This window comes from Amblyomma maculatum, chromosome 1 (genome assembly GCF_055883805.1).
Source record: "Amblyomma maculatum isolate TAMU_Amacu chromosome 1, ASM5588380v1, whole genome shotgun sequence".
In the NCBI taxonomy this organism is placed as follows: Eukaryota; Metazoa; Arthropoda; class Arachnida; order Ixodida; family Ixodidae; genus Amblyomma; species Amblyomma maculatum.
Genome location: NC_139344.1, coordinates 388,668,716 through 388,740,804, shown reverse-complemented (window position 1 = coordinate 388,740,804; position 72,089 = coordinate 388,668,716). Strand labels below are relative to the sequence as shown.

Here is a 72,089-nt window from a genome sequence, read left to right as displayed (position 1 = left end):
GCTGCTGCTGCTGCTGCTGCTGCTGCTGCTGCTGCTGCTGCTGCTGCTGCTGCTGCTGCTGCTGCTGCTGCTGCTGCTGCTGCTGCTGCTGCTGCTGCTGCTGCTGCTGCTGCTGCTGCTGCTGCTGCTGCTGCTGCTGCTGCTGCTGCTGCTGCTGCTGCTGCTGCTGCTGCTGCTGCTGCTGCTGCTGCTGCTGCTGCTGCTGCTGCTGCTGCTGCTGCTGCTGCTGCTGCTGCTGCTGCTGCTGCTGCTGCTGCTGCTGCTGCTGCTGCTGCTGCTGCTGCTGCTGCTGCTGCTGCTGCTGCTGCTGCTGCTGCTGCTGCTGCTGCTGCTGCTGCTGCTGCTGCTGCTGCTGCTGCTGCTGCTGCTGCTGCTGCTGCTGCTGCTGCTGCTGCTGCTGCTGCTGCTGCTGCTGCTGCTGCTGCTGCTGCTGCTGCTGCTGCTGCTGCTGCTGCTGCTGCTGCTGCTGCTGCTGCTGCTGCTGCTGCTGCTGCTGCTGCTGCTGCTGCTGCTGCTGCTGCTGCTGCTGCTGCTGCTGCTGCTGCTGCTGCTGCTGCTGCTGCTGCTGCTGCTGCTGCTGCTGCTGCTGCTGCTGCTGCTGCTGCTGCTGCTGCTGCTGCTGCTGCTGCTGCTGCTGCTGCTGCTGCTGCTGCTGCTGCTGCTGCTGCTGCTGCTGCTGCTGCTGCTGCTGCTGCTGCTGCTGCTGCTGCTGCTGCTGCTGCTGCTGCTGCTGCTGCTGCTGCTGCTGCTGCTGCTGCTGCTGCTGCTGCTGCTGCTGCTGCTGCTGCTGCTGCTGCTGCTGCTGCTGCTGCTGCTGCTGCTGCTGCTGCTGCTGCTGCTGCTGCTGCTGCTGCTGCTGCTGCTGCTGCTGCTGCTGCTGCTGCTGCTGCAGAGTAGAGCAGAGCAGAGCAGAGCAGAGCAGAGGCCCAGCGCCGTCGCCGCCAGAATCCAGAGCAGTAAGCGAGGCTGAAGCAGAAGCTCATCGCCGCCGTCGAGAAGACCGTGCCGTTCGCACCGCCGAAGCGGAGGCTCATCGCCACCGTCGAGAGCAACCAGGTGTAAGCGAGGCTGAAGCAGAAGCTCATCGCCGCCGCCGAGAAGGGAGTCTTTGTTAAAGGAATACGTGTGAAAAATAAAAAAGAAATTCTGTGATAGCGCATACATGTGTTGCTCGATTTCTTTGCCTCAATCTATCGGAAAGGTGAAACAGCTTATTTGCTGCGCTCGAATTTCGCATTAGTAAGTAACGTAATCGTCGGTAATTTTTTTAAGAAGCGCTGCTAGCTTCCCGCTTATAATCGAAAAATCCGCGCCAGTGTCCACCAATGCGCTGACCTTATGGCCGTCGAGAAGCAGGGGTATGTCCAGCGAGAGTCGATGTTCATGCGTAGGAACCGTCGTCGGTGCCGTAAAATCCAGATCGCTCACAGGTCTCGTTGTCAGGGGGTCTTCGTCACGTCGATTGCAAGCGGCCTCGCCCCCGGAGGTCGCTGTCTTTAGTTTTCCCGGTGGGGACTTGGTGAGCGTCGCTGGGCCGTCCAGGATGACCCGGGCTGCGGCGATGGTCGGCGTGGGGACGTGGATCGTGACTGCCGCTCAGAAGTTGGCGCCATGCGCTGCTGCGCTAAGTAGTCTTCAATCTCTCGGGGTCTTTGGCCTATTGGAGGGCGACGCATGTCGATGGGAAATCCGTGAAGTCCAAGGTGTCGATAGGGGCACTGGCGAAAGAGATGACCTGGCTCCCCGCAATGGAAGCACAGGCGCTGGCGATTTGGGGCGCGCCACAGGTCCGCCTTCCGCTGGGGTGGTCGTCGGGTGTCGACGAACGGCTCAGTGTGTGCGGAATACAGTGAGCCTTGATCGGGTGGCGGTAATGGCGCCGAAGCAGGGGCAGGGCGTCGCGCCATATCTGCATAAGTTGGACGCAGGTACTCCGTGGGGAAAGGTTGTGGATCAGCGGACGCTACCGAAGGCTTCAACGCTTGAGCTCTTCGCGGACAATGCTAGCTACAGAGCCGACCATCGGCTGTGGAGCACCGAGAAGCTTCTGGAGCTCTTCGCGTACAACTGAGCGGATGATGTCGTGTAGGTTCGGGGTAGCCCCGAAGGCCGAAAACGGCTCCACAACCGAAGCGGCGACCACCGGCTTGTCGTAAGTGGTAGACCACTGCCGGAGCATTCTCTCTATTGTGACAGCTTCCGAAAGAAACTCGGCAACCGTCCTTGGTAGATTACGCACGAGGCCAGCGAACAGTTGCTCTTTATTACCGTGCATAAGGTGGCGCACCTTTTTGTCCTCGGTCATGGCCGGGTCAGAACGTCGGAAGAGCCGGGTCATGTCCTCCACATACATGGTCACAGCCTTATTTGGCATCTGTATACGAGACTGTAGAGCCCTTTCTGCGCGTTCTCGCCGATCCGCGCTGGTATAGGTCTCACGAATTCGTCGGCAGAACTCACGCCATAATGTTAGGGCGATATATTCTAGAGCACTATATCTCGGTTCTCGTACCAAGTACGAGCGCCATCTTCCAGGCTGAAGAAGACGTTTCGAAGCTTGGCGGCGTCGTCCCACTGATTAAACGAGGCGACCCGTTCAAATTGGATAAACCAGTCTTCGACGTCTTCGCTCTGACTGCCGTGGAAGGGCTGAGGCAGTCGTGGATTTTGCAGGGTGTAGTAATTTGGAGCTTCTTGCATAGCCGGTCGAAGGGCGCCTGCGGTGTTGAACTCCAACGGCCCGTGCTCAGGGGGCAGGCCTTGATTCCTTCGGCTAGTATGGTGCACAGGGGTGTCGACTGGCACAGGAGTTGAGTCCTGGGTATGCGGTGGTGTACGGGACATGTACTGGGATTGAAACCTAGCGCCGACACCAAAATATGTCACGGACAACAGGGATAGACGTGACTAACACGACGGGACGAAGCTGAACTAGCAGGCAAATTTCCGCGCACAGCATGCGAGGCAACTTCGGCGTCCTTTTCTTCCAGGCACCACCTAAGAACATCAGGGACACCAGGTGGCAATATCATCTTTATCACTATTTTACACTAAACTATATTTGTCTCTCCTGTAATCGAGTTTGATTTTCTTTGATGTATGGGGTTTGCTATCCTAAAGCGACTCTGGTCGTGAAATGCGGTAGCGGAGGGATCTGGAAACTCATTGAATAAGAGATTTAGTTGTAAGTAGCGCGTCAGCTTTGTGCTATCATGACTTCTTCGCAGCCAGTGTATACACCCTGAATGAAATCTTTAGGGAAGCTAATATTTTAAGCACTGTACGTGAACTCATCTGTTAAGAATCATTGTTATTGGTCATTTAGACCAGCTGACCGAGCTTGGATAGTTGGTAGCGGCTTCTTCGGCTTGTCCCGCAAGAGTAAATGAAACTTGCTGATGCTTCATCTTGTATCCCAGGTGAGAGACAACTCCTCTAAGCGGAACCCCATGGAGCTGTGTTCCAGTGGTAATGTTAGCGGCCTATCAACCATGATGGCGCAAGACGACTCGCATTATCCTACGGTGACTGTCGTTCTGGAGCCTGCCGCTACCGAAATGAATTCTCCGGGTACCCATGTTTCCCCTGCGAGCCTGAAGTCCCGTGCCACCCTTGTTTCTCAGCCCTTGAGCCCGTCCACTTGGTTAGTCAGCTCCTGCCAGCGTGACCATCTTGCTGTCGCCGGTATCCGAGGTGACGATGGGGAAAACTAGCTGCCGTAGTACGACCGAAGGAGCGCTTTTAATCGCTGGGACGCTTCTGTGAAGCTGATAAACGTATCATTCTGAAGGACGTGGCTTCTCAACCATGAGGACGCCATTCCTGGCTGGTTCCACTTAATCTGCCAGATCCGACAGATCTTCGGCACTGTTGGTAATGGTCCATATGATCCTATATAATCTATATGAGATCAGACAAAGGTGATCCATATGATGCTATATGATTCATATGATACCAGGATCTATGCGAGAGATCAATCATGTTGTACACTCATGCAGATCCCAACCAAGAGGGGCGCACCCCTGCTGCTATCAGCTGTAACACCCCTTTCTCTGCGTCCAGGTGACGTGCTACTCCGAGAGAAAAGTTCGTTCAGGTGCTCCGCGTTTTTAAAAGAAGGACAGTCTCGGTGCTCAGATTACTGATGGTTTCATGCAGTTCCTGATGGGCCTCTGACTTGAGGCTCACTTTGTAATGATCCAACTTACTCTCAGTCTTCTTGGTGAACGTCGTTTAGGGCTTGGTATATCCAAGGTGGAAGAACCGGCTTACCACGGACAGGGCGCAGGACATGGGAACCATCTGCTTGTTGCAAGCATAATCGGTATTTTTATTTGCAAGTACTGTTAGCCCTTCCGGGCTGTTACAAGGTGGGCAATGTACATTTAAGCGGCACAACACATTTCCAACTCTTTCTCAAAAGTTTCTAAAGAACAAGTTTTTTCAAATACGCTTAGGTCAAAGTTGTTCCATTCAATGATTGTTTTAGGCAGAAACGAAAATTTAAATACATCAACTCTTGGCACATACGACATCACTGCAAAGGAATGATTAGTGCGAGATGACAGTCTCCCGGGCGGCCGCAAGTACAAGTCGGAATCCAAATTGAGTTTATTGTTATAAAGTTGATGAAGGGACTTGAGCCTTGCAATTTTTCTACGAATAGCCAAGGTTTGTAGCTCAGCAAGTGAAATAAGTTCGGTTGCGGACTGTGATCTTCGATAGCGAGAAAAGACGAACCTCACTGCTAATCTCTGAATCCTTTCAAGCTTATCTATGAGATATTTCTGGTTTGGATCCCAAATTATGCTTGCGTATTCCAGACTTGGCCTTACCAATGATTTATAAGCTTTTAGTTTGACGGCCGGTGGCGCATCTCTTAACTTTCGCCGTAGGAATCCAAGCTTTCGTTGAGCTGCTCCATAAATATTCTGTACATGATCACTCCAGTTCAAATCATGAGAAATCCTAACACCTAAATATTTTAATCTATTCGAACGTTTTATTTCAATGTTATTAATTATGTACTAAAACACTAATGGGGTTTTCTTGTTCGACACAATCATAGTAATTGACTTTTCAAAATTGATCTTGTCAATCTACATAACATTTTGAGCTCAGCGCTGGACGTTCATAGCTGCATCCCGAAGTTTTGTTGACATCAACACTCAGACGCAACACAACAATCTGGGTTACCGCCGTGTTCTTTTTCTTCATCTTAATGCTGCCTTTACGAACAGCTTACGACACTGATTCAAGCAAGCAAGAGTTTTGTGACAACTGCGGCTCAATTGAGACTGTGCTCCATATTCTCCGCGAATGTCCAGCGTACGCCGCTGAACGTGTGGACAATGAACAACGCATGCAGTCTGTCACTCAAGTGCCGCTCACAGTGGACTCTATATTAGGTCCTTTAGGATACTACAGACAGCAGCGTCGTGCAATTCCATTCTTAGTTGCCTATTAATATGATATTGGCATGTTAAACAAACTCTAAATTACCCACCAACTTGATCATTCCGCTATAGGGGCACACTGCTCGACTTGGGTATTATCCAAAAAAAGCACCCACCCATCTTCAACGAATGCACTCTTTCCTAACCCTTCTTCAATCTTCATTCCCTAATTCCCCTACCCCATGCAGAGTAGCATGTCAGCAAACATTAGCGCCAGCTAATATCTCGGTTTTCATTAAAGAGCCTTCTCTCTCTATCTCTGCGCACGGGTCTTTCTTTCTGTGCTTGTGAAACCGTGACCGCCACTTTTCCAGCCTGTTGGATGATCCGTTCTCTTTCTTCACCACCCTTGCGCACTTCACAAGTGCTTGCAGCATTGCACGACTCAGTTCTGCGTTTGTGTAATAACACCAAATACAAGGTATTTAATTTTAACCTCCGAATATTTCGTAAGATATACAGCGGTCGGCGTGTCAGCTGGAATCACTGTTAGACCGTCTCGCTTTCGCGTATTCGTTCTAGAAGTCGCACTACTGAGCTCTTCGAAGGATGCCGAGTATTTCTACTGTTTGCTGACTTTCCGGTCTTGCTGAGAGCAACTTACTGAGCTTCCATCGTTCTAGGTTGATGGATTCTGGAGGCCTTGAGTGAGCTCATCCTCGCTACATCCGGTAAACTCCTATTTGCAAGTTTCGTCTGAAGGTCCCTGCTTCAATCCCGGGTTTCTGCGCCATCTATTTAGAAGAAGGAGGGCAGGCACCGGGCCGCCTCTGACTGTCTTAAATCCCCGGCTGTCTCCCCGGCTGTCTCCCCGGCTGTCATATGGTGACATTGCGCTCAATCTTTTTCGCGCCCCCTATTCCCAAACGCGCTCTTCCTCCTCCTCATTCCGCTTGGAGATGCCTGCGTGACTCGGCGACAAAGACGGCAAAGCGCAGACCGCCTTCGCCACACCAGAATGCTTATACAAATTTAACGTAATACAATTTAGGCTCTGCAACGTTCTGGCAACATTCGAGTGAACTATTAACATAGTTCTCCGTAAAATATGTATTTGTTACTTGGACGACATCGCCCTTTTTCTTCCACACTGATAATTTCACTCGTTTTTAAGAAGTTTTGACGGCGCTTTCCAACGCTGGCCTTCAGCTAAACACAAAAAAATGCTCTTTTGTGTCACAGTATGAGTGCTTTTCCACCTCGTAAGCAGCTAGGGAATTAAGCCTGACCGTGAGAATATCACTGCTGCGCAGCACTGCACTTTCCTCGTCCGACTCGGATCAAAGATTCCCGCAGTTTCCTGGGATATGCATCATACTTCCGTCCTTCTTCCGCAATTTCGCCCTTATTGCCTAACCTTTTCAAGCGCTTCTCCACACCGACACGCCCTTCATCTGGGCTACTGCTTATGAGTTCTAAAGGGTGTTTTGAGTTCGGCCCCGTCCTCTGAAATTTTGATAATAAAGCTCCGACTATTTCGCACACAGACGCTAGGGGGCATGACTTCGGTGTTGTTTTTCTGCAGCGCTAAGGCTGCTGTACAGAAAAACGATGTTGCATACGCAAGCCGTACGCCGAGTCCCAAGGAACAAAACTACGCTATCAAAAAGCAAGAATGTACTGCCGTCATCTGGGCTGTGCGGTCGTCACGTTACGGTCGTCAATGGCCACTATGTTTTATGCTGGTTACCTTTGAAAAACTTATCCGGTCGTCTCGGGTGATGAATTCTCACTAAAAACTCTGAAACCGCAGCTCTCGCTTCCTGCTCTGCTTCCGAAATAGTCAATTTTCTTCTCCACTCCATGCTGCTAGTTTGTAGCTGCTGCTTCGTCTTTTCTGGCGACAGAAAAGTGAACCTGCCGGTGATTCGTCTTCTCAGAATATTAATATTTCGTGGTCTTTTTCATTCATCCTGTTTTTATATAGGCCCTATATACGCACAACGTAATCATTGCGCGAAATGATGCAGCAAAGTACAACGTACCACTTAATATCAGCAACATGCTTTAGGAGCGAAGACATTAGGTCCTTTCAGCCCAATTCACTTCCATAATCATCACAAAGCGGCTGTCAGGAAACGCGGGTTTTAAGTTCGCTCAGCAGTTTTAATACATGAAATGAATTCAGCGAGAAGTCACTGCGTGACACGAATCTTTATAAAAGGCGTTTGTTTTCAAACACTGAGAAAGTGTTATTACTGTACTGTGATAGTCAGCACTTCAGCCATAGACATGCACCAGTGCGTTGTGCGACGAAGACAAAGAAGTACGCTGGGCTCGCCGTCGCAAGGTCCTCTCCACACAGCTCTCCATCTGAGCGTCAATAAACGCCCCATTACAATTGGTGGAGGTGCGGGGTTCGATCCCATTCAAACTGGAACTGCGAAGCCGTACACTAGCCTCTACGACCGCCATGCAAGACGAGTCCACTTCGACGCGCTGCCGGCCGTTCCACCCACGATCATGTGTTCTGGCGTCGTGCGCCAGCGTGACCCTTGCTTCTTCAGTGGCACGGCCGACCAAGATGTCGACGACTGGCTGTCATCGTATGAAAGAGTAAGCAGCTACAACAAGTGGGATGACTCATATAAGCTCAGTAACGTCATATTCTATCTGACGGAAGTGGCGACCCTCTGGTTTCGCAACCATGAGGCTGACCTGTCATCTTGGTCGACATTTAAAAAGAATTTCGCGGAAGTGTTCGGCCTCCCGGCAGTGCGTAAGCTTCGTGCCGAACAACGTTTACACGATCGTGTTCAGCGCGCTGATGAGACCTTTACCAGCTACATAGAAGACATCGTTGACCTCTGCAAACGAGTCGACCCGGCCATGCCGGAAGCGAACAAAATCCGCTACATCCTCGAGGGCATTTCTGAGGACGCCTTCCAGATGCTGGTAGCGAAAGATCCCACCAGCGTTAGTAAACTCGTGAAGCTTTGCCAGAGCTACGACGAGCTCCGCAAGCGGCGCGCTTCTAGGCGCCGCTCCGGTGTGTGCGACGAAGGCGTAGCCGCATTAGTCCTGGGTGGTTCGCCAACTTCTGAAGGGAGCCCGCTGAATCAACAGATCAAAGATTTTATTCGTGAAGAGGTCGCACGTCAAATCTCACTCCTTCCCCATTTTCAAGACTCGGGCCGCCTCGTTCCTGAACTGGCTCCATCTTTGGCACCTACTATACGCCGTGTCGTGCAAGAACACGTCGCTGATGTCTTGCCGTCCAACCCCGTGCTGCCGCCTGTGACGGCAGCTCTCACGTATGCCCAAGTAACGGCTAGGCCACCACCTTCGCCCACGTCTGGCTCCTATGTGCGGGTCCCTGCCTACCGTTCACCGCCGCATGCTGAGCCTTCGTTCCAAGCCCCACCCTCGAGGTTCCGCCCACATCCTATGAAACCTTGGCGTACTACGGACAACCTTCCAAATTGCTATGCCTGCGGTCGGCCGGGCCATGTTGCACGCTTTTGTCACCAGCGCCTCCAACCTTCACAGCCTGACATTCGACTTTACCCGCACGATACCGACTCACGCTGGCAAATGATTCCCCCCGGTTCTCAATTTGTCTCACAAGATCGCCAAACCTATGCCGCTCGTCGATCACATTCTCCTCGGCGCCGATCGCTTTCTCCAATGCTGCGACGTCCTACCAGCACCGTTGAGGGAAACTAACAGTCGCAATTCCGGGGGCAAGAACTGCGCTTGTTTCGAATTCCTCAAGTCCTCCGTGTCGTCCCGCTAATGTTATCAAAGTTTCTGTAGAAGGCGCCACAGTTCTCGCTCTCGTCGATACCGGTGCAGCCGTCTCCGTCATCAGTGAAGCGCTCTGCCGTCGAATTCGCAAAGTGACCACTCCGATTTCCGACTTTTCGCTCCGCACCGCCTCATCACAGCACATTCACCCCTCCGCATCTTGCACAGCCCGTGTGCTCATTCAAGACGTCTTGTATCCCATCGAATTTATTGTTCTGCCGAACTGCTCGCATGATATCATCCTCGGATACGATTTTCTATCGACTCATCAAGCCGTTATTGACTGTGCTCGTGCGCAAATTGCCTTCGCCCCCCTCTGTGATGCCCCCTTCTGTGATACCCCTCCCCGCACTGCAAAATTTCTCGTCGCCCATGACACCGACATTCCTCCGTTCTCTGCTGCCCTCGTACCACTGTCTTGTGAGTGGGTAACTCCTTTGACTGCGATTTTTACACCTTCCGAAGCCGCCTCCCGTCATCCCTGCCTCCTTTTTCCGTTCGCAGTTCTCGAAATTCAAGAGGGCAAGAGTGCACTTTACGGCTCGAACCCATTTTCTTGCCCAGCAGTCCTGCTCCGTGGCGAATGCATTGGACGTCTCGAAGAGCTTGATCCCGGTCATATCACCACTCTTGCTGACTCAACCCCCTCCTTCGACGTTAGTCTGTGCTCTTACGATGTTGCGGCGGCTTCGACGCCCTCCGACGTTTTCCAACATGCTATTGATGCTATTCTTCCACTTGCGCAACGTGATCAACTTGTCGCCCTCTTGCAGAACTTCGCTTCTTAATTCGATCTTCCTCAAACTGACTTGGGCCGCACGTCTGTCGTAGAGCACACCATTGACACCGGTAAAACCGCACCTTTGCGCCAGCGCCCCTATCGCGTGTCGGCTTCGGAGCGCCAAGTAATTGCTGATCATGTGGACGACATGCTCCGTCGTGGTGTCATTCGGCCATCCCACAGTCCCTGGGCGTCTCCAGTTGTGTTGGTACCTAAGAAAGATGGCTCCTTCCGGTTTTGTGTCGACTACCGCCGGCTCAACAAGATCACGCGCAAGGACGTCTATCCTCTGCCAAGCATCGATGACGCACTGAACTGCTTGCAGGGCGCCGAGTTTTTCTCCTCGTTGGATTTACGATCTGGCTACTGGCAGGTGCCAATGGATGACGCTGACCGCTCTAAAACTGCCTTCATCACACCAGATGGATTATATGAACTCAACGTCATGCCCTTTGGGCTTTGCAACGCCCCGGCCACATTTGAACGCCTCATGGACACTGTGCTTCGTGGATTCAAGTGGCGAACCTGTCTTTGCTATCTCGATGATATCGTAGTCTTTTCTACCGATTTTCAATCCCACCTGCTCCGACTGAAGGACGTTCTCACTTGTCTCGCTACTGCCGGCCTCCAACTAAATCTGAAGAAGTGCCGCTTTGCCGCTCGCCGACTAACTATTCTTGGTCATGTCGTTTCTAAGGATGGCATTCTTCCCGATCCCACCAAACTTCGTGCAGTTGCCGAATTCCCACGCCCAAAATCACTGAAGCAGCTACGAAGTTTCATCGGCCTGTGCTCCTACTTTCGCCGCTTCATCTTAAATTTCGCATCTATTATTGCTCCTCTCATCCAGCTCCTCTCCGGCAGCTCCGACCTCTCCGCATGGACACCTGCTTGTTATGACGCCTTCAACACTTTACGCCGTCTCTTGGTTTCGCCTCCCATCCTCCGCCACTTCGACCCGAATGCGCCAACTGAGATTCACACTGACGCTAGCGGTATTGGGATAGGCGCCGTTCTCACCCAACGCAAACCTGGTATCCGAGACTATGTGGTGGCGTACGCAAGCCGCACCTTGACCAAGGCAGAGTCCAATTATTCTGTTACGGAAAGAGACTGCTTGGCCATTATTTGGGCCATCGGCAAATTCCGTCCGTATGTCTATGGCCGACCATTTTATGTGGTCACTGATCGTCACGCTCTGTGCTGGCTGGCGTCCCTCAAGGACCCGTCCGGCCGCCTTGCTCGCTGGGCACTTCGCCTCCAAGAGTATGACATTCGTGTCATATATCGCTCAGGCCTCAAGCATACTGACGCGGATGCTCTTTCGCGCTCACCGCTGCCTCCCTCTTCATTGTCTGATGAGATCTGCGCCTACGATGTCTTCGCTTGCCACTATCGACATGGCCACGGAACAGCGGCGCGATCCGTGGATATCTACACTTCTGGACTTTCTTTCCAGTCACTCTCCAGGTCGTTCGTCTAGGGCGCTTGCCCGCCAAGCTCACCATTTTTCAATTCGTGACGAGCTGCTCTATCGCCGCAATTATCTTCACGACGGAAGGAAGTGGCTTTTAGTCATCCCCCGTCATCTCCGCCCCGAAGTTTGTGCTGCTTTCCATACTGATCCCCAGTGCGCCCACGGCGGAGTGTTGAAAACCTACACGCGCTTGCGTCTACGCTTCTGGCGTGGAATGTACCGCTTTGTCCGCCATTTTGTCCGTTCTTGCCAGTCTTGCCAACGCCGAAAAACTCCTCTTAAGTCTCCTGCTTCGCTGCAGCCGTTGCCCTGTCCTGCCCGTCCGTTTGATCGTGTCGGCATAGATCTATACGGTCCCCTTCCTACAACTTCAGCTGGCAACCGCTGGGTTATCGTGGCAGTGGATCATCTGACCCGCTACACTGAGACATCATCATTGCCCTCTGCTTCCGCACGCGACGTGGCTGCCTTTATTCTGAAAAACCTGGTTCTTCGCCATGGTGCCCCTCGCGAACTGCTCAGTGACCGCGGACGCATTTTCTTATCAGACGCTCTTGAGGCTCTCCTGAAAGAATGCCGCACCATACACCGCACCGCTACCTCGTACCACCCTCAGACGAATGGACTGACAGAACGTTTCAACCGCATTCTCGGTAACATGCTGGCTATGTACGTGAACACCGACCATTCCAATTGGGACCAAGTTCTACCGTTTGTTACTTACGCATATAACACCGCGGCACAGACCACTACTGGATTCTCTCCATTCTTTCTCCTTTACGGGCGCGAGCCACCCTGTGCTATGGACACACTTTTTCCCTACCGCCCTGACGTTTCCGAATCTTCCCCGCTATCCGATGCCGTCACGTGCGCAGAAGAATGCCGTCAGCTCGCCCGCTCTCTCACAACAGAAAATCAGTGGCAACAAAAATACCTCCGTGATACCGGCGAAGCTTCGTCATATCTCCCGAACTCTCTGGTGTGGCTCTGGGTGCCCTCCACAACTCCTGGCCTTTCAAAGAAATTTCTTGCTCGCTACCACGGGCCATATAGGATCCTCCAACAAACATCTGCAGTCGACTACGTAGTTGAGCCCGTCACGCCCTCTGCGGACTTGCGTCGCCGTGGTCGTGAAACAGTTCACGTGAACCGATTGAAGCCGTTTTATGACCCCGCTGTGCTTTCCGCGCCATAAGTCGCCAGGATGGCTCCTTTTTTTACCCGGGGGGAAAATGTACTGTGATAGTCAGCACTTCAGCCATCGACATGCACCAGTGCGTTGTGCGACGAAGACAAAGAAGAAGTACGCTGGGCTCGCCGTTGCAAGGTCCTCTCCACACAGCTAAACGCCCCATTACATTACATCCTTTTTTTTTTAGTATAACGTTAAGCATATCAACCTTCACGGTTATTCATCGTCCTTCTTATGTCTATTCGCTTTGCAGCTTTCTTTATTGTATATAGGCTCGGGATTATTCTCTTAAACAGGCTTAACAAAATGAGTAATTACGTATACGGCAGTTCATGCTGCTGCGGCATCACAGCTAGTGCGGTGTTTGACGGGCTCCTGACTATAGTCACGTTAGAGCCACTGGTGTCCAGGGAAGGTGGAGGCGATTCCGATCCCTCAAGTACCTGGTGCAGCTTGGTCGGGAATCGCACGCCATCACCGGTGCTGGTGAACACAGGCAGCATCCACAGGGACACTTGAGGGCCGAAAACCTCTACGAAGTTCCGGTAGGAGCCGATATCGAACGCGTCACCAGGTGTTCGGAAAACTGGGGCACGCATATTCTCCAACGTGGTCTCGTTGCTCAGCACCATACAGACGTGGTGCCACAGGAAAGCGCCGAGACCTAGCGCCACCAGGGTGCCCACTGCTGCGAGAAATGTGAGGTGGAAGGTGGAGGCCACCATACGGGTCGTCAGCCACAACTCGACCACGTATTTCCCCGTGGTGGCGACGCCGAACACGGACAGCACTACCGTATAGAATAGTGTGAGCAGGAAAAACTTGTAGGTGCCGTAGCACACGCAGTTGTTGAACCATGGACAGTGGTGGTCCATCTTCGGTATGCACCTGCAATGTGGCGCGTAGATACATTATCCTTCATGCACAACTATCATGCATGTTTCTAATCCAAACAAAGATGTTATCGATGAACCGTCGGACACTTAATCGTATCCTTTAATGGTATTACACGACAGCAGTAATTGTTTTTGCCTGCGGCTGCACTTGCGGACATCATTTCGCATAATTCCGCTTTGCGGCTACCTCAATCACTGAATCAATAATTAATAATCCAGTTACAAAGCACCCGGGGGCGGTCGGCACAGTACCATCTGCCATCCGGTGGCGACTGCCCATTGTGTCCAGCTCATGTCTACGAAGCGGATGCTACTACTCTGCTGTCCGCTTTCCCCTCATTACTTGCCCCAAAGCAGAAACACATACAGGATCGCCCTCACTTCGCCACCAAATGTGACGAATATATATCAGGGCCTTATCATCGGTCTTTGCTATAACTTCCTTCAGGAGTCCGTTTTTTGGCCATTTTGCTAAAGAACCATGTAATGCAACAAGACGCGTTGCTGCAAACAAAGAATTTAATCCCCCCTTTTTGCCTATATTGTCTCATACGTACTCTTTGGCGTACAGTCGCAAGCTAGCGAAAGAATCGAACCCACCCATCTCAAACCAGCCACCCGTATTGACAGCTCCTGCTACCCCCTGCCGACTACACCTGCCAGAACCCGACAGGGAGACCAACAGGCATGCCCCAACGAGCCTAAAATATACATCACCGTTCAAACATGTACCATCTGCCAGATTAATGCTCACGATTTTTTGCGCTTATTTTTGTACGAGCCCCCTCCTTTTCCCGTAAGGGCGCTATATTAGTGATTCGCAATAACGTCATGCGGTAAATAATTAAAAGAGCGTGTTCTCTGCCAGATAACTTTTCTTAGTGAGATTTCCTCTTTCCCACTTGAGGCCTTTTACGCATTTTAGTTTTTCCTAGCCATACTATTTATTACCACCTGCTTTGTTACATAACTCTCCAGGATCATCCGCTACTATCATGCCCCTCATTTTAGTGCATTCCGTAGATATATTGGGAGCACAGAGTGCAGCTTAGCTATTTTCACCTGGATACATCCGGTTTCACCTTTCTTTTATGAATAAGATCGTTATCACCTGCTGGGCTCTGCTCTCCTGAGGGTGCGGCTCCTTCCCGGCTTGGGAATAAGCGTTTCGGTCAAGTTGCGCCTTATGCTGTGGGGAGGTGCGCCTTGATCTCTGCTTCCTTTTTTTTTTTTTTACCCGCTTCTTCCTAGAACTGCTTTCTGGTGACCGATTGTGTTTTCTACCGTCGTCGTGTCCCAAGAGAACACTGACCGTACGGGTCTCCCTGCTACATCCCTGTCACCCCTGCTACACCGGTCACCGGGACCGTCGGCAGCCGTCAACGCGACACCCATGGTCTTTGCTGGCGTTCGTGGAGGCACCGTTGATAACTACGACCGAGCAAGTTCTTTCGCCAGTGGTATCACGCCGGTAAGCTAGTAAATGTGTCAGTCGACCTGACCGACTTCGCTGAAACCTGAGTCTTAAAACACGAGGTGGATATGCCAGACTGGACCTATTTCAAGCAGCAATTGTTATTCGAACGGAAGTTGCAAATGAACTTGAACACCGCATTCAATGTGTAGTCTTCTAGTACGTTTCGTGTATTAAAGATGCGCTCAATATTTTTTGGCGTGTCGATACCATCCTAGCATGACTGCGTCTCTCTCATTCTCAGCTGAATCCGACCTGCGGGCGTTAATTCGAGCGGTCATTTATATGGAGCTTGTCCCTAACCCTCTTTCCCTGCCTTGGGCTAGCGCCTACCTGCGCGGTATCATCAAATAGACGTCCTGAGCACCTGCACCGTGCTATAAAGGCCTCTTTTACCCTTTTTCGCGTGTCTATATATAGCACAAAGGCGTTGGTTGCTACACTGTCGACTGCTGTCTTTGAAGCGTCTCAAACTCCGGCGCCTACGTGACACCATGTCGCCACCTTATCCACTGCTTCGCCACTGTAAGCCGGTTTATTACCATGAATTCCGGGGACTTATTTTCAGTTTTTGTCATGATCGTCATGCAGGCAAGTTCATTTTCGTGTGGTGGCACTAGGTGAACCAATGTAACTACTGCGTTTTATTCCCTCAACGCCAATTTTCACTTAAGCTCTAGGCGTCGAAAGACAGACGCATCCTCAGCACCAAGCACTCATGCTCTTCCTTTCTCGCGTGCCGGCGCTCGTTTCTCGGGACCTTCACTGCCTCCCGTCTGTGCCAGGAGTCCCACCCACACGAACATATGCTGTTCTCGGTGCATTCATAGATCAAGTTGAACCGCAGTGAATGGAGCACGGCTTAGCTAGATTGCGTTTCTAGAATCAAGTGCCGATGATATATAATTTTGAAAAATAAAGGGGGGCTCTCCCTGACACCCATTCGTTCTTGGAGTTGCTTACTTCACTTTTTGTGTGGTTCCAGCGGTCACGGAGATGAGTTTTTGCGTTCTTGATGCATCACATCGTATTTTCTTGCATAAAGCCTAAATATAGGGTAGCAGGGGGCTTAATCTTACTGCTCATTACCCGATGCCTGCTTCGGCCAAAGGCGAAGTTGTCACTTCGTGAGCAGCTCCATAATACCTTCGGCAAACGGAGCAGTGGTGACAGCGGTCAGGTTTGATGAGGCAGCAGGGCTCGCAGTAGCGTACGCATCCGTCGGGGCCGAAGGTGAGCAGGCGCCGGTCATCGGCCATCGTCCGCAGCACATCGCGGCGCGTGTGCTCGTTGTGGCAGTGCTCCAGCGCCTGTCGCTCGCCCACGGTGAGAGAGAATCGCCGCGGTATGGGTGGCACCGTCGCCACGGTTGTCTGTGCGTACGACCTGCATGCGCACAGAGTGACGGCGCACGCAGCGGGAGGCTAGGTCGCATTCAAGGTCCTCCTAAGTTCTGTGCCATGCGTAATTCTCATAAAAATAAGCAACACGGAGAAAAAATTCGCGTTAAGCTGTAGCTTATTATTATTATTATTATTATTATTATTATTATTATTATTATTATTATTATTATTATTATTATTATTATTATTATTATTATTATTATTATTATTATTATTATTATTATTATTATTATTATTATTATTATTATTATTATTATTATTATATGTGTCAGCATCCTAATGGTAAAAAGAAGCCTACTACTCGAGTCCGAGCTTATATAAGTTATGGTAGAAAAATTAAATGAACGCAGCAGCATCTCTCGCTGTTTCCGCAGAGAGGCTTCGGTGGTTTTATATGAATGTTTTGGGAGTAGAGACTTCTGATTTTAGCCTAAAACGCTGCTCACTTCCAAGCTATCTGGGACAAGGTTCTCCTCAAAACTGACATCAACAGTTTGATTAGGTGATAGGAAATAGGAATTGAAACAGTTTAACTTTTTCAACCAATTATATAAAATCGATAAATGACTAATTTTACGCGGAAAAGGGCCATGCCAACGATTATTCGTGAACCCTATAGTAGAATGGGGCTGCATAACACCCAGAAATGTGGCGCAACAAACACAATCACATTGTTGCGCCCCATTTCTGGGTATTATGCAGCACCAACTTGCCCCTCAAGCTGTTATTTTGAGGTACTAGAATGCGGTTTTATAAAAAGCATTTATTTAACTTATGCTTTACTGTGCGTTTAGGAGGAGCCCATGGAAGAGAAATAATTAATGTCTGTAGTTACCAAAGGCAGAGGAAGAGCAGCAGATGGAAGCCGACGCCGAACGAAGCGGCCTGGAAGGTGCTCTCCTGGATGACAGAGCCGCAGAAGACCACCACGTAGGCATAGTAGGCCCAAGCGAACAGAGCCGAGACAAGAACCAGGGGAAGCCAGTTGAGCAGCAGTGAGCGCCATTTACGAGGGTGCTTGCGATCGCCACCCTCCCGGCCGTCTTCGAGAGCCTCCGCGGACAGGTCATCCAAGGACCGCATGCAAGCAAATCCTTCTTTTTCTTCGCCATCTCGTGGCGCGCTCACACGACATTTCTCTTGGTTCTTCTTCTTCTCGCCTCCGTGCATGCTGCATTGTTCCTCACCTACAATACTTCTTGTGAAAACGCAGAGAAATACCCAGACAAGTGGGAACTTCAAATTGTACTGAAAAAAAAACGAAAGGAAAACATAGGGTGTCCAGACAGCCTCTATTAAAGATGACCTTGTTCTTTCTGAAACTCTAAAAAACACCGAAAAACAGACATTTAACGATTTTGTGATTTTTTTATTCAATAAGAGTTTTGTCGCTTGCACTGTTTTTATTGTTGTAAAGTGATGTGGCGGTACATTTAGTGGCGCGATTTGAAGCTCACCTTCCAAGAACACTCTGATTGTTTGCCTTTGTCTAAGCAATTCAAATGGGCCATCGTTTATGACTTTAGTATACGATACGCAATTTCCGATAGATATTATCATGACAAATCGTTGGGTCTCATACCCGTTTGTCTACGACTAGGATTTCAGAAGACGACACCGTGGTGTAAATAATAAAAAAAGGTAACTTATAACGCTCTAGCAGGGCACAATCAAGATACGGGCCTCCTGATTCACTGGGATTTTGCAAGGATACTCACTTGAAACAGAAAAACTGTTATCTACCCGCCTACTGAGCGAATCATTACTCATTCAAACAGCGATAAACAGGACTCGGGGAAATATACACGAGATGTACATACGCCTTGTACGCAACACTTTAACTTCAGTACAATGGCCCATCTCGTTCCATCTTCAATGTGAACAAGGCACTCGTAGCAGGGCCGAAATGTCAAGTTTTTAAGTTTTGTATGTTTTTATTTTCCACTCTGACCTCGGCGAGTGCTGGTTTCTTCAATATAAGTAATTTCCTCGCCTGACGGGTTTCCGTCGAATTCTAAGCTATATAAATACCAGTATAGGTTGCAATTTCGTAAACGTGGCTAGCCATGATCATGCGAGTACGGTACAGGGAGTTTAAATTAGCCGACCATACATGACTAAAACGAGCCTCTTCGTTTCACTTTGCGTTTCTCTTCGACGGGTATGATTTGAAAAGACGATTCTCTAGCAGCTGCCAGCTCTTTTGCAACGCTATCTTTCTTGCAGAGCTGCTTTCAATGACGGTGAGGAACACAACAACTGCCTGCTCGAACAGGCAAGTGACCCGCGAGGCACAAACCACCGGCCCTGCAACATCGGTATTGTGTTGGCAATGCATTGGTCCTGTGTTGAGCCGGCCATTACCAAAACCGCCCCAAAACTTGGTCAATGATTTGTGCTGCCTGGGGAAATTTCTAATGCGCCTTAACGAAAGGCCAGCGGTGTCTGCCAATGATTACTGCGTCGCCGAATTCGGTGCACTTTCTGACGCGGCACTGCTAAGGGAGCACGTGATGGCGCTTTCAGTGAACCATGAGCATTAGATCTTCTTGGGCGTGAAGATAGTCTGGTAATACTTGCACGAGAACTATCTATGTTATGCTGGTGTTTCGCATACTTGAGCTTGCTGCAAGCCTTGCGGCGGCTGAATATAGCTAGGTGAAATCAACATTAACTGCTGACATGTCACAAGCAGCATCTTAAGCCAAGTATCATTTGGCAGTATTTGGCCGTTACCTGCAGACAATTCAGTGCCAACGTAGTGAAACGAGTCTTCCTCTATACTACTACTACTAATAATAATAATAATATTAATAATAATAATAATAATAATAATAATAATAATAATAATAATAATAATAATAATAATAATAATAATAATAATAATAATAATAATAATAATAATAATAATAATAATAATAATAGTAGTAGTAGTAGTAGTAGTAGTAGTAGTAGTAGTAGTAGTAACAGTAGTAGTAGTAGTATAGGCTTTCTCAAGCTAGTGCCGCGTCCAATATGACGCCCATTGAAAAAGCATGCGCCGCTAATCGCGAGGCTGCTCGGCTCCTGGGGGCGGTAGATGCTAGTCGGAACAGCCCGCTTTCGTCGTCTCTTCTGTCGTTTTGTCCCTTGCGGAGCCACCGTACCGAGCAAACCCAAATACGCATCCCGGCCTCGGCGGCCGCTCTTCTCTGCAGGCGAAAAGCAAGGCGCCCGTGTGCTGTGCGATGTGAGTGCACGTTAAAGAACCCCAGGTGGTCGAAATTTCCGGAGTCCTCCACTACGGCGTCTCTCATAGCCTGAGTTGCTTTGGGACGTTACACCACACAAACCAAACTATGATTAGTTTATAGGAAAGGAAAAGCGCAGTATCTATCACACTTTCTCCGGCAAGAGTGTTTGGACGGTACGCGCTCCTGTCGCGTGGCGTTCCTTGGCGCGCGTTCAAATGTGGCATTGGAGACGGCAGGGACGCATCCCGCCTCGACCAATCAGAGCTCCGCAAAAGCGGGAGACACTTTGCCCACGACAGCATGAGCCATTAAAGGCTTTCGCCTTAATCCGTCTCCATTACTGTAATCGGGTTCTTGCATCATTCCAATGAATAGCATGAACCAACTAGCCCCAGAGAAAGTACTTCTACATCGCATATGTGGGCCAACCCTGAACCATTATATTCAATGCATATGTTACTACAAGTTTCTTTTCGATTAGATATAAAAAAAAATTATGACGAAAACTATTTATGCAATTATAGACGAAATATATAGGGGAGGAAGGGTGATCTACAAGAAGATAAAGCCCGACGTACAGCTGGATATTTCTTCCGATAAGCTAAGCATTGATGCAGACGCCGCGTAATGTTACTGCCTTACGTCTCTTAGCACGTTTGCACGTCTCTTAACAGTGAGCCACCGACGCGTCCGGCGGACCATCATAGCAGCCATTTTCTATCCGTATGTAGAAGCTATCATTGGCTAGGACGGTTGGGTTTGATTTATGGGGTTCAACGTCCCAAAGCGGCTTAAGCTATGAGACACACCGTAGTGTAGGGCTCGTCGACCACTTGGGGCTTTTTAAGGCTAAGGTTAAGGTTGGTTCACAGGAAGGGAAAGGCGCAGTATCTGTCACACTTGCTCTGTGGACACCTGAACCGCGCCGTAAGGCAAGGGAGGAAGGTGGGAGTGAAAGTGGAAAGAGAGAAAGGGGAGCCGTAGTGGAGGGCTACGGAGTAATTTCGACCACCTGGGGATCTTTAACGTGCGCTGACATCGACGGACGCCACTTCGTTTCGCCTCCATCGAAACGCAGCCGCCGAGGTGGGGTTCGAACCCGGGAACTCCGGCACAGTAGTCGGGCGTCTTACCACTGCGCCACCCCGGCGGGGTGGGCTTTTTAACGTGCACTGAAATCGCACAGCACGCGGACGCCTGGCTTTTCGCTTCCATCGATAAAGGCTCCCGCCGCAACCCAGATTTGATCCCGTCATCCCGCATCATTGCACGAAGACGTCGAGCGCCCTAACCGCTGCACCACCATGGCGGAAGAACGTGGCATTGCTCTTGTGGTGTAGGTACACCCTACCTATGGTAGGAGCATGTGGTAAAGGCTTTGAACCTTACTTGGCTCGCCAGCCTGCCAAATTCGCGCACTTCCCAAAGCTGCTAGTCTCGAGTTCTTAGCTTCCGCTTTAACAGAAAGCTGTAAAAAAAGGATATGAATGATGTACTGCCCATAATAATAAGCAGCGGGGAGCGTATTGATAACTGTCTTCCCTTCCTTAATTCTAGAAACACGTTCATACAAAGATATTTTTCCTTTTTTGCACTAAAATGAAAAAAAAAGTATTTGAAAACGATAAATATTTTAAAAAACAGCGCGATATGCTCACAACAGGCATGATCACTTTTATTTTCAACTCATTTCGCTCACTACATTTAAATCTGGATAAGCAGCTGTAAAAGTGGCCCATTGGATTTCCTGAAATAGTATTCAAGTGGTCCGTCAGGAGGCGTGCGTCCCTCACGCATTTGCTCGTGTTGTGGCTGTAGGAAGAAGGAAAAGAAAACGCACGGGCGGGAGCGCGCTGGTTTGCTTCACGTAAGCAGGCTTACCATGGACAACGCCTCGCAGGCATTTCGAAGCAGCTTCTTGAATAGCCCGAGGCGAGTTCCCTGGGTGCTTCTCTACGGGACAGTCAGCCTGAGCACCACAATGCTGATAATTGTTTTCCTTGTTTTCTTGTTCGGTAAGATGTCGCCTATGAGCGGCTGGAGCGGCCGGACACTCAGGGACTCATCTGACTTCTGCTGTCCCCACGTTCTGGAGAAAGTCTACAGTGAAGTCAATTTTCACCGCGACCCGTGCGAGAGTGTCCTGGAATATGCCTGTGCCAGACGCAGTCGGTCAACCATCAACGAAAGGAGGGACAGCGATTCTCCAAATTCGGTGACGGCAGGTGTTTCTGTAAGCAGGAAGCCAAGCACCAATGCAGCTGGGAGAGCCATCGCAGCTTACTACAAGGCGTGCGTAGCATCATTTTCCGCCAATGAACCGTTAGGCCTAGTGTCTGCCAGGGCCGTTCTGGACATCGCAAAGCCTGCACCCTTCATGTCAGCGATGAGTTTACTGGGGCTTGTGTTTGAACTGTCCCTCAGGTACGACCTTCCTTCCTTGCTCGACATACATCTCAAATCAGGTGAATCAGCACTGTCTACCTATCTAAGTGTCTCGTTACCAGCAGTTGCTAAGATTCCGCTGATTGAAGCTTCGGCCATATTTCAAGCTGTGAAAGTCGACGTTGTTCGTACCGTCAGCACGGCGATATCATCAAACATTTCATTGACGGATGTGGACGAGTTCTTCACTTATACAGAGCAAGCAGCTTATGAAAAAGAAGTTAGTACTTTAGATGCCCTCATGAAAATCGCTACCGAGGTAACTCCGGCGCAATGGATGGATATAATAGAGAAGTTCACCCCTTTCAAGAAGGTCTCCAACGTCGAAGGCATTCCTCTCCGCATGCTGAAGAACCACATCGCCAAGTGGATCAACCCCCGAAGAATCCAGCCAGACAGCCTAGTTATGGCTGTAGTCGTAGCTTCCCTTCACCTGGCTTCAAGACTCACTCCTGGCATGGTTAAGGGCGAACATAAACCGGAGGTATTCTGCGATTCGGCAATGAAAGAACTGCGGCCTCTTTGGGTGTTGAACGCCGTTGGCGCTTCGTCTCCACAGCCGTTAAACAACGCCATCCGGGCCGTTTATTGGGAGCTCTTGAGGAGAGTGTTGCGCACGGTGGGCTTAAGTATGACGAAGCTCGACCGGGACAAACTGGCGCAGAAGTTGGTCAAGATGTATATGCTCTTCCCTTCAGACGCTGTTCCGGCGGACGTGCCCATTCCTGTGCTATCGCAAGACTTCGCGCACGCCTACTTGGCTGCCCGCGCGTACATGTTCGAAGCCAGACGCCACCGAACGTGCACCCTAGGTGTGTCCCGCGATTTCATCGGGGAGCTGGACGGAGTCACTGTGTGTACAAACTCCGAAACACTGACCATTCCGAGCCACATCTACGCTTCGCTTGTGACCATTAATACGACCGAGGAGATGCTATTGATGCCCACCATAGGTGTGCGCCTGGCTGACGTGATTTGGCAGGCTGTACTGTCAGGGAATTGGAGCCGGAAGACTCTGACCAAGCTTCGTGTGTACGAGGATTGCGTCGCCAGCAAAATCGGTGTGACGTCCTCGATGAACGTCCATTTGGCGACCAGCCACTGGCTCAGCCTCGACACAAGCGTGCGGGCAAGTCGCGAAGAAGACGACTGGCACGCCACCGTCGACGGTTCCAGGAATGTGACGCTCAGCCAGCTTTTTTATGCGATGTACGTGCAGCATCATTTCTGCAACGGGTCTCCAGTAGATGTACCGCAACAATTTGTCGACCATGCCCTGAACGCGCTGGTAAGAGCATACCCGGACTTCAGTTCGTCCTTCCGGTGCCGCAAAATGCCGAAAACCGATGCCTTGACATGCGCCCAGCATCTGTCAAGAAGTGGTATTGCATTTGTCTAAACGACATAATTTCAATGCGCTGGTACGTCTTTACGCTTGGAAGATTTTTCATACGAAAATAACTTCAGACTTTTCCAATGATTGCTTAATCCTCCAAAGCAAATAGGAAATACCTGTAGTTTAATTCCTCAGATACGCTGTAGATATGACGATTAAGTCAACGCGGAGAATACATCACCACTCCCACCCATCTCGACCAGATTCGGTCTGGGCTAATTCTCGTGAACACTTGGGAGATGCCAACCCCCAGACTGGAGGCCACAGCTTCAGTCTGGGCTAGCTCGTGAACGCTTGAACGACGCCAACCCCCAGACTGGAAACCGACCTTATTATTTTGCATTAAACGTCTGGAAAATATTGTTAGTGAGGTCACTTGCAGTTTTAAAATGTCTGTCTTTTTTGGGGGGCGGGGAAGGGAGGGGTGTGAATGTGTAATCCTGGAGGTCCGCGGCCTCGCCTCTGCCATGTATCCATGGAGCTTTACTGCTTGCCCACCCTGCGTGTACCCGGTTTTTTAACTAAACGCTATGCTCCTGACCGCGTGACTTCTCAGGGGCCTTTGTTGCCATTGTCTAAAAGGAAAATTCAGCTGAAGCTAGGGCACCCGCCGCGGTGGCTCGCCTTCTGAAGCGGAGTTACCGGGTGCGGACCCGACAACAGCCACTGCATTCCGATGGAGGCAAAACGCAGAGGTATCGGCACTATAGTATCGGTGTGCTGTGCGATGTCAGTGCATATTAAAGGTCCTCAGCTAGTCAAAATTATGGCACCTCCCTCTGTTATTTCACTACCACCTTCCTTCTCTATACGGCGAGATCCAGGTGTCCACAGAGAAGTGTGAGAGATTCCGCGCCTTTTGTTTTCTTGTCGTTGTTTTTTGTAAGCGAAAGCTTCACTGCGGTAGGTAGTTCGCGCCATCGGCGTAGCGACGGTTTTCATCTTCAAGTGACCTTGACAGGTACTGCGTCTTTCCTTTCTTTTAAACCAATTTACAGTGGAATCGAAACCTTCACTACGCTAAGTATAGCAGGTCTTCGTGATTGATTGATTGATTGAATTTCCTTTATTGAATGGGAAGGCTCATGGCCATGGATGGGTATAAAGGGGAGTAGACAGAATTTTCATTGTTTAGGTCGTCACTCGAATCACATTGCTCTAACCAGGCCACTAAGCGAGCCATACTTGGCAAATATCTGTGTGTTAGCGTCAGTTTCTATAAGGGAACGGTAGTTCAGGCGGTAGGGTTTGATCTCGGAGCGTCCAGTAGAAAAAGGGCAATCTCAGAGTAGATGAGATATGCCGCCGCGAATTAGAGTCGTACAGTGGGGGCACGTAATCATTTTCTCCGTATACTGACGCCAGCGGGCCATAACACCTGGCGTGTAAGCCGCATGGGCGATGAGCTTATTCAAAAAGACTTCTTGACTTCGGGTGAGGTGGGTTTTTCTCGTAAAAGGTGGGTCTGGTGTGGCCAATGCATGCGATGCTGACTGAGGCTACGAAGACTGGTCCGAGTATAGTGCATAAGGGCAAGTGACTATAAATTTGCCCTTCAAATTACTATGACCGAATTAAGTGTGGATGTCAACTATTTCGTGGTGTTCGCAAAAATGTATACTGCACCTTCCTTTTCCCAAAGCCTAATATGAACGGAGATACTGCCTCGCCGCGGTGGTCCAGTGGTTACGATGCCCCACTACTGTGTCGGAGTTCCCGGGTTCGATCCCGACACCCGGCGGCTGCGTTTCGATGCAGGCGAAACGAAGAGGCGTCCATGTGCTGTGCGATGTTGTTGTTGTTGTGGCTGTAGGAAGAAGGAAAAGAAAATGCACGGGACTGCTCTGACTAGCTGAATCACCTCCGCTGCCTCGTCCGGACAGAAGGGAAAATAAAGAAAGAAAAAAAGAAGAGGGGAGAGAAAGACGCGCGCCGCAACAACAGCCATCATCCACCACTGAAATAGTGGCAGGTGCAATGACGGCCTATAACAGATAAACATCAGTGGCAGGCTAGCCCACCGCAGGTGGCTTGACCTACCTGTCCCAGCCCCATCAGGGCCAGGATCAGTCACCCTTCACCACCTCATTCCTGTGTGATGTCAGGGCACGTTAAAGATCCCCAGGTAGACGAAATTACCCCGTAGCCCTACACTATGGTTCCCCTTTTTCTATTTTCACTGTCTTTCCCATCTTCCTCCTTTCCCTTACGGCGCAGTACAGGTGTCCACAGAACAAGTGTGACAGATACTGCGCCTTTCCTTTCCTATGAACCAGTTATTATTATTATTATTATTATTATTATTATTATTATTATTATTATTATTATTATTATTATTATTATTATTATTATTATTATTATTATTTATTATTATTATTATTATTATTATTATTAAACGGAGAGGCAGCCCTGGGTTGTTTGTGTTACCTTAACGGCCAAGGAGAGATACGGCGCCTTTCCAATTCCTTATAAACAATGTAAATATACAAGAAAAAATATGAAAACATGACCTTGATCTGATTCGGTGTAGGTTTCCACAATTCTGTGGCGTCCGCACAAAAGTATAAGGCTCCTTCTTTTCTCCAAAACCTAATTTACGAGCCGTCGGTGTCCCCGCCGCGGTGGTGCAGTGGTCAGATGCCCGACTATTCTGCCGGAGTTCCCGGGTTCGATTGATTGATTTATAGGAAGGGAAAGGCGCGGTAACTGTCTCACTTGTTTTCTGTGGACACCTCAACCGCGCCGTAAAGGGGAGAAAGGAAGGTGGGAGTGAAAGTGGAAAGAGAAAGAGGAGACCGACCATAGTGGCTGCGTTTTGATGGAGAAGGAACGAAAGGCGTCCTTGTGTTGTGCAATGTCAACGCACGTCATTGTGGGGTGGCTGCTCCTGGCCCTACGGGGCTGGGAACGGCGAGAGCTCGCTTGCCACCAGCGGTTGTACCGGTTCTAGGCCGTCATTGCACCAGCCACCACTTCGGTAGCGGCCGACGGCTGTTGCGACGCACGTCTTTCTTTCTATCCACCTCTCTTCTTTTTCATTCTTCCTTCTCTATTTTCACGTCTGTTCACACGAGACAGCGGAGGTGGCTCAGCTACTTCCGCCATGGCTCAGCCACAGAGCCAGCATCAGGCCCGTTGTTGGTGTTGTTGTGGCCGTAGGAAGAAGGTTTGGTTTCGTTTGTGGGGTTTGACGTCCCAAAGCGACTCAGGAAAAAGAAGATACACGGGCCTGCTACTGGCTCTGTAGCTGAGCCACCTCCGCTGCCTGATTGATTTATAGGAAGGGAAAAGGCGCGGTAACTGTCTCACTTGTTTTCTGTGGACACCTCAACCGCGTCGTAAGGGAAGGGATGAAGGTGGGAGTGAAAGTGGAAACAGAGAAAGGAGGAGTCGTAGTGGAGGGCTACGGAGTAATTTCGACCACCTGGGGATCTTTAACGTGCGCTGACATCGCACAGCACACGGACGCCTCTTCGTTTCGCCATCAAAACGCAGCCGCCAAGGTCAGGTTCGAACCCGGGTACTCCGGCCCAGTAGTCGGGCGTCTTACCACTGCACCACCCCGGCGGGGCCCCCTCCGCTGCCTCGTGCGGACAGAAGAGAAAATAGAGGAGAAAGGAAAACATGAGGGAGAAAAAGACGCGCGCCGCAATAGCAGCCGTCGTCTACCACCTAAGCGGTAGCGGGTGCAATGACGGCCTACAACAGAGGAAAATACGGTGGCTGTCTAGCCCCCGCCGCAAGCGGCGTTGACCTATACCGTCTCAGCCTCTTAGGACCAGGAACTGTCACCCTTCGCCACGTCCTCCCTCTCAGGCCCGTGAATTTTCATTCTTCCTACAGCCGCAACCACAAGAGCCCAGGTGGTCGATATTTCTCCGAAGCCCTCCACTCGGCCCCTTTTTCTCTCTCCATCCATTCTCATCTTCCTTCCTTTCTTTAAGGCGCGGTTCAGGCGTCCACAGAATCAAGTGTGACATATACTGCGTCTTTCCCTTCCTATGAATCAATCATTAGCCGTCAGCGTGACGAAAGTTTTCCCCTTGAACTACCTTGAATGTTAAAGACAGATACTGCGCCTTTCCTTTCCTATAAACCAATGTACAAATAAAACATGAAAACAGGATCTTGAGCTGGTTAGGTGTAGTGTTCACAATTCCGTGGCGTCCACTCAAAACTCAAACATTTCCCCAAACCCTAATTTATATAGATATTGTGGAAAAAAAACGCGGATTGAAAACCTGGTGTTAAAGAAGCTGTCGCTCCAACACTCGCAGCTTTCTCTCTATCACTATAGATTCAAGCTATGCTTAAGCGATGTCAGAGCACGTTAAAGATCCCCAGGTGATCGAAATTACTCTGTAGCCCTCCACTACGGCTCCTCTTTCTCTCTTTCCACTTTTACTCCCACCTTCCTTCCTTCACTTAGAGCGCGGTTGAGGTGTCCACAGAAAACAAGTGAGACAGCGCGCCTTTCCCTTCCTATAAATCTATCAATTTAATCCTCCCCAATTTCTTTTTCTGTAAACCACCATTCCCACCGCGGGGGCTCGGTGGTTATAGTGAACTAGAATACAATATTCTAGTTCACTATATCAGTGGTTAAGGCGCTCTACTGTTGAATCTTACGACACGGAATCGAATCCCGGCCGCGGCCGCCGCTTTTTGATTTAGGCGGAAAGCAAGGCGCTCAAGTACAATGCGTTGTTAGTGCACGTTACAGAGCCTCAGGTGGTCAAAATTTCCGGAGTCGTTCACTACGGCGTCTCTCAAATTGAGTCGCTTTGAAACGTTAAAGCCTAGAAAGCGAACCGAACCTTTCTCCTAAACTAAATAAAACCAACCTTATACAGGGTGATACTCTTCCGACTTTATTTAAATAGTTGGCTCTTAGAAGCAGGTAGGGTTGGAAGCAAGCGCGAGCATTTTGGATCAGCTTTGGTAGCAATAGTAAAGCCATTTTGGAGCAGCTTTGGAGCAACAAAACGAGCGTTTTGGAGCATGTAATTATTTCTTGGAGCACGCCGCTCTTTATCCCACAACACATGGATCTAAGGTCGAACGTATAATTGCAGTTTTCTTTTTTTGAAACACACAATCTTCACCCAGATTCCTTCTTATGCAACTTCAATACCTTTTCAACTTTGCACTCACTTCTGGCAAGACAAACGGCCAAAGCATGTAAAAATATATAACGCAGACCGACCTTAGCAACGGCTTGCAAACGACTAGCAGCAAACGTAAAGCTTGCTGGTGCACTTCAACATCTAGTCTTACCGAATGCGTTGCCTGTTTTGACGATAAATTTAAATGTCAAGTCTACCACTTGGATGCACTCTAGCAGCGATACTAATTTGGAGTTCAGATTAATGGGCATGACATTTCTGCTTCCTATCTTGTGCATATCTATTTTAGTTCATTTATTTAGAACACACCTCAAAGCCCTCAGATATGCGGTATTACATGATCCTTTTTGGTCCTATGCATCCCTGAGCACATGGATATTTCGTTAGCCAAAAAGGCGCCTTCAGACCAAAATAACGAGCCAATAACGGCCAGTGCCGCTCCCGTGCTTTTTGCCTACCGAGGGATTGCAGACGACTGCAGCACGACCTCGATCGTTTTGTCCGTTTGCAAATATTGCGGAGGTCTATGGGATGGAAGCAGGCTCGGGCATTTTGGAGCAGCTTCGGGATATATAGATACCATTGAAGGGTAGCCTTTCTATCCTACAGCTTTTTTTTTACTTCACTGCCTCCTGCCAATAGTTGATCATTGTTTGCTTGATCAATGCTGGGGCTCATTTTTAATATTTGGCGATACACCTTTTTTTTTCTATATAGGAAGGGAAAGGCGCAGTATCTGTCACACTTGTGTCTGTGGATACCTGAACCGCGCCGTAAGGGAAGGGAGGAAGGTGGGAGTGAAAGTGGAAAGACAGAAAGGGGAGCCGTAGTGGAGGGCTTCGGAGTAATTTCGACCACCTGGGGATCTTTAACGTGCGCTGACATCGCACAGCACACGACGCCTCTTAGTTTCGCCTCCATCGAAACGCAGCCGCCGAGGTCGGGTTCGAGCCCGGGTACTCCGGCACAGTAGTCGGGCGTCTTACCACTGCACCACCCCGGCGGGGCTTTGGCGATACACTGATTTATTTATAGGAAAGGAAAGGCGCAGTAACTGTCTCACTTGTTTTCTGTGGACACCTGAACCGCGCCGTAAGGGAAGGGGGAAGGTGGGAATGAAAGTGGAAAGAGAGAAAGAGGAGCCGTAGTGGAGGGCTACGGAGTAATTTCGACCACCTGGGGATCTTTAACGTGCGCTGACATCGCACAGCACACGGACGCCTCTTCGTTTCGCCTCCATCGAAACGCAGCCGCCGAGGTCGGGTTCGAACCCGGGTACTCCGGCACAGTAGTCGGGCGTCTTACCACTGCACCACCCCGGCGGGGCTTGGCGATACACCCCGCGTGCCTTTCCAACACTCTTGAGAGAGAGAGAGAGAGAGAACTTAATATAATGCAAAAAAAAGAAAAATAGTCTAGAGCTCCCGTGATTGGGTGCTCAGTCCAGGACTCTCGTGGCCTTTGCTGCCCTGCTGGCCCGTTCAATCAGCCAAAGCTGGTCTTTCGACTCCGAACTGGACAGCGCAGCCTCCCACTGCTCCGGCGTGTTGTTGTGAATTATCGGCACTGCATCTCTTGAGAAACTTCGATAGCTTTGGCGTACCAACTCGTAACGCTTCAAGTATGGTTTTGTCGGCCGTAGGCCTGGCAAGCTTGTCAAGGCTGACAAAGAGGCCCGATGGTGAAGTACCTGCTTGTTTTCACATCAGAATCATTAGAATAACTCATGCAGTTTTCGCAGACGGACAAGTTTCCTTACTAGCGGCTCACAGTAGTATGCGCTACCTGCTTCGCTTGCTGATCTCGCTTCTCTACCCCGGCGATTCAAAAGGCTGAGAGGAGGTGCTACGTCACATGCACAGTGCATTTTAGAGCGCAGCTCTTTGGCGGCCGTTCCTGGGTTTCGCGGCGGCGTCGGCGTCGGCCTCGTAACCAGTTCCGCCCCTTTTCAGCCCCCCCCCCCCCCCCCCCCCCGTTCGAGCCGGCGCTTTGGCCACCGGAGCCTTGCAGGAGGAGGGGGGGGGGGGTACACTCAGCGGCGAATGATGGGGGCAGAGCGCGCGCAGCTACCAGAGCACACGAGGAAAAAAAAAAGGAGTCGCCGAAGGCAGCGCTAGCAGGCTCGCTTCACTCGCTAGCGGCGTCAGCGAGTCGCTGCTATCTGTTCGTTGCGCAACGTTCCTATGGACCCACGCGCTGCCTCCCGCAAAACCTCCCGATAACTCAATTGCTCTCTTCATTTCTCGGACCACAAAGCTTCTTTCATGACAGCCAAGAACTGTTAGTGGAGTGTTTCTTGAAGGAATACGTGTGGAAAATTAAAAAAAGGAAGTATGTAATTGTGCTTATGTGCCTTGCTCGAAATCCTTGCCTCTTTTTTTTCTCTATTGGTTCACGGGAAAGGAAAGGCGCAGTATTTGTCACATTTGCTCTGTGGACACCTGAACCGCGCCGTAAGGGAAGGGAGGAAGGTGGGAGTGAAAGTGGAAAGACCGAAAGGGGAGCCGTAGTGGAGGGCTACGGAGTAATTTCGACCCCCTGGGGATCTTTAACGTGCCCTGACATCGCACAGCACACGGACGCCTCTTCGTTTTGCCTCAATTTATCGAAAAGATGAAACAGCTGATGAGCTTCGCTCAAATTTCGCATTAGGAAGTAACATAATCGTGGGCATTTTTTTTTCTGCAATAATCTCCAATCGCCGGTGGCTAATCCGAAATTTACCTGTCAATAAATATTTATTATGCTCCATGCTTCCTTCCCTTAACAAAATTTTTCTCATTTGTATTAAGCCCAGTGCAAGATGCATTATATATTTTCCCCCGGTGCTCTGACATTGTTCCTGCGTTCTGCTAAATTTGATGGTACAACATCGAGGCAGCCAGTTTAGAGCAGTTTTGGAGCAATATTTCATTTTGGAGCGGGATGGAGCAGAATGGAGCAATTGAAGCAGCACTTCCACCCCTGAGTTTGTTATTAAAGTGGAATACTGCTCGAAGCTGCAGTCACTTGAGACGCGCACAGTTCTAAGTTAGAAAAATCTAACAATAATTTTGCTCATCTATACTATTTTGACGGGGCGCAAATTTCACTAGTCTTCCTGTTGCTGCAGGCCACACGATGGTTAAGCAACCGCAAATGCAGTTCGACAGTTATACTATTTTCGTGCAGCGTTCAACCACATGGAGGAAGAAATGTGCATTCCTGGTCAGCAGTTTAGTGTTGCCTGGCCTAGCTTTCAACATGGACGAAGGTAAACCAGTGAATGCCGCATCTGTCGTGCTGTTGACAGCCTTGTACTTGGTTTCGAGTAGATGTTTTCTCAAATACCTATGTAAATAGGCGACATGGCTGTTGGTCTCCTTCGTGTTGTGTCTAAGGCTGTCTTTTTTCCAGCTGTAGTCGCCCAGTGTTACGAACAACTCTGATACCGAGCCGTAGGCATGCACACACGTGGCGACCACGTCAATTGTCCGCTTGCTTGATGTTCCCGGTGCCACGTAGACTCCCTGGATGACGATGCCACTGTTGTGCAGCCTAACACAGCAGACCTCGCCGTTTTTTATCGCGACCGAGGCGGGGTGTCTAATGGCGGGCACTAGCGGTTATACACGTCCATGAGGCGCCTGAATGTGAAAGTTTTGCCGCAGCCAGCGGGGCCCGTGAAGAATATTTGCAACGGCTTCGCTTCTCGGTCCGCCGCACGGTGAATCACTTCCAGTATGAACACTTCTTGCCACTCGTTGACCATTCTCATTCGGGTGTAGAAGCCTTCGAGCGGTATACTATCGTCTCTACGTCAAACTCCGGGGCTCACCGCCGTTTACAACACTTGAACGAACCTCTTCCTCTCTCCCCCCTCCTCCTTCTTCTTGTTGTTCCTCTGCAACAGCGGCAAAGCCGGTTGCTAAGCAACATAACGCTTTTTCAGGCATCGGCAAGATGATCAAGGGTAGAGTAGTGTATACCTTTCGCTACAAGATTATTTTTCACACTTAAGCTACGCCTTTGAGGGTAGCTTAAGTCATTACCCGATAGCGTAGCCTACCAGCAGACATATAAAGCCTCGCTTTAACTAGGCTTATGAACTAAGTCGCATTAACTAAGTCGTATGAACGTGCCTGAGTTGCATAGGGCTAACGTGAATTCAAGTGTCAAGACAGGCTGATTCTGATGTCACCCTCCCACATGAAAGAAGAGACCCGAGTAGGCGCTCTTTCAAGCAACGGCGAAATCCTGCAGATGAGTTCTGATGGATGCAAATTCTGCCCTAAAAGCAAGCAAATAAATGTGGGGATTGAAATCTGAAGTGTAACCTTCCAAAGTTCATATTCTTTATTGTGTCAAGAGGCTTTGACCTTTTCTGCAAGAAGGCCTAGAGCTTCTCGATGAGGACTGCAGATGCGCCTCCGCCCCCGTTGCAGATACCAGCCAAGCCGTACTGTCCTGGCTGCAGGTGAAGGGCCATCCTTCCCGTGATCCGTGCTCCGGACATCCTGTGAGAGAGCATTTAATTACTGCACCTACGAACCTGCTTAGTCATACATTCTAGAGACAAAGCCGAAACGCGAATTCGTAATCAGCTTACTCCACCTGCACCTACTGCAGCTAGCGATGATAAGCTATCGATAGTGCCGCCGATAGCGTGCTATCGATAGCATTAACGACAGCGCTATCGATATTACTGTCGATAGTTTTATTGTTTCTATAAATTCAGCCATGTGAACTCACTCGCTCTACTACGGTGGCCCTCATAGCCTGAATCGATTTGGGGCGTTCAGCCTAATAAAGCCACGAAACCAATCAGGTACTGCAAAGGCTTTGACAATATAGCTAGCCTACAGCTGCGTAATTATCGATAGTCTTGCTATCGACAGCGGTACTATTGCTATCGATTGTAATACTATCGATAGCAAAACTATGAATAGTCTATCGATAGCTTCAAAAAAAAACTATCGATAATATCGATAGCAAAATCACCGACAATTTTCTCTTCTAAGTCTGCAGCCCATTTGCTGGACTGGTATGACAAAACCATATGACAAAACCATTTCAAACGAAAACAGGACCAGTATACAATTAGGCAGAAGACTGTGTATAGATCTAAAACTGCATCTAGATATACCATATACCCAATGTTTCAGAGAATCCCGATAGTAGTTTTTACATGTGTGCTTTTTGGTGCAATAAAATGGTCTTGGCGCGTAATATACCAGTGTTTCTAGACATCAGAAAACAGGTGCGAACAGCTGGCCGAGCCCCTGTTCGAACTTTTTCAGACTCTGCCTGATATCGTCGTCACCAGCCACAGCCTCAGAATCCTGTCCAGCACTGAAGCTTGAGGTGTTGTCATTTTTCTCAAGGAGGCCTTGGTGAATTATGCAATAAAACCTCTTTCATTCTGATTTCAAGGGATCACAGTCTCACAGAAGATGTCTAACTAAACTCGAATTATCGGAAAATATCAGGTTGTTAACCGGCCCAGTTAGCTCAATCGTTAAAGTGATGATTCATCCCAGGGGGTGGTCTGGTAATGTAACCCAAAAGAAGGGGCAGTCTTTTTTTTTTTTTTTTATTGTTCTAAGGTTCTTCGAAAAATGCGTGACCTTCCTCCGTAGCCGTATGGCTAAGCTTTGATGGTTGCGAATGAATAAGTATCCCCTTATACAATTATCGGGAACCCTTAAAAGGAAACCGCAATCAAAAGGTCCTATTTCCACATACCGAGGCACACCGCAGGGCTCAGTCCTCTCACCCATCCTCTTTAACATCGCCCTAACTCCCTTAGCCCGGATACTCGAGACTATACCTGACCTTCAGCACGCAATATACGCAGACGACATCACACTATGGACTACTAAGAGTTGCCCTGGCCAAGTTGAACAAACTTTGCAATTCGCTACAGATGCCATCCACACATATACAAAGGCTATAGGTCTTGCGTGTGCACCACAGAAATCTGAGCTCCTAGTCATCAAGCCTTCCCCACGTGCCCCAACCATCACCGTACTCCTTGACAACGCTCCGATTCCCAAAGTACCACGGCTCCGACTGCTAGGTCTCCACATTCAACAGGACACTAGAGCCACCTACACCATACACCTCCTGCAGCGCCAAATCAACCAGATAACACATCTCATTCGTCGCATTTCAAGCCGCAATCATGGTCTCAAGGAAAAAGACACTTTAAGACTGGTAGATGCCCTTATCATTAGTCGACTAGCTTACCACCTCCCCTACCATCACATCACCAAAACCCAACTCAATAAACTTAACGTCCTACACCGCTCAGCCGTTAAAGCAGCCCTCCATTTACCTCGTCATACCAGTACAATTCGGCTCCTTCAATTAGGCATTCATAACAATGTTGAGGAGATCATAGAGGCGCACCTCTCCAGCCAGCAACGTCGACTCCGCACAACATCTACAGGCGCTCATCTCTTGCGCTCAATGGGCTACAATACCCCTGATCCCTCACCTCATACTCATATACCCATCCCTCCGCATCTGCGGAGCCTCCTCGAGCTCAAACCCCTCCCACAAAATATGGATCCCGAACACCACAAAGGTCGTCGCGCAGCCCGTGCCTCATATTTTTCCAAACAGTACTCCACACGCCAAGACATCATCTACACGGATGCTTCACACAATCCGGACATTCCTCACATCTGCACTGCTGTATTCACGGACATTCGCCGCTCAACATTCAATGCCGCCTCTATCCACTGCACTAGCATCGCCGAGGCCGAATGCTTGGCCATTACACTTGCAATTGCACTCATCAGTCAGTTGTAGACTCAGCACACCACAATATGCACAGACTCCCAAACAGCATACAGATATCTACTGCGAGGAACCCTCCCACACTCATCTGCTAAAATATTATCTACTCTACCTACCCCTCCCGATACCATCACCATCACATGGGTTCCTGGGCATGAGGACATCCTCGGAAATGAGCGCGCTCATGCGTTTGCCCGAGAACTAAGCTTCCGGGCGCCGGTGGATGTCCTCCCCAAACCTTCATTATACACCACCATCGAACCTCTTGACTACACTACAATTGTTCAGTACTATCGTCGCTGCCGTGCCACGTTCCCGCCACCACATCCCACGCTTTCTCACATCGATAGCACGTACTGGCGACAACTCCAAACACATTCGTTTCCATCTCCTCAATTTGCCCACATATTTCACCCCACGGACTTCCCACCGTACTGCACCACATGCAACGCCACCCCACCCACCCTCTACCATTACTTATGGGAATGCCCACATCCAATCCGCGTTCCTCCCGTCAAACACCCCACCCCCTCCTCCTGGGAGGCTGCCCTTCTAGCCACGCAACCTGCAGATCAGTTGCGGCTGGTCGAGCGGGCTAAGCTAGAAGGAACAGCCAGAGGGCTCCTGGACTAAGAGGTCCTCCTGGGAGTGTTTACATTTTTTTTTAATAAAGTTTTTTCCTCCTCCTCCTCCTCCACATACCTTGATTTCTTAAAAAAAAAGGCATTACTTATCAGTTGTTTTTTTTTATGAATTTGCATGATATTGTTTTCGCATTTCTGCCGAACAGTACGATGCACGCTCACTGTGGGATAATTCAATGTCATGCCATGACATATATCCTCTCCATAGGACTGAAACAGGATAGCCACGAGGGCTTTTTGTTTTCCCGTCTGTTGAGGCTGACCCCGCTACGTTTGAGTCTTCCGGGACATTTTGTACACAACAGCTCACCCCACCCTCCCCTCTGGACACACGCGCACGCTCCCCAGTGAATAAATGACACTCGCCGTATACATAGAGAGTTGCTATTCCCCTGAAATAGTAGACCTGCCCTGTTCCTTGAAGTTGTGCACTCCAGTTTCCAGGATAGACAACGGCTTATCGCGGTGTCTGTTAATCACTAACGTATTTTCCCATATAAGGGCTCAATATAAGGAGATTGCTTCATTATTTGCCATATGGCGCACCTCAAGCACCTTTCGTCGGGACGTCCTGGCAGCTACACTTACCCACTATCAGTAGCCTCGGAAACTCTGCGAAATGTCAGTCAAATGTCCAACTTTTGTGCAAAATTTTGCACGCCACCTGGCTGTATTGCCTTGCAGTATGGCGCATTTCGAATCGTCCGCGCTCCATATCTTCCGAGAGTGAGTGAACCGCAGTCTCTATTTTTCCGCCGTGACAAACGTTAAATGCAGTTCCGTATTTGTGTCGAATGTATCCCTCGTAGTTATAATTCTTGGTAAGGGGAACAAGCGCTCAAAAGAGGCACACGGAAGGAAGAAAAAGACGAGGCAGCGCCTGTTGCGTCTTATTCTTTTTCTTCCTTCCGTGTGTGTCTTTTAAGTGCTTTTTCCCCTTATCAGCACTTATGCACAATCTTGCCCAAGTTCAAGGTAGTTACAATTCATTGTGCCATTGTCAATTTCTATCCATCGCTTATCAGTACGATGTCACACCAACTAAGGACCAAATATAACGCTACATTATCTCCACTGTGTGGCCTGTAATTTACAGGAAGCTTATAGTGGCACATTGCCTATATATTTGACAACGGGCTCACATGCGCGAAACAACCCGACACAAACATTACCACTTTAAACAGCGCATGGTGTGGGGTGCATCACTAAAAGTCACCTGTTTATTATCGGTTGACACTGATGAGTGACACTATATATGCGTGTTCATTTTGCCCCTCGTTGCATCACTCAAGACAAAAGGAATAAATCGTATTTGAAGCCCTTCATTTACCTTCCAAGTACCCCAGTACCGCTTTGCCCCATAACGCCTGCTTGTCCTAGAGCTTCGTTTACATATGCACTTACCCAAGGGGGTGACCAAGGCTCACGGCGCCACCGTGAATGTTGACATTGGAGCCATCCAGACTGAGATGTTTCATATTGCATAGAACAGCGGCGCTGAAGGCTTCGTTGATTTCTATCATAGACATGTCATCCATCTTCAAACCAGTTTGATTCAACACCTGTCCGGAGGGAAATAACAAGGCTCTCAGATATGCTGTGGAAAATTGCTTTACATATATAGTTCTTTTTACATCAACCTTACATGGTTCATTATACCTTTTTTTACCTGCCATAAACTGATTCACCATAGAAGTATGCGTCATTGTGACATCAAGGGGCAATGCGGCAGATGAATAAAAAGTAATCCTTTTATTATCCATATCAGATCGATCCCGTACTTCCAACGAAGCCATATCTCCAAGTGTACTGCATAATTTGTCCCATTCCATTTGCTTCGTTTTCCCAACCATAACATGTACACATAAACCAGGGTGAGTTAACTGTATTTATTAATAAGTCCTTCTGCACCTCTGAGTCGTTCCAAGCCTCAAATTATCATAAAGCTAATGTTGAGTGAAACTGCTTGCACAAATTGTCCTACTACACATGCCTACTTTCGCGGCCCTAAAATATCCCCATTGGTCGTAACGTCCCCGCTAGGGCAGATGCCGGTGTGAGCACATGTCCAGTACCGCTTCCGAAAAAAGAATTGCTCGATTAGAATTCTAAAGTGCGGACTTCTATTTCTGACCTTTTTTTTTTATTTTTGGTTCCTACTCTCTTCAACGCATGGTTATTTTCTTGACTGGGCTAAAAAATAAGACGTTTTTTGCTGGTGGCAGTCAGTACGCGTGAAGTCGTTCACTGCCGTCCTTGCTTGCCCTGCCACTTTCGCATTGGGATACCAAGAGTTTTGCACTATTTACAATACGGGCACCTCCCAGGTTTTTATAATTGTAAGATGTTCACATAAGCCACGTCGAAACTAGGTGCACTGCGCAATTTAGCCTGCTAAATCACCCGTTTTTTTTTTTTTTCGACCCCCGAAGATTCACATAAGCCAAGTTGAGTGTAATTGGGAAATGAATGCTTCTCTACGCGATATCAAATGAACGCTGCTACTATCACAGCAAACCTCCTAATGCCGGAGCCTATTTATGGACCGCTCTAAGAATGAGGCACTCCTATATGCCTAATGCATCTGATCGTTCGTTGACTGAACTTTGGTGGCTGGTGCGATTGCTTCGTGCAAAATTACTTGCCGGGGTTTCGAGAAAAAGGGGCAGTCATGACCTTCATCCCATTCCTTAGACCCGCCCCATTGCTAATAATCCTAATCCTCTACGTTTCGATAACGTACTACAAGTTGATTTTCTTTGCTTGAATTCCGCGCATGAATTGCCACGCGGGTACAATTAAATTACGAATATTCAAGTGAAAACCAGACACGCCGTTGCATAAGGCAATTAATCTGTTCGGTTTGGAACTTCATTAGAAGCTCGAATTTCTCGAGGTTAGCGCAACAAGTCTTCTGCAACCAATGGAGAAAAAAAAACCATATCAGACCTTGGGCATCGCGTATGCAGGTGCTACGCAAAAGTGCAGTGGCTCCAGGGCCGCATCCGCGAAGCCTGGGTAGAAGAAAAAAAATGTAACTCCTGAAGAAAAGCTTTTTTTTATTGTTGTTGTTGAGTCGGATAGTAAGATTATGGAACTCCGGCTTTTTCCTCCGCCCAGAGCGATATAAAATGTTAGTGAGCAGTTTTCCTTCAGCATGCGCATCATACGTAACTGTTTCCTTTAGGCACCAACAGGAACCACTTTCAACAGAGCTTTTGCAGGATCTTTACCTAAAATTATTCGTTCACATGTCACAATCATAATCACCCTCATTATCGCCACGATCAAGTTAACAGCAGGACTATAGTCGAATGCAGTTCAAATCTGCAGTGACCATCACACGCAATTCCTCCCTGACAGAAAGTATCCCACTGTTTAAGTTTTGTAGGTACGTAAACAAAGAGCTAAGCATCAGGCCAGATTCCAAGCTCAAGAATTTCAATGCTTGCGGCTGCTTTGGTATGTTCATATTTCAAAAACTGATTTTGTTTACGGTTCAGTGGAGTAATGCACACAACGCATATCATGGCCCAGAGTTATAGCAACGGCTGTTTGTTCTTTTTTTTTCCTTAGTTGTATCCTACTATTGTGCTCCTTAACTTTACTCAGCATGAGCTGTGGTCCTCATTCCCGATGAGCTTGTTTTCCTTGCCTGGTTATGAAAGCTACGTTTCGCTTCATCCAGCGTCCCCTGTGTATCCGAAGGCGCTTGCAGTCTACTTTGAGCGCACGGTATTGTTATTCCAGCCATTAAACAGTAGTAGCCAAGCAAACAGATGCCGTCATTTCAAAAGACGCTATTTTTTATTAGGAATCTTTTGAATATTTTCCCCCGGTGCCTGTTTCTTAAAATACATTGGCATCAGCATTGACGATAATTGGTCAACCAGCTGTTGTCTATCCCGGCTTAGCCATCTTGTCTGAGCCTTCTTGGCTTTCCAGCGTTTGCGAGAGCATGCCTTTTGTGCACCAAGCATAGCCGGGCAAGACTTTTGGTTAATGCTTTCCCTCGACTTTGACTTGCACATTTTCTACTCACCCACAATGCGCGCAATCGGCTTCACTCCGAGCCTGTCGGCTGCTTGGCGAGTCATCAATACACACGCAGCTGCTCCATCACTTAACGTACTCGCATTAGCCGCCGTGATTGTGCCTGCAAAGATGAGGCATGCCACCTGTCACTATCGTCGTCACCACCACCACCACCAACGTCATGATAGTCGTCAGGCCAACTATCTTTGCTGCGGGAGAAAGACCTCTCCCACTGACGTTCAAACAGTCCAACGCCATGCCACGTGTAGCCTCTTATCTCCGCAAAACATTTACCCACCAGTCTCTTTAGAACCACCTGCTCTATTTGCGATCTCTAAGAATCGTACTTTCTACTGTCTTCAGACATATACAAACGTAGAACAGCGTCTTTGAGATTACATCATGCGACCATGTAATTAATCCCAAGCCAGCGATGTTGCTTCCGTACGTTCAACTTCACATGTCGGGCCAATAGCATATAAATTGATTTCATCTGTTATATTTAACCTTCTTTAATGGGCTTTTTATATGCACTCTAGCCCCATATATCCGTATGGGTGCGTGGCGGTCAGAAACAGTGAGCTATAGCTCCTGACAAGCTGGTTTCCGCCAGGAGCCTATTGTATCATATTTTTATAACGGACTTAAGCGCGTTATTCCGCCATGTTGCGTCGGTTGGCTGTAATGGCCAACATGTGTGCGTGCGCGTGCACGTGCGTGCTAGTGTGTGTGTGTGTGTGGGGGGGGGGGGGGGGGTGCATGCGTGCGTGCGTGCATATCACAGCCACAAAGTGGTTAATCCTGTAAATCCGAAAGCAAGCTGGCATTTCGATCACAATAATCCGGATGCGCGTCTCGGCGCATACGCTGCCTTTCCTCCGGTATCTGCGCGCGATCATTCAAGGCGCAACACCTGACAAAAATATAATTGAATATGAAAAGAACTAATTATTCTATTTTGCCAATCACAGATTCCTAGCTATGAACCTGACATATACATTACCATGATTGAGACATATGCACAAAAAAGCTGCATGTGATTTACACGGGTTCTGAAAAAAAAAAAAAAAAAAAAAAACTTTTCTTCACGTCTAAACTGAATTGTCTTCGAAGCTTCGCTTCTCCTCACAAGGCTGCTAGGATGATGTAATAACATTCACAACATCATAGGCGCAAATAAACAATGAGTCATGCTTCAGCAAGCGGATACTAGTTATTATTTTCTTGCTTGAAGACTTAATGCGAACATTCGTGCACTGATGTTCAACGCGAGCAATTAAATTTGCTTTAGCTTTTTACAATCACTTGTTCTGTAAACCAAAAACTGAGTGGGCATTCAGGCATTGTGGTTACCTAAAAAGAAGTGTTTTACAAATAAAATCGCCCGAAATGTATTTGTTCAGCTGCAGTAAGCATCAAAAGACTACCTTCGAATTCGAATTTTGACTTGTATGAGAGCGAAATTCTAGTAAAATGTGTCCGTCTGATCTCACCTTACTTAACACTCTAAGCAGGCAAACGAGGGGCTTTCGATCACGTCGTATTAAGGCGCTGGAATAATCTGTGACCCAAAATCCTCCCTCCTGACTTAAAAACCAGTTGTCTACCTTGGAGCAGAACGTCTGACATCACTTATCTTCTTTGCATGCCACAGTCACTCCCACTTTAGCTTTTCTTTTTCTTCATTTTGTGTTCGCATTACAGCTAAAATATTCCTGTGATTGACTCCCTCCTATCGGGCAATGGCTTATCATCATCTTAATATCTAACTATCTAACATTTTGGTCTCCCTTTACACGTTGAAGAGTTAATGTTGGTAAGCCTCGAGTGTTCCTTAGTGAAGCTCGCAAGCTGCTCTTCCTGACATGAGATTGCCCGCCAGATGCCCTCTATTACTCTAAACAAAAAGGCTGAAAAGGGTATGGACATCTTCAGTCAAAAGGGGGCGTTTTTACTTCTGTTTTCCACAAATATATGGCGTGCGTAAAATGAAATGACAAGCTGCTAAGAAAGAGACCAAGGTGGACGGACTGCTACATATCCTCACATGGAGATTGTGGGAAGAGACCACTACTACAATAGTACTTTATTTGTTTTTTGAAGCGCAGATCGTGTCCAAAGAACAGTAAGAGCACAGTCGCTTTCAGCGCATAAGGGTATACGGATCCTTTTGCAGGAGAAATCATCTTCGCCGAGTCGAAGCGATCGCCAGCTGAGAAAGTTCATAAACAAGCTTATATGACGCACTTGCACACGGGTCGAACGTGAGTCAAAACATTTAGTCGTAAACAAGAAAAAAAAAACTATTTGAAACGCGGGCTTGTTTTTAACAGGCCATAACCTGCAGCAGCAGCGAACTACAAACAAATAAGAACACCTTATGAGCAAAAAAAAAAAGTTTAACAACGAATTCGTGATTACCAGGTATTCTGCTTAAAGTATATTGGTTAGGCAGTTCATTCTTGGCCAAAAACATGATTTAGACCTCGGTCCGTATGCTTTATCACTTATTGCATCTCGTGCAAATTAGAATTAGAGCAACAGCAATGCTTTTTTAAAAAGTTAAAGTCTCGTCAATGCAATTTAAACAGGAATTGTTCCGTCATGCACATTACTCTCCCTTCTGCACTGTGGTGCTCACTGCTGCTTGCTGCTTCTGCTCATTCGGGGCAGAGCAACGGGCGTTGCGCGTGTGACGTTTATTGACGGTTTTGAAAAGCGCGCCTCTTTTTGCGTGACCTATGCAAAATTTGTTGAGCTATGCACAGCGCTCAGGGCAATCGCCTTTTTTGAAAAGGTAAAAGCTGATAAGGTTATTAAAAAATGCCATACTATGTTCACAACTATAGATGCTACACTATAGTAGCCAAAAAGTTAGTTATCAGCAATTAGTTGCCTGCCTCACTAGTTAACATTGTCCCCTATTTATGCAGCACAGCTCATCCCATCTATACATACGCAAAAAGTCTTTCTTTTTTTGTTATTAGCTGCAGCTTTCTTGAAATGCCTGATATAATGCTTTTAGATCCGTCTGCTGTTGTGCCTTGGTGCATAAGCGCTGAATTTTCAATCCAAAGGTCGTGATTTTGTACCCTATAGAAATACGAATATGCTTATTTCCTTTATTGTCATACGTCTAATCAATACTGTGAGAGATTATACGATGCTGAAGTATCGCGAAAAACATGCTTCCTTTACCTTCTTTTTTTCTTTAAGAAGTTGCTGTCGGGACTAGTTGCACTCGTTGCTCAGGAGACGAACTGTTAAACCCTTTGCAGTTAGTTCCGAAATGGGCGAGTGATTGCGGCATATCTGTCATACCTCTTACCCATTTAAATGCCTTTTGTTTTAGCAGTTTACACCATTTTCTACTGACCCCATTTTCGCGGTCCAAATCCTTATCTGCGGTCTGTTTAAAAACCATAGTAACGGGGAGATCATCTCACCGTCTTTCTTGTCGAACACAGGGGGAATAGATCTCAGCTTATCGAAATCGACCTGCTTGTACTCCTCGTCTTCGGCGACCACCGTGGCCATCTTGCCACGCTTGCCTGGTATGGTCACGGGCACAATTTCCTGAGCCAGTACCCAGTCCTGTTTCCCAGTGTCAGAGTGTGGAAAAAATGAAAGGAGAAGGGAGAAAGGTGCGCGTGATAAAGCGTTGATGTAATTTGCCACCTTCGAGAGTATCGTGCGAATTATTATCGAGCTTCGTAACGTTGGTACCAGAGCATATATACTGTGGAAAACTGCCGCCAGGACTTCCAGAATATTGCACCGACATGAGCGCAATAGTGGAATCGTTTTATCATAACACACTTAAGATTATCGAGCCCAGAATATAGATTTGCAAGACAATTTGTAGCATCTTTCGAGCCCTCGAAGCCAGCGTGCAGTGTCTACCCATCATATAAGGGCTGCTAAAATCATTTTGCCTCCTGTTCGGTCTCATTTTCAATAGGTGAAGATGCTGGCTTTCAGGTGGTGACATACGAAAAACACTTGGAGGTGTTGTTTTCTGTTTTGTTTTTTATCAGGAAGTAATTCCTTATTATATACAGCACCCGCTGCAGGTGATGTTATTTCGCCACTAGTGCAATATTGGACTGAGAGAATAGGAACTTTTATGGCTCGGGTTCCGATGAGGCTAAGGCAAAACAGCTAAATCCAATCTTGTACATCATCATGAATGCATGAAGTGGAGTACATTCGGTCGGCGGAAGCATACATATGACGACTCTTCTACAGAACTCTGGTGTAATGTTCTGCAGAGGAAATAAAAGAAGAGAAATTTGATATCATATAGCGAGGTCCAGAGATAGCGCTCGAGCTCGAGTGCAGCGGAGTATACATGCTTAACTATACACGGACAAGCATGTTCATTTAGGAAAAAAAAAAATGTGTTAAAATGACGTCGTTCGCTCCGCAGCACATCACTGGAGCGTTCTAGTGAAGCCTGTTCACTTCTGTGTATCGTTGCTTGTCGTTATTACTGGGAAGCTTTATGCATAATTTCAAATATACTCTGAAATGCAGCGTTTCTTTTTTTATTTCCCCTAAATATACCCTTTTAAGGGCTTAGAGGAAATCTGTCTGGATTAGGCGACTTCAGTGACAAAAATACCTTCCTGAACTAGAATAATTGGTGAGAGAGGGGGTTTTGCTCATTTCTGACACTGCTTACTAGAGGTGGCCATATTGAAACAAATAGTATTTCACTCGTAAACCACGCCCCCTGCGATGGTGTTACGAAGGAATAGATTTGAGGATGTTAGAATACGTAAACTCTGCAAGCATTCCAATGCTCTACCTTGTTCTTTCTTCACACTTTGCACAAAACTGGAGCTTCCATTATTTTTATCCATCTAAAGCTTAGCCTGGTGTTTTACCTTCGCTGCCGCAGCAGCTTTTTTGTAGCTTTCAGTGGCGAAGTCGTCCTGTTCTTCTCGGGTTACTTCGTACTTCTTCGCTGTGTGCTCAACACAAGCGCCCTGAAAACAGAGAAGATGTTGATAAAACAGGAAAAGAAAACAAATCAGCCTTTTTTGCATCAGATACTGAAGATATAATTCCTCTCGAATCTTTCTAAAAAAAACAATGACAAGGATTCAACGCTGCTGAGTCAAATATTGAGCGAAAGCATTAGCTGCGGGTGACCGAGCGTTCTTCTCTTTTTCTTCTTCCTCAGCCCACATATAAATCCCCGCTTTAACCAAGCCGTATGAACGTGCCTTAGTGGCCTATAGGGGTAGCGTGAATGCCAGGGTCCGAGCAGGCTGATTCTGACATAACCGTCCCATGTGAAAGGAGAGGCCCAAGTTGGTAGCTACTGCCAGCCCACGTGGGGTGTGACGTCACAGCGTCACGTGGTTAAGACGTGGCTACCGGCCACGCAACGCTAAAGGCTTGAAACCTAGAATAGTATTGCTTTCCCAAAAAAAAAACGTAGTCTATGCTTTATCTCAATTGGCGATAGCTTGTTAAAATGGGTTAAAGAATTGTGGAGCTGCCATTCCGAGGTCTGTTTGTCTAGTTAAAGTGGTTTCAAGTGTACACATTCGGCTGTTTTAAAATTCTATTAGCAAGCCAGGTTTTTGTTTTCATTTTATTGCTTAAGCCATACTACGTGAGATGTCAGCTCGTCGCGTAAACGTAAACCCAGCTGGTAGCCACGTTTGACCTTTAGGGCGACCGCAGATGGGGGCCCTCTTCAAGCCTTCGGGTAAACTCGGTTGGTAGCCACGCCGCACCGCAGAAGAAGAATAAGAAGTAGAAGAAGAAGCTACGTCGACTTTAATTACGCAACCTATCAGGTTTAACTAAAGCTAAACCCAAACTATTTTTTTTTTACTAAAAAATGAATGCAGTTTCAGGTCTTCTTGTAAGTATACACCAATGCTCAGTGGTTAAAAGGCCTTTCGTCGATGTGTTTGAACTGATGGAGGAAGATGCCCTCATTATGGGGAGTGTATTCTTCAGTAGACCTGAAAAATGTTCACATAGGAACTTATTGCAACTTTAATCAAAATCAGCGCCCATATGCTAAAAATGTTTTTCCAGCAAACTCGTGTGTTTACGGGATCGCATTCAAGAGTCACAAGTTTGTTAAGGGGCGCAGCAATCACTGGCTGAAGTGCACTGCAATTTTAATGGTTACAAATTCTTTTCATCCGAGTCCAGCAGCATTTATACCCACTGAAGCTTTCGTGATTACAATCGCTAAGGAACCAGTTTGAAAATTTGAGGAGTTGGTAGAGGTTCGTTCTTAAAGCTGGGTAAGCAACTTTACGAGCGGAGGAAAATAAATATGCAAGATCTCTCTGAGCACAAAGTTAACGTCTCTTCTGTCTTGTTTGCGCTGTTTTCAAGTATCACTGAGGAAGACGAGAGCACGTCTTCGTCATGTAATTTGCGCGCCTTAAAAAAAATGATCCGGGATAGCCTGAGTTGTTTTGGACATTAAACGCCCTAAACCAAAGCATAAAATAATAGCACTATGACATACCACGTGTATCTTGTGAAAGACGTCTGTCAAGCCGTCGACCAGAATGCCATCCTGAAAATATAAGCGCGATTAATATGAATTCTCTAAATGACTAAACAAAATGATTCCACGTACAGCGTTATTTCAAGAATAAATTGTAGTAAGCCTTCATTCTGTGAGTTCAGGTGCTCTTGAAGCGTTGCTGCTAAGCATTGTACATGTTGAGATAACGTGGCCGGTGCAACAGCGCAGGCGGAAACGGCGCTACGTTCTGTGTCTCGGTACATTAAAATTATAATCTCGCACTTGTGGCATCTGTAATTCAATGTTCAAATAAATTCTGCATGCAAACCTTGTTTCGCATACATAAGTGAATCTGCAAACCAACATTAGTATTCGCATGTCTTCTCCCTATTCCGCGCTTTCGCAAAACAACATCCCTAAAAATTCATTCATGCATAAATGCTTCCTGTGTTGCAATTCAGTAGGACGCGGTTAGTAGGCTGCTTCTAAAGCTAGTGAAAAGGTTTGAACAATGGGGTATACGTATTGTACTTCTTTCATACCGAATCCAATAAGAATGGTGCAGCCTCGCTATCGGTACAAAATACTGATGGTACAGTGAAACAGCCGAATGGAATACGTGTTGAACACTATCACGAACACTCGCAAATTCTGCGAAAACCCGTACAAAACAAGCAATCGTGCGAAACGTTGAAGCGCCGGTGACGGCAGTAAGGTACGGTGCAGTCACGTACAGAATGTTATACCTTTTTCAAAGGCACAACAAAACTATTTGCTGAGAGGTTGCCAACATGAAGTATAATATTAATTCTTTGACCTCCAAGTTTCAGAGAGAGAAAATTACCTCTTGGTATTCATACTAAAACAAATAAGCTAGAGGCATACCTCTTGACATGAACGGGCGGCAGCTACATATAACACATGGCAACCAACATGTCCTATTGCCTTGCCGCAGCGTCCAGGTTTGCATGCCCCGTACGAGCGTCATTAAAACTGCCGCACGAATGAACCGCAATGCTGCACTGAACTCTTCCTGCCCTGATTAGGCATAGCTGCAGAATAGTACATCGCTTAGATGCTGGCATTGGTCTTACAACAGACGCCGAAGGAAAACAGTTCGGACCTGATTGGGGCCATGTGGAATTATTCGAAAAGCATCCGATAGTGTATTGGATATTCTATTTGTTTAGTACAATTTTGAGCATATTACTTGATAATTAGGTAGGATCATATTCCTATTTCTATTATAAATATTATAACGCTCGTGCATCCCAAGTTTACGTGCATGCTGTCGGTCAGAGATTTAACCATCACGCTCGCAGTCTCAGGGCAGCAGGATTCCCAGATGAAGCCATATGACTAGCATACAATACTATAGTAAAAAAGATAAAATTATCCCGTAAGCATGAAGCCCCCGAACCTCTAAGAAAACAAAAAAAAATAGCTGTCCTGCCTTCCGTTCACCAGCTGTCCCATCGTTTAAAGCAGGTAGGCCATAGATAGGGTGTAGATGTACTCTTTTCTGCCCCTAATAAGCGAAGTAAAATTTGTGCCATGGTGGATAGGATATCCAAGGAAGAAAAAGAATGAAGACAAAAAAAAAAGAGAAAAGAGCAAAGAAATGATTCTAGACAAATCATGACATGAAGTTTGTCCCTTGTTCCACAGGCGCAGTGTGTGATGTTTTACGTGTGGAAAAAGATATATATGCCAGACGGGCAGGTACGTGAATATCCGCATACATGAGCACGACACTTCTTTGGATGGTGCCCCTTCCTCTAACTTGGCCTTGCACTACAGGGAATGCCGCCATAACCTTCCTAATTCCAACGCAGAACCATGTAGTCCGCTCTTTAATGATACTAAGATTCGGTACAAGTACCCCGACAAACTAATCAGAGAAATCAGCGAGGCATTTCACATTCACAAAAAACCGCGATACATGGGTTAGCACCCATCTGTTCTCGTTCATGGCTGTGAACTGCGGTATCTTGATCGTTAAGATTCAAGTTATCAGGTATCAGTGCTGGTAGTACTGCTCATGCATGCTCTTGGTTGTAAATGGAGTACATATTTGTGTTCGTTTCGATACAATATTCACTTGATAGTCATCGCTGGTGCCGTCTTCCTTCTTCTCTCTTGTCTACATTGTTGCACTGTTTTTTTTTTTTTTGTATTTAATTAAGTACCAACGCGCTCACTTCGCCGTTCTAGTTTATGCCATTATAATGCTTACTTCATTTTAGTTAGTGCCTGCACTGCCGTTCTTCATTTATGTGCAAATATGTGTGGTGTAAATCCATTGCATTCGCGGAAGTTTGTTATTTCTAAGCAGCAGATTAGCGGCAAAGCATGAATAGACAGTGTGACAGTCTGGGCGCGCCTTATCTGCACGCACGGATTTGCAGTCGTCTCAGCACCTGTATCAGGGCTCCGCAACCGTCTACAATAGCCATGGTTGGTTGTTTGCAGCTTGTGCTGCTGCGTCTGCGTTTCGTTTTAGATTGTAACTTTAGAGTCTAATCCCTGTTGAAAAAGTATGGCATCTATGCCTTTTCGGCGAGAAACGAAATGCCTTTGCATGTTCCTTACAGGAAGAAAAGGCATCAGTTCTAGTTTGTTTGTTTTATCTGCTATACTTTGAGGCTTCAGTAATCAGTCTTCATACTCGGAAATGGCCTACTATAACTGAAGAACTCGCGCACACGCCAGCCATGTTGAAACCTGTGAATTTCCGGGCTACCGAAGTTTAAAGTCTGTGAACGTGAATGGTGTGCCTTTGCGCGTTATATCATTTTTATGTGATCGATATTTGCTGAAACGTTTTGATTTCACTCTGATTTTATATTTGCACGGTGTTCCAGAGAACATTCCAACTCGCCTGCATTTCGATAGAGCCGTATGGCGTCTCGCCTCTCTTCATGTAGTAGGGTGCATTCGACATGCTCTCCATTCCTCCGGCAATAATGACTTCCTGCAAACAAAACAAACAAGCCTTGGTCAGTGTAAACCGACAAATGGCTTTCAGTGAGAGCTATGTATGGCTGAAAGGGTAAAACAATTCCGATTCTGGTACTGAGCATAATTATTTTTTCACATAGGGTTACAAGCATAGTGCTTGGCATACCTTTTTTGACTTAATGAACCTAGACCTTAAGCTCCCGCCTGTTTGAGTCAGATGTTGCGATTCTTTCTAACCAGGACAACAAGTATACGCCTGAGTTCATTGCATTTTCTGCACACCCAAAATTCATAAACTAAATGAGCATCATTTTTAAGACTCAATCGAGAATTGTGGTATATCATATGTATGTGGTACGAAAGGGAACCAGAGGGCGTATGCAGGAACGTATTCGTGAAAGGGTTGGAAAGATCGGAATATAATTTGTCTTGCTCGTAGCAGCCCACTTTTCCGTTTTCATGGCAGTAATTGCTGACTGAAAAATAACTTAAATAATGAACTATCTTGTTGCTGAGAGTAGATGTAAGCATGAAGTGGATTTTATTGGAGAAAAACGCATTATATTTTATTACGGCTCATAGTAGCCACACTCTAGCATCCCCTTGATCAGCCAAATATTATCCAACTTTTCTCCTCACACTTGGCTACTCACAACAGCACACTTTGCTTCCTTTGCCGCTCACTGTGTATGGCAGTCAGGTACCGAATAAGTGGGAGAAGCACCAGGGCGTACTACACAGAACGCTGGGACTTTCGTCTCGGTAGGACATCACCGTTCTCACAACCGCCTCCGCTCCGTGTCCCATCTCATCAAAGAAAGTACAGGTGATTACTGGCCATGCTAACGGATGGCGCCATTGGACCTGTACTCTGCGATTCTCGAATCCTTGCTTTCCGGCGTAGTGACGGTAACTCACGCGGCGCAATCGGCAAAGCCAACTCATATCTTTCATAAAACGGGATGGTGAGTCAAAGAAAAGGTGAACTAAATGCCAAGCACTCGGGTGCAACATGTGTGAGTCTTATTCCGGTTGATGCTACCATAGACGCTTGTACCCCACCTTGCACTTTGCCCTCGAAGAAGCGAGACAAGGACTGCCAGTTAATGATAAAGCAGGAGTATAGTGGCCACGGAGCAGCTGCTTTCGGATTTCTTTTGTATCACATTGGGGCTATATATTTTTACCGGGGAAGGACATACACATGGAATCCCAACCGTCACAAGGACTAGTACTCAATTCGCTTTATCTGAAGCGTGGCAGGCCTCACCTGGGAGCCACACATGAGGCATTGGGCTGCGAGCATGACGGCCTTCATTCCCGAGGCGCAAAGCTTGTTTATCGTGGTGCACGGCACTGACTCTGGTAGACCTAGGGAGACAACAAGCGTACATGACCTCCTCAGTAGGGTTATGAACAGGCTAATCGGAATGGTTATTCTGTTTTCAACTCAATAGGGCAACCGCAAATCTCGTAAGCGTTTCACAGTGACGATGGAAATTAGGCATTTCTTACAGCGGTTTTGCTTATAGAGAGCAATGTAGTGGTCTAGGCATAACACATTAAGGGCGCCCACAGACAATGGCACCGAGAAAAGCATATATGGTATTAGTGTGTGTGTGTGAGTGTGAGAGAGTGTGAGAGTGTGTGAGAGTGTGTGAGTGTGCGTGAGAGAGAGAGAGAGAGTGAGAGTTTGAGAGTGTGTGTGTGTGAGAGAGAGAGGGTGTGAGAGAGAGAGAGAGAGTGTGTGTGTGTGAGAGAGAGAGAGAGAGTGAGTGAGTGAGTGAGTGTGCGTGTGTGCGTGCGTGCGTGCGTGCGCGTGCGTGCGTGCGTGCGTGTGTGTGTGTGTGTGTGTGTGTGTGTGTGTGTGTGTGTGTGTGTGTGTGTGTGTGTGTGTGTGTGTGTGTGTGTGTGTGTGTGTGTGTATGTGTGTGTGTGTGTGTGTGTGTGTGTGTGTGTGTGTGTGTGTGTGTGTGTGTGTGTGTGTGTGTGTGTGTGTGTGTGTGTGTGTGTGTGTGTGTGTGTGTGTGTGTGTGTGTGTGTGTGTGTGTGTGTGTGTGTGTGTGTGTGTGTGTGTGTGTGTGTGTGTGTGTGTGTGTGTGTGTGTGTGTGTGTGTGTGTGTGTGTGTGTGTGTGTGTGTGTGTGTGTGTGTGTGTGTGTGTGTGTGTGTGTGTGTCGTGAACGCAAAATATTACTGTATTGATGGAGAGAACCTGTCTACAATGCAGACGCCTACACTGGGATACGAGCCCACACAGTCTCCGGATTTTGCCTTCTGTTCTCTACCAAGTAAGTTATTCAATAATCCAGTGTTGTGCAGCTCCTCGTATTATTGTGGGGGACTTTAATGCTCACCACCCTCAGTGGGGTAGTGCAATAATGAGCAATAGAGGAAGAGACCTGGCAGACTTTATGCATACGCAAGATCTCGTCAATATAAACGACGGCTCACCGACGTTTCTACGCGGAACAACCTACAGCAGCTGCTTGGATGTGGCGTTTGTTTCCAGAAACCTCCATCCCTCCGTTTCTTGGTGTAGTGAAGTGGAAACACATGGCAGTGATCACATACCAACGTACATATGCATCAAGTGGTTTGCACCTGCCACTTCACCTCGTGTGCAATACACAGACTGGCCCGCCTTTAGGGCAGCGGTGGAGACTTCCAGCGTGGACCTCCAGTCACCATCTCAAATAGAAGGACTCATTACTTCCTCTCTCAGTGAGAACACTCGCTATGTTAGTGTGCCGGTGTCAGTGTCCAGCATCGACGTGGAATTCGAGCGGCTTCGCGCGATCCGTCGGCGGGCTGAAAGGAAGTACAGAAGAACGAAATCCGCGCAAGATCTCGCACTTTCTCGCCGAGCTAAACGACAAGTTTTGCGTCACCTGGAGAGGTTAGGACGACAACGTTGGAGACAGTTCTGCTCATCACTGGATCCCCGTAAGCCCCTGTCGCGTATCTGGCATGTTGCGAGAAGCTTGCGCACACCTCCGCAAGAAAGGCACCCTTTTCGTGCCCTGGCCCTTTACCAACGCCGCAATGAAGTTGACGTAGCTGAAGATTTTTGTAAAATGGTTGTGGGCACAAACCAGGCACAGCTACCAATTTCAGAGGTTTTTGCACCACCTTCGCCGAATGATCAATACGACGTGCCCTTTACAATAGCTGAATTAGACGCCGCTCTTGCTTCTTGTCGGCATTCATCTGCACCTGGTCCTGACGGGATTACATATTCAACCTTATCGAACCTAGGCAAGGATGGTAGAACTGCACTACTTAATTACTTCAATGATATATGGGCTTCTAGTACTGTTCCTGAACACTGGAAAATTAGCCGCCTGGTTGCTCTTTTGAAGCCTGGAAAGCCTCCTCTCGAACTTACCTCATACCGGCCAGTTGCCCTAGCAAGCTGTGTTGGAAAAGTTATGGAGCGCATGGTGCTGGCAAGACTTGAGTGGTATCTAGAGAGTAATGATCTTTATCCGAATATGATGACTGGATTTCGCCGCGGACGCTCTTCCATTGACAGCGTCGTCGACCTTGTGGCGACAGTAGAACACGAAAAGCGTCACCGTCGACTAGTAGCTGCTGCATTTTTAGATATAAAGGGAGCTTACGACAACGTCCTCCATGAAGCTATTCTTGATGGACTTGACGACGTGGGAGTTGGTGGCCGACTGTACTTGTGGATTGTAAGCTATCTCAGCGGCCGCTCTGTTTACATGACTACGCCTGAAGGAGATACTACCCACTTTCAGGTCGGTCGTGGAGTTCCACAGGGAGGAGTTCTCAGCCCAACTTTATTTAACGTTGCGCTAATTGGCCTGGTGAGTGAACTGCCAACTAACATCCACATCAGTGCATATGCTGACGACATCTGCATCTGGGCCTCTGGTTCGACGCGCCCACAACTACGTGCGAGACTGCAACGAGCTGTGTCATCAACATCGATGTACTTACGGCGTCAAGGTTTATTTTTAGCGGCAGAAAAGTGTGCAGTGATAGCGTTTACGGGAAAATGTGTCAGCCGCTACCCGATTACCCTTCACGGAGTCGTAATACCATACGTCTCCAGGCACAGATTCCTGGGAGTAATTATTGACCACCGACTACCTTGGTCGAAACATATTGCTATGGTGAAGAAGAGGCTAATTAATTTTTGCCATGTACTTCGTTACATAGCTGGCATCAAATGGGGTCCAACTGAGCGCTCCTTAATACGGCTTTACGAGGCTCTGTTTGTTGGCTACATCCGGTACAGTCTCCCCCAGTACTTTCTAGTATGAGCATTTCCTGCTTGCGGACTTTAGAGAGCGTGCAAGCGCAGGCACTGAAAATATGCCTTGGACTGCCCAGATGCACCTCTAACAAAAGCACAATTGAAGAGGCACACGCTCGCCCAATGTCCATATACTTGTCACACGAACCACTTCGTGTATATTTACGAGCACTTACAAGACACCGTTTTCACCCACTCAGCAAGATTCTGGATGAGAGGCCGGACTGCAGTTTTACAAATGCACTCCGCTGCCATCAGTCGCAAGTACCGACAGGATATGCCCTCCCATATCGTCCCACCCAACCACCATGGACGATGGATAAACCTTTGGTGCACCTTCGTGTTCCCGGAATACTAAAAAAATCTATGGTACCAATTAGTGGACTCAAACAACTTACTCTGGCACACATCTGGTCAGAATATCCCAGTTATATTCACGTATACACCGATGGATCTGTGTCAGCACAGGCATCCGCTGCAGCTGTGGTCATACCAGCTCAGAAAACGACTCTGCATTTCCTTTTGGGACATACCTCTACATCAACCGCTGCCGAACTTGTAGCCATTCGGGAATCTATTCGCTATATATGTGGGGAACCACCTCAAAAATGGTGTATATTCACGGACTCGAAGACTGCATTACAAATTTTGGAAAACTTCTTACGCCACACTGCCTATCAGTCCCTGGCACTAAATATTACGGAGCTCATCACATCTGCCCAGCTGCAAGGCCACATGATAATGTTTCAATGGATTCCTGCCCACTGCGGCCTCCATGGGAATGAGCAGGCCGATGTTGAAGCGAAAAGCGCTCTCATCAATGGCTTCTAAACAGCTGTGCCTTTTTCAAGAGCGGATACGACGTGTCTTCTAAAGAGTTATATGAATATTGCTACAGCGACTTACTGGGCTCAACCAGACGCCCGACACATGCGTCTAAGAAAGCTTGATCGAACATTTAAATTTACTGTTCCGCGTGATATTCCGCGTCATCAGACATGCTTGATACATCGACTTCGTTTAAACGTGGCTTTCACGCGCAAGTACTTACATTTAATTGGACAGATGGACTCACCGGAATGTTTAACTTGTGGCATCCCAGAGACTGTGGACCATGTATTATTGGTGTGCCCAGAGTATGCGAACGAAAGAAATGTGCTAGCTGCTTCCTTGAAGCGTTTAGACAAGAGGCCTCTGTCGGAGGAATTGCTGCTGGGCGCTTGGCAGGACAAGGGGAAGGGCATCCAGGCAGTGCGCGCTCTTTGCCGTTATTTGAGCGCCAGTGGACTTGATTCACGTTTGTAAAGCAAGCTGCTGTGTCTGTATATATATTTCGTATGCCTTCTCCCACATCGTCACCCATCATGACCTTCTTTCTTCTCTCCTTCCCCTTCCCCAGTGCAGAGTAGCAGGCCAGATTTGAATTATTCGGGCCAACCTCTCTGCCTTTTCCTATCAATAAATCCATCTATCTATCTTTGGAGGCATTTATGTCACCTGTAACCTATATCTAAAATATTGTTCACGTGTTTACCAGCGCCATCCTCGCTCATAGCGGCGGATGTGGAAGGTCATTAGTACCGTTAGTGACACGTTGAACGGTCACCTTACCGGGAAGGATTGGAGGTTTGCGATAAACCTGTTAGGCAAGACTTCCAGATTTGAAGCCCTTGATAGGCTAATCAGCAAACAAATGCAAGAAAAACGATGAACTCATTATAGGACAAATACGATAGTATACATCCTCATAATTACATTGATATTTCACATGACGCCCGACTACTGTGCCGGAGTACCCGGGTTCGAACCCGACCTCGGCGATTGCGTTTCGATGGAGGCGAAACGGAGTGGCGTCCGTGTGCGATGTCAGTGCACGTTAAAGAACCCCAGGTGGTCGAAATTTCCGGAGTCCTTTACTACGGCGTCTCTCATAGCCTTAGTCGCTTTGGGACGTTAAACCCCACAAACCAACCAACCAACATTTACAAGTAGAGAAAGATAATAGAGGGGCTCTTAAATGCCTTCTAAGAGGAGAATGGCGAAAGCCTACTCTTCCTCTCCGGTCATTGCCTCTCATTATTTGCCTCTTATCGGCGTTTGTTGCAGTGCTACATATAATTGTAATTGGTATACAGGAAAGTAAAGGCGCAGTATTTGCCACATTTTCTCCGGCAAGTGTGTCTAGACGATACACCATCACTCCTGTCGCGTGGAGTGTCGCATGGAGTCGAGCGTTCAAGTGTGACATTGCAGTTGCCAGGAACGATAGACAAGAACTAATCTCGTAGAATCTCACGGAATATGACAGATATCGTGAAAAATTTCGCGCACGACTCTCGAGCATGGGATGTCGTTCCATGATCCTAGAAGCTTTCGCCTTAAAAATCACCTATGGTTTCATTCGTGTCTTTTGGTGTTAGAGTCTTTCTCACATATATCTCACAATTAGGTGACAGGTCTGCCGGGACCCCGATCCGGCAGTCTTGATATCACAGGTAGCGTGAGAGGTTTATCGCGCAGCTCCCCTTCCGGCTAAGCCGTGTTTGTAGCACAGGATCTACGATGACTGCCTCTGTAGAAACGTGTAGCCCTATTGAATATGCTCAGTGGTAAACTCACTTTCAACGTGAACCACCCACAGAGGTAGAAGACTCAGCAAGTCTCAACGAAGCTCAGTTAGTAGTGTACCGGAAGCTAAATTCGACAGTCGAGTGTTGTGTCCACCGACGGCACGGATGTGTTTTTTCTACTACTTTCAAATGAATTCATCCCGTATTACATTACTAACTGACACTTGATGGACGCCTAAAAATGCTTCTATGCTTTCCTTGGTGTCACCGGATTTTGACGTCATTCATACTCGTCTAGGCGACTAGTATTATTTGTTAACGTTATGTTATTTTTTTTTTCAGCGGTCGACCGTAAATTTTAATTATTTGTTAAAAATACTTCTCAAGTTTGTTGGCGACTTTTCAGAACCGCGGGGTCAAGCTGTAAACACCGAACAGTGATTGTGAGATCATTTTCCTTCTTTCTAATATGGATGAGACCGTCTGGTACTTCAATTAATTTCAAGTGCAGGGGCCTGCGTTTTGTCTTTTTACGAATACTGCTCAATGCGCTTGGCCAGTATTGGTAAAATTTCGTACACATAATTTTAGCTCCGCCTTCCTGGTCCATTCACGCTCCTTCTGTATGACCATGGATGATGTACACCTGTACAAGCCGTCACCGCATATGATATCTCAAGCAGAAGTGCTTAGACCTGTTCCTGAGGAAGACTCACCTGCTCCGAGCGCGGCCTGCCTTGCCGGATTCATGCCGGCACCAGCCGAGAGAACATTTCCCATGAAAACTTCCTGCACATTTTCGCACGCAATACCTACAAGCAGAGGAGAACGCGAGCGTATGGGCCGTTATTAACGTCACCAGTAAGATTCAGTATGAGTGCGCTCAAGATGCGGGAAAGAAAAAACCTGGTGCAATTGTGGTTTGGTACTAAAACGAAGTCGTTCAGCTCACCTGCTCTTCTTACAGCTCCCTTGATAGCGATGGAGCCAAGTTCTGTTGCTGGGAGGGAGGAGAGCGAACCCCGAAATGCACCGATGGGGGTCCTTGCGAACGAAGCGATCACAACCTCCTAGAAAGGGTAAACTTCAGTCACAAAAAAATACTGGTGGCTGAGAAGGCTATGAAGCACTCCGTACAATGTACTACTCATAGCAAGGCACTGTCTTAGCACTGAAGACTTTTTGTAGATATACAAATCTTTCAGCTCCTTGTGTTGCATTGGGCTCATTTACAGCTACAAAAAAAAGTCAGAAATCTGAAGTAAAACCGCAGTAAGCAGCTTGATGGATCTCTACTGTCAGTAATCTAAAGGCACCAGTGAGTGAGGATTTGGACAAAGCGAGTGCCCTGTAAACTCAAATGAGACATGAAAACCGCTGCACAAAGACGTTGTGTGCCTCAAAATGAAATGAGTTGGGTATGTATTCTGCGTTACACTTTTATATGGTTGATTTCACACTTGCAATGCAGATAACCGGCGTGATCGCCTATCTGTTGCATTTTACGTTCAGTAGGCACGGTTTATTAGTGCCCTGTGTGCAATGCAGAATGGTGGCGGGATTACTTATAACCCATACACGTGTAGTTTAATAGCTATTTCACAGTTTTCAAGCTTTTTTTTTTTTTTGTTCTATCATAACTTTAATTTCCAGTAGCAAAGCCAACTGCATATAAAAATGACAGCCTTCAAGAAAGTAAATTAGTTCACCCTATGTTGTTTTCTTAGTCGCAAAAAGACCACGACATAGAGTTTAAGATATAATACTGCACTGTTCTGTCCATCTCCTCTCGTGCCGTCGTAATTTCGTGCTCCTGCCACCTTAGAATGCCACAAATTAGCAAGAATTGATAGTTTGAATAAGTCGTTTGCATTACTTCATCTGTCTTTATCGCTTCTGTTCAAGGTGCCCTGAGCTTCTGTCAAAAGTTTTCGTGCCAAAGAGTTCGACCTTGAGCAGCGAATTTCAGCTCTAACAGCACATTCAAAGTTCAAAATTTCCGTAGAGAGAGGATTACCATCTGCCTTGCCCCTCCTAATGGTTTGACTATAGTGCTCGAAAGCAAACGTTGTGACCTGAAGAAATTTGAGAAACATTTTGGTTGGAGGCGTGGGGTACGTCATCATCAATCATCATCTTAGCCCGGAGCTTCGGCGCCCTGTGTGTTCTTGCGCCGTCGGCAGCGGGTTCCTGGGACGACGCATCGCCTGGTGGTTCCCCAGCCAGCCGGACCCGACGCGACATCGCCGTTGTCCAACTCCCAGCCCAGTCCCCCGCCCTGACCACAAGACACGAAGAATGACATGTAGCCCGACGTTAAGACCCGACCGACCCGAGACGCCGACCAGCCGATGAACTCACTGACCCAGTACAACACTACACACGAAGACATCACCCCCGCCTGTTCCGTTTGATGCGCACCTGGGACCCAGCCGTCAAATCCCGACGAACATTGCAGCAAAAGCTTCCTGGTCTAGGCGTCGTCGTCTTCGTCGTCGTCGTCGTCGTCGTCGTTGTTGTTGTTGTTGTTGTTGTTGTTGTTGTTGTTGTTGTTGTTGTTGTTGTTGTTGTTGTCGTTGTTGTTGTTGTTGTTGTTGTTGTTGTTGTTGTTGTTGTTGTTGTTGTTGTTGTTGTTGTTGTTGTTGTTGTTGTTGTTGTTGTTGTTGTTGTTGTTGTTGTTGTTGTTGTTGTTGTTGTCCTCTAATTTGATGGCACATACCCACACAGGGGGATCGGCCAAGAATTGGGGTGCAGAGATATTAGATTTTGGGATGTATAACTACATCTATATGTATAATTTTTGCTAGGCGTCATCGATTATCATGGCGGCAAGCCGTTGCCTTCTTTCTCTTCTGTCTTCACTAATCCACGCATCACCGTCATGTCATAAACCTGATCGGCTTTCACTTCTTCGTTCACTTCTTTATCCCCTATTAGTGGGCGAGTTACGAGCGATGAAGAAGCGGGCATTTGCGTGGGCAGGCGCGTTCGCGCTAGGTCAGGCACCTTTCACTAAACGTCATCTACCATCGCCATCGATCATGTTCCGTCTCGTTCCTTCATCGGCTTGCCGCCCCGTAACAATATAGTGTAGCTTGAAATACGCCAAATTAATTTTATTGTCACGCACTTGTGCATTTCAATTCTAGAGCGAGGTTCACCGGTTGCTGCTAGCTGCCCATGCGCCCTTTCACAGCTAGTTAGATTTTAAAAAAAAATAGCAAAGCAATGTGCTCAATTTACAGCGACACGCATTCCATTCGGGAAAGGACGAGCGACACTACACCGGTTTGTGGCAAGTACCAGACGTTTTCGCATCCGCAAATATGAGGAACTGTTCGAGTTTTTAAACGACAGAGCAGTGTAATTTATGGTGTCTTTGTTTTCAAGACCGTGAATATTAGTTTTTTTTACCACCAAATATATAACGTAATGCGTAAGTTAAAGCTTGGCCTAACGCGGAAACGGGATCGACGCTCATGTTGCATTTCCCCTCTGTTTTGCAAACCCTATAGTGTGCATCAACAAGTGCCCCAAACGGAAAGCAAAGTATATTGCGTGAAATCGCAAGTCACGCGTGATCGGGTCGATGCGGTCTAAGGTTTGAACGTCTGTGCATGCGGCGCTACCTTCAGCCCTTTTAAATTCGCATTATGTTCTACTGCGGACAAAAATCTAAAAATTTGTGTGTGCATATTTTGAACCCCCCATTTCATAGAAATGAGATGAATGGCTCATAAATGGCAGAGGCATGGCGCCCACTATCATGGTCATCATTTTTTTTTGTGTGTGTTATTCACCAAATCAAAATCATTTATGCGCCATAATTTATGCAAAAACAATATCTTTATTATCCGAACGTCTTTCCGCAATGAGAATGAAAACAGCCGACCCCCTGAAGAAATAAAAACGTTATAGCAGCAGGAAGCATTTCCTAGGCACGCGGTAAGAATTCGCGATTCCCATTTGTATTTTACTGCAAGCGATCGTTTTTTAAGCACAAGATGGTCCTATATAGTACCGACCGACGAGATCTTGGAATTTATATGAAATGAGCGAATTGACGGAATAAGTTCTAAGCGCTAGTGAAAAAAAAAAAAAACTGCTTCTCCCGTAATCGAGAGTATCTGTAAGCGTGAAATTGTTGCGGGCTCCGTAGCGGCCTTGTCACCTTCTTAAGCGGCCGCATAATTGCGGCGTTGTCGTCAGGGGCGAGCAGTCTCGGCAGTGGCGTAAACTCGCAAAGCGATTTCTTTCCGCAAGACGCTCCCTACTTCTCCTTGCATCAGGAATTGTTCCCTCGTGCGAAGAATGCATGAGCAAAACAAATTTTGGAGGCTCCACTGAGTTGGCAATTATGAAAGTAGGCTGGATAGCATTTCTGGTCAAATTCGAACGAAGCCCAAATTTTTAGGGGCCAAGGAGAAAGTTTTGGAGGCAACCAACTTAAATTTGTAGGCAAACGCTAAATTCTTCATACTAAAATTAGGTCGGAAGCTACTTTTAGTCGAATATGGTCTAAGTTAAATTTACGGGGCTGAGAAAGCCAAATTTGGTGGTGGCCCACCTGAATTTTGAATGTATGGTATACTGCTGGGCTAGATGGCGGTGTTTGTCAAACATTATGGTGTCGCAGCGCTGGCAGACAAGGACAAAGGACTAGGGACACACACAACTGCGTTGATTTTGGCATGCCTGATTTTGGCATGCTCAAATTAGGTTTAATACCAATTTTAGCCAAGTTCGAACGAGGACAAATGTGTGTCCAGGGAGGCAATTTTCGGAGTTCGCGATCGACATTTTCTGGGGCCTCATCCTGCCCTGTACCAGGGCTCAGGGAACGGACAAGTCTCGTTAAATCTCGTTCGGTGCCTGAATGCTCTCGTTCCAGCACCTGATTGGAAAGAAATCAATACTCGGATGGCTGAAAATCGGAACCAGTATATAGGCTTTGTGTTTTGGCTGTCAAGGTCGCAGAAAACAGGAGCTTAAATAATTCCACGCTTAAAGAGTTCAAAATGTCATTTGCACAACCGTAGCCGCCATGCCACAAATATGCCGCAAGATAGCGTAGTGGGCTCTCACATTCAAACCATGGCGGGAACTTTCGTTGTCGGTCATCTTCTCCTAAGCAGTACTGGCAGCCTAGAAAATAAGAGCACACACAACTTGTTAACAGTGTTGTTAACGACAAAAAACGCCCTCCAACATCTCTCAGAATCTGCCATTGCGACACATCACTTCTTGCCACATCATGTAGCGCGACCGTTTTGCTTAGGCGTTTTTATACTAACTGTACATATAATGCTCAGGGGATTAAAGCAAAACATAAAAAAATGAAACAAGGAAAACAGGCCTGAGGAAAAAAAAGGAACCATAATAATAAAGGCAATACGCAAATTTGCACGCCCTTAGAGCAAATTCCAACTTGAGAGCAATAATTTTGAAAATGCTAGACACATATATGCTACCTGCAAGCAGTGCGATTCCGACGACGCCCACGCCCTAGTCTTGTAAGCGTTGTGAGCCCTCTACAAGCGCCAAGTCCTCAAGCTAACAAATTCCGCGCCTACGGCGGGTTGTCATATAGGTGCTGCCGAGTGGAGCGCTATTACCCTCACCGGATTCGGCTTCGCACTAAAGCATAGCGCACATTTCAGCTTCAGTTCGCTAACACAACAGTGTGGATTGTGCCAGCTGACTCACAGTAAGCACACAAGGTTGCAGAGCGCGGATGAGAGCAGGACCAAAAAAAAAGAAAAAGAAAAGGAACGCGAAGCAAAAAAAATAAGAGGTGCGCGCTCTCATTGGGAGTTGCTCGCTTCGACATTATTCTTTATTCGTGCACTTCTCCCGTTCCGCTTCAGTTCAACACGTGGGAGCGGACAAAGATGTGTGTTCCGAGAAGCTTCGCACGACGGCTACATGAGTAGCATTCGAACACTCTAAGCGAACGAAAGCACTCACAGACTAGGTACTCCCAACTTTATACGATTATTTTGACAACGAAGCCTTCATTTCGTCAGTCAAAAACTAAAGAAATTAATTTGCCGATATTACAAAGCCGAAGGAAAAATGAAGAAATCACTAAGCAAGCGCATATATGCACATAGGCACTTAAGAGCACTGTTGCTGCTTAAAAACACAAAACAACCAAGAAAAACTTTTTGCATTTTTGAAGAATTGAGTACTGATGAACACCGCGAGTTCAAGTTAGAGCCGTAGCTAACCGAAATGTACAACTGGGCTCGGATTTCGAGTAACAAGAAAGTTGGAGGTGAAAAGGTATTTTGGCGAGTACTCGGATCTGCACCACAAATTGAACGGAATTTATTTTTCTCCCGTTAAATAGCCAGGCACCTTAAGACAAAAGCCTTTCATTGCTGGCAATATAAGCAACACCATAATAAGTCAGAGAATGGTGCTGTTGAGGGACCATGCTTCCGAAGGATATAGGTATCATACTTGATTTATCAAATTTTGATTCACAGAGCGACTCAAGCAATAAGGAATGCCGCAATGGAGGGCTCCGGAAGTGGACCCTAGGATCCACTGGCAATGCAGGGTACACGGAAACATTATTTTCCACCTCCATCGAAAAGCGGCCGCCGCGGACAAGATTTAATACCGCGCCCTTGGATTCATCAGTCGAGCGCCTAACCCCTGAGGCATCACGCCGGAATTCAATGGTAGCAGATTCCCGAAAACAATGTTCGATTGCAATCAATACAAACGAAGGCACAGTGGTATGATATGCGACTCCTCGCCGGAAAAATAAGGCCGCCAAGATCAACACCAGTCTCTTCCTGAATTCGAAATTGAAGTACCGCTGAAAACCAAACTGAAGAGAACAATCATAGACAAGGTAAGCACGAGAAGGTATGTTTCAAATGGTATTGCAAGAAAACTACGACTTATGGTTGATTTCGAGGCTACATGGTTGCCCTCCGCTCATGTGATTCCATGAGCGCGTGTCATTCCACAAGCTCACTGTCAGTGTCATGAGCATCCATCGAATGCACTCTACATCTATTTTCCTAGTTGCTGTTTTTGTGGATATCTTGAATCGTCTCTTGAATCAAACACGCCACAATTGAGAGCGTTATATTTCTTGCGAACTATACATATCGAAAATGCCACCGTAACAGATGTTAGTAGAATTTGTTGCGTGCGTTGTGTGACTGGCCTTGGCAACGCAAACATGTAGTGGTGGTACTGTGGGCTGATTGTAGCGCCCGGAAACCACCTTTGGTCAATGTGTATTGGGGCTTGTTGACCAGTAGTGATATCGCAAAGCGCAGGACCGTTATTGCTTTTCCTCTACACAGAAAAGCTGCATCCCAAGGTTGAAATTCACTCCCGCGAAAAGGCAAAAATAAGCCGAAAGCCGTGCTGTGCGGTGCATCTCGTTTTGCGTTCTGCTAGAGCTGTAGGAATAGGCTTGGAGGCCGAGGAGTACGCATCTTGCACAGCGCTAGCACTCGTCCTCTCCGGATGCGTAAGTTTTTATCCATCAGTATCAAACACCATACCACGCGCTCTCCCTGCTCTCTCGCTTACTGCCATAATCCATACTATCCGTCCTAACTCATTTATCTACGGTTCACTTCAACTCCCCTACTTCCTCAAATTACAAGACTCTCACCGGGCCTGCTCCACCGCTATGGTGGGGATTACATATAGTTTCGTTAGTGATGTATTTTTCCATCACCTGCAGTTGAGCAACACACAATACTTATCCATTTTGCGAACAAGTTTTTATTTATGGGAATAGCCATTAATCAAACCCAACAGCGTTTGTTTCTTGTATTTGTTATTATTCTGATGCTTTGAAATGGGTTCCTATCGTTCCACACTTCTGCAATGCCCATCAGGACGATGTATTTGATGCCTGTACTGTTTTCACTTTAGAACTTCGGCGCTGACAAGTGTTCCAGTTTTTTGCCTCGTCCCCCCTACTGTAATGCCCACCAGGGCGATATGTAGGAACTTGAATAAATAAATAAATAAATAAATAAATAAATAAATAAATAAATAAATAAATAAATAAATAAATAAATAAATAAATAAATAAATAAATAAATAAATAAATAAATAAATAAATAAATATGCATGAGTGGAGTAAGCAATATTCTGTATATTATATTACAATGCCTAACACTTGCTTATTTTCCTTTATAGATTGTGTGGTGAAGCTCGCCTCACACAGGTGCGAATTATTCAAGCTAGGACACGTGGACATACAGGAATTTGAAAGTGTCATAGGCCGGCTCATACAATCTACGCCACACGCTCTAAACAGGCACAGGGACCGACCGGGAAACTTCGTGCGTGGGAGTGTTATCAACCGCTAACTAAAAAAAAGAAAAGCGATTTAGGCTTGACAAGCTCGTACGACTGCATCGTGTCAGTGCACATCTGTTTCCGCCGCGGACACACGCCATTTCAAGCCGCGACCAAGCTCCAGTGCTGAGTGGCAGAGCAAATGACGTGCACTCCTTTCGACAACTTTAAAAAGCAGTCTGCGGCCTATATTCAATTCATAAAAAAGGGGTTGTAAAAATTTCCTGGGCAACCAAGAAGTGCAGAGCCAAAATATACGACCTTCTCTTGGACAGCTTATTAAAGTTGTACCCAGGGAAACATTTGCTGAATGCCCATGGGAGTATCTAACAAATTTACCGTTAGTGTAGTCTTGCTATCAAAGTTGTTGCTACATATACATAAAATATATGGGGGCTACCAGAGAATATTTGCTGACGCATTTATAGTGAAAGCGTCGATGGGATGTGCTCCATGAGAGCAAAGAACCTGTAAAGAGCGAAAAGAAATTTACTTCTTATCCAGTTTGTTTAAAAAATATCTCAGGCCTATTTGGGCAACGATTGGGTGTAAATACTGTCCGTCAGTAGGAATCACTTATTCAAATCGCTAGCCGGCATGATTATTGCAAGGCGACTATGCTCTACGTGTGAAACCCGCAGACAGAAAATTTGCTACAGCTGGAGGCAGCATATAAAGGGAAGAATACTCAACGAAGGCCGCATGCAAGAGACCAATTGGCGACTACCTCCAGCGCGTAATTTCGGTCCAGTTTATCGCAAATATCCAATGGTAAACAGGTATACCATGTAGACTGCTGATTACTCGGCCAACGATTTGCTAACGGCCTCTGTCATGGCCACTTAAACCGATGTATAAAAGCCTTGTGACTATAAGTAAAGTACACCTCATGGTGACCTCCACGCGCAAGTCAAAGAAACAACCGCTAGTCTTAAGTAGCGTCTCTCCTAGTTGTGACGTTTATTTTCTTTACTGTGTCGCTGGAATATTTCAAATAAATTGCTTTATCAGTGTTTCAGGAACCAATATTCATGATTCCTAATAAAATTTGCCTTTTTTGTTTGTTTGAAATGTTCTCAATGGCCGATGGTGCAAGTGAATAAGTGTCGAAAGCAATGTAATAAACGAAAATTTGTGATATATTTCTATAATCAGAAGCTTTAATAAATACCAAGCGAAATTCAATAAAAAGAAAACCTTCACTTTTCGCCTATTTTTCTGAAGTGAGGAGTGTCAGTCATATCGTGTACTCTGTTCTACTCCTTAACTTTTGCAAAATATCAACATTTTTCTGGCAGAATTCGACTCTAATTTGGTATTTCAGCGATATTTTCTGAATGTTCTTAATCAGACGAGTTGCACAGATAAAGAAAAAAAGACATCGTGTAAAAATTATGGCGAAATATAGAGTTCACGGCATAAATTAGGGCCCTAGGTTAAGCACTGTACTACAGTCAGAAACAGAACATTGACTTCCTAAAAATGATCATTTAGGAAACCTGATTTTTTTCTTACTGCCTGTTTTATTAAATGCTTTCGTGCGCAAAGTTTCGTGCAGATTCTAAGACAAGAAACAATTGTGTTTTCTCATCGACTAATCAACGCGCTGAAATTAGCGCGGAAAGAGCATAGAGCGATGAATTTAAACCCAACTTCTAGCAGGCTGACAATGTGGAATGGCACTTATTTGTAGCCTAAAATTATCGAGATGTAATGAGCACGTAAAGCTCGGAGGGGAGGGGGGGGGGGGGGGCGTGGCGGGGGAAGAGCCTGCAACTTCATCTCTTCTTAAAACAAGTCTGCAGATGTTATTATTACATCGATCGTAAGGTGCACTGTAACCCTGTTGGCGATAAGATTTTTATCCGCCAAGGACAGCATATACTCAAAAAGGGCCAAGAAACAAGGTGTTTTTTCTGCCCCAAATCAAGCCAGAAACCATTTTTCTTAGTATTTCATCCAATAAATCCTAAGAACCAGGCAACCATGCTCTGATATTCATTGAGGAACAAAACTCATAGCCAAATGTCATCGAATTAACTTGTTACGCATCTTCGTTCGAGCAAGATGCCTGGCCAGTTGGCGAAATAATATGGAGAAAATTTCTTATAGTCTGCATATGACAGCAAATCCTGAGTGCTTTATGAAAATCGACATCAATGAAGACGCCATCACCGATACCACCCATGACAAAATGAAGCTGCGTGGACGCACCGATGCTAGCAGCAGCACTTATCTCCAGAGGTACAGTAACAAAAAAAAAAATATTGCCGTCCCATTTTGAGCAGCGATGATTTGAAGCAGAGGAGACAGTCGAGAAATGTTTTCAGCCGGTTAGGGGGCAGTTTGTCTTCATTTGCTTATCAACTATAGCCGAGTTCTTGTTGGTACTTTATTGCATACTTGCAGTCACTGTTCTTCACAACAATGTACAGCAGGCATTCTTGCTACTTTGCCATTTACGGCATTAGGATGTTCAGAGAACCTATTTTGAAGTCTAGCGTCTGACGGAAGCCCGTCTGGTCGGAATGGTACATGACAAAAATTAGATGGCGTCGACCAAAAGAAAAGGGATGGAATGACGTTTCGGCCACTCCACGGGAGCCTTGTTCTCAATGAGGCACAACGTAGCTGCATCGCTCATTTTATTCGCGGTGCACGAGCGAACCCAGGCACCTGACGTAGATTGAGGGCAAGTTTCTGTCATTACGATTAAGCGTTTGCGCTATCGTCTGAATAATCAACGATTCCAGATAGAGCCCTGACTTCTTGTCCCATTATTTTGCGATGACACGTGCCTCTGCCCAGTCTATGTTGTGAGCGGCGGCCCCTGAGTGTTCGGCAAGCGCATTTCGATCTACGCGCCGGTTTCCGACGTCACTCTGATAATCACGTAATCTTCGCTCTAAGCCAGCCGGCTCGCCGACGTACGCAGACAGGCTGTCCGCACATGGTATCGAATACACAACACGTGGGAACTTCTCCTTCTTTAGCTTGTCTTTGACTTGCACAAGCTGACTCCTTAGGTTTCGAGCTGACACATGCGCGGTCTTAACTTCGTAGGACTGTAATACGCGCGCCAAAGGTTTGCTGATGCCAGAAACATAGAGAATCGCGGCTCGTTTCTGGGAAGCGGGATTAGTTTGCAGCCTGGGACGTTCTATTTGGCGCTGTACAGAGTCCATGACGGGTGCAGGATAGCCACAAGTGGATAAGCCACGCCATATGCACACGTCTTCAGCAATCCGGTCTACTCCTCCGGAACATATTTCTTTTCGTCGGAGGAGCGATGACACCACAGAACGTTTGTGGCATTCAGGGTTATCGGACTTAAAATAGAGATAACGGCCGGTGTGCATGGGTTTCCAGTAGACGGTAAAATTTAGAGGTGAGGACTGTCTGGAAACGAATATGTCTAACGGGAGGCGGCCGTCGATTTCCTCTTCAACGGTGAGCTGTATGCTGGGCTCCAAACTGTTAAGGTGAATAGTAAAATCATGTATTGCTTCCTTCTTCAGGACACAAAAGTAGTTGTCCACGTACCTCAGGAACACTTTTGGGACAGGCGTGAAGGACGCAAGAGTGCGGCCTTTGATTTCTTCCATGGTCAAAGTTAGTGACTGTCACAGAAATCGATGCACCTATCTGCCTGAACGTGACATCCTCAAAAGTGAAGTACGTGTTTGTCGGGCAGAATCTGAGAAGAGAACGGAATTGATTCTCCGCAAGCTACATTTCGACGTGAATTGCACAAGCCTTTGTCGGTTCTATGAAAATTTATAAAAACGCACACAGTGTGGTCTATCCTTATCCCGAGCCCCTTACTACGGCGTCTCTCAAAGACCTGTCCGACTTGGGAACGTTAAGCCGACATAATGTGCCCAAATGCTTTCATTGGTTCCTGGCATGTGCACTATTCGTTAACTATCACGTTTTTTTTTCCTTCATCACTGATTATAAAAAGATAGTTGCCGACTCTTGAGTCAACGTCAATTTTCCGCGGTGATGCGCAGTATACGCAGATTAAATGATCATACGGATACTTACACGTGATCTCCTAAGATCTTAAAGAGATGTGCAGATCCTGTGGGAGTGCTTTGTACGCTGTGATAGCAGAGGAAAGTAGGGCTTAAGGTTTAAACACATGCCGTATATAGCACACATTATTCGGGTATATATTTTTTTATTCGTGCAATGCGAGTGCTGTTCTCCCATTGTACATCAGATGCGGGGCTTAAACACCTGTCTGGAGCATCCGCCCGCTGCTCGGAAACAACTGGTGTTGGTTCGACAAATGTTCAACACCACTGATAGGTCCACACATGCGTTGGCAGCAAATGCGGCCACCACAGAGTAAGAAACGCGATTGAATTGATACTGTATGAGTAGGAAAGCGGCGTAGCTCTAAATTTCAACTGTTTTTTTTTTTTTTTTTACCATAATATTTTCGCTCTTTCCGTCTCGTATCCTTGTTAAGGGCTTCTTTTTTTTTTTCTCTGCGGATAACAAAATAAAAATTCTAATACATTTAAGCACGCCTATAATTGTGTCAGCGCGAATTGTGTGACCAAGTGTAAGGTCATAAATAAACCAAGCTGAATTGAACGTTTGTGTTGCCTTGCATACGGTTCCTCCAACCATACATCTTCGTAACTGCAGTAATTTTGTCTCTCGAACTGCGGTCACACCCCGGCGGAAACTGCTTGTTTTCGGCGAGCGTTGTAGCTGAGCCCACTCCCCGTGTTTTTTTATCTCGGTCATCGCTGCCCCGAAATCCATATTCTGCATTGGGGAACATCTGGTTTTGTTTACACTGCTGAATCATCGTACAGATGGCTCCTCAAAGTGCACAAGAGTTCATCGAGGTCGCATTGAAGTGCACTTTGGAATCATATAACCTCTCTTTGAGGACTAAGTGGGATTAAATGCGCCTGGGAATGGAAGTGTCCCTGGGCACGTAAGAGTCCGTGTAATATATACGTACTACATCAGCCTCAATTCCTACTACTTGCGGGAGCTGCCTACCAACTGTAAAGCAGGACAAAGGTATCCGGGTTTTGTATAAGAGCACGGCTCTATCCGGGCCCTTCGAAGCAGGGTAGCATCGGATGAACTTGCGGCATACAGGCTTTTCCTGTTAGTTGGTCAATCTTGCTATTAAACGCTTTTGCTAGGCAGTTCAATAGCGAGACTTCAGCAATGGACGCAAATCTAATAGGCACAATGAAGCAAAATTAAAATTAAAATAGGATCATTTTATCGCTCTACGCGTACTTGGCGCATCGCACTGATCTCTCGAACGTTGAGAGAAAAGATCGTTCTCACTTCCCTGAAATTGTATAGCTTAGGCACCTGCCTTACCGACACGATAAGGCGCCTGCCTCTTTGATGACGTCGATTGTTCAGAAGCTTCAAGGATTACAAAGCAACCCGTCGTTTTCTGTGACTGAAAACGAAAAGATGATTCTAGCAGCTAAAGTAATGTGCCCCCGGTTTGAATGCACCGCGTCTGCTTTTATGCTTGTTCAGTTTGTATGTGTTTCTTTATTTTAGTTTTTCTTTGTACATTTCCTTCATTATTTGTCCCTCGTTAAGCTGTGTATAAGAATGTGCCCGTATAAAATAAAATTCACTTGCATGCCGGCGCTTTGTGTCTCAAGCTTCTCTTGTATTCCTCCTTTTAAGGCATGTGCGCTATAATGTGCTCTTATTAGAATATGCATGACTAATTCATCTATTTTAAAGCATTGCTCACGAAACTAGTAGGAATGTGACAGGATTCGAATCAGTGGCGCTGAAATGAAATATTATCCTAGTTTCACTATTTGTGCTACCTGGGAATTGAATGAAATTATGCTCCGAATAAATATTCCAACTTGTAAATTATATTGAGCATAAAATACCGTAACTAACAGTGTAAGTCCTCGGTAAGCACGAAACATAAGAAGCATTCCAGTGATTTCATGTGCGCCATTTTGTGGTGCAGCTTCAGCAGTTGAAGCCGGTGCAGGCGATGATAGCACGTTAGATATGCCTGCAGCTTTTCGTGGTACTACATGCACCATAAAATGGCGGCCGCACATTTTGTGGTACATGTACCACCACAAAATGTGCTAACATGCCCATTTCTTGGGACTACATGCACCACAAGATGTGCATGTAGCATGTACATTTTGTGCATGCCACATGTGCGTGCACATGCATGCTTAATGCAAGCTTAATTACAGTAATGCAATAATGCATTGCGGTAATGCATTAATGCCTATTTAATACATTAATAATTAGGCATTATTGCATTGCATTATTGCAAGCTTAATGCATAATGTATGCATTTTGTGCATGCTCTAATGTGCATGTAGTTCGAAGAGCCCGCGGCTTTACGAATAGCTACGCACAACCTCAAATCGCCTCGTCATTGAAGCGCGATCAGGCTCGAGGTATGCGATTTCGCCTCAGCACACGGTATTGACTTCTTTCTTATTTCACTAAAGCAGCATATAGTGCGAGTTGGTTCACTGCGAGTGAGAAAAGTCCCAGCGCGAGCTTAAAACAAAGACAAAAGGAGAACATAAAAATGCAGGGGTGCACGTGGTCGTTTCAGTTTTATTATTTTTGCTATTTCTTGATTGTGCTTTATCTTTTCGCCCTGAGCTTCAGTTCAACATGTGATGGGGGGGGGGGGGGGGGAATGGGGAGGATAGAGTCGACTTTTCAAAATCATAATAGTCGCAGTCAGGGACGCCATTAAAACGCTCAGCGAAAGAAGGCGGTGTTCTACGGGTGATATGATGAGTCGATATGTCCAGTTATGGGTGACTCCGGGGCAGGGTGCTTTAGGGTGTCAAGTCCAGTTTCTATCGCACAACGGTAACGATCGTTCGGTGGCCGAGGAGGACGCTGTGAAGAAGGAGATGGCAGTGGCGTGAGAGCCCTCGCAATAAGTCAGCCATTATTAGAGTGAGGGGTCTGTTCGGCTCTTTTTTTCTTGGCCGAAGTGTCACCGAAGCACTCGGTGATTTTGTCCACAAACCGGGTCCAAGTGGTAAGCGTGTCCTCGTGATTTTCAAACCACAGGAGGGTGGCACCGGTAAGAAAGAAGACAACATTAACGAGCTGAGCAGTCTAATCCCAGCAGTTGTACTTGCTGACTTTCAACGTTGCCATCATACTCCCTTATAAACGTGCGGGGTTCCCAATGAGGTGCCCAAGACCTGTGTTGTTCGAAATATTGTGTCTGAGCCTCTTGAATTGTCATAACGATGGTTTCTGACTGAAGTGGAGCCAAAGCAGAAGCGGCGGCTGCAACGAATGGCCAGTGGATTCAGGGCTACGCAC

The 72,089-nt window shown here is 47.1% G+C and overlaps 1 protein-coding gene and 1 pseudogene across 1 annotated transcript; both read right to left on the bottom strand.

The window, feature by feature from the left end:
* Positions 1 to 12,967: 12,967 nt before the first annotated feature.
* On the bottom strand, positions 12,968 to 17,596 carry LOC146208490 (palmitoyltransferase ZDHHC20-B pseudogene; annotated as a pseudogene).
* A 15,352-nt stretch (positions 17,597 to 32,948) lies between these two features.
* Positions 32,949 to 61,558, bottom strand: LOC146208489 (acetyl-CoA acetyltransferase A, mitochondrial-like). The gene is made up of 12 exons (XM_084587286.1): positions 61,497 to 61,558; positions 57,364 to 57,481; positions 57,128 to 57,223; positions 50,828 to 50,928; positions 49,478 to 49,570; positions 46,594 to 46,644; positions 44,978 to 45,079; positions 43,535 to 43,682; positions 40,096 to 40,209; positions 39,003 to 39,067; positions 37,458 to 37,615; positions 32,949 to 33,122 (listed from the first exon to the last, which is right to left on the bottom strand). The coding sequence occupies exons 1-12, from the start codon at positions 61,530 to 61,532 to the stop codon at positions 33,002 to 33,004; spliced, it is 1,203 nt and encodes a 400-aa protein (XP_084443412.1). The 5' UTR covers positions 61,533 to 61,558; the 3' UTR covers positions 32,949 to 33,001.
* Positions 61,559 to 72,089: the final 10,531 nt, after the last annotated feature.

Excerpts from the sequence above, each read along its gene's own strand:
- LOC146208489 (XM_084587286.1), bottom strand. The coding sequence starts at position 61,532 with ATGACCGACAACGAAAGTTCCCGCCATGGTTTGAAT. Across the intron at positions 40,210-43,534 it reads TGTGTTCGACAAGAAAGACG|GCACAATCACGGCGGCTAAT; the intron begins GTGAGATGATCT and ends TCATCTTTGCAG. Across the intron at positions 33,123-37,457 it reads AGCCTTGGTCACCCCCTTGG|GATGTCCGGAGCACGGATCA; the intron begins GTAAGTGCATAT and ends GCTCTCTCACAG.